The sequence below is a fragment of the Malus sylvestris genome, chromosome 10, assembly GCF_916048215.2.
Source record: "Malus sylvestris chromosome 10, drMalSylv7.2, whole genome shotgun sequence".
In the NCBI taxonomy this organism is placed as follows: domain Eukaryota; kingdom Viridiplantae; phylum Streptophyta; class Magnoliopsida; order Rosales; family Rosaceae; genus Malus; species Malus sylvestris.
In genome coordinates, this window is record NC_062269.1 from 31,998,141 (window position 1) to 32,070,229 (window position 72,089).

The 72,089-nt window shown below is 38.0% G+C and overlaps 2 protein-coding genes and 1 pseudogene across 2 annotated transcripts in view; 1 reads left to right on the forward strand and 2 right to left on the reverse strand.

Annotated features, from left to right (window-relative positions):
- Positions 1–252, reverse strand: part of LOC126585149 (BAHD acyltransferase BIA1-like) — a 1,713-nt gene extending 1,461 nt beyond the window's left edge. The window contains exon 1 of the mRNA XM_050249535.1: positions 1–252. This exon is cut by the window's left edge and continues 1,461 nt beyond it. Within this exon, the coding sequence (XP_050105492.1) occupies positions 1–220 (220 nt within the window). The 5' untranslated portion in view covers positions 221–252.
- Positions 253–23,267: 23,015 nt separating this feature from the next.
- Positions 23,268–24,622, reverse strand: LOC126584470 (stemmadenine O-acetyltransferase-like; annotated as a pseudogene).
- A 32,510-nt stretch (positions 24,623–57,132) lies between these two features.
- LOC126586901 (stemmadenine O-acetyltransferase-like) lies at positions 57,133–58,626 on the forward strand. Its single transcript, XM_050251864.1, has one exon. It carries the CDS (start codon positions 57,197–57,199, stop codon positions 58,514–58,516), a length of 1,320 nt encoding a protein of 439 aa, XP_050107821.1. The 5' UTR covers positions 57,133–57,196; the 3' UTR covers positions 58,517–58,626.
- Positions 58,627–72,089: the final 13,463 nt, after the last annotated feature.

A 72,089-nucleotide genomic window follows, 5' to 3' on the forward strand; every position in this document is an offset into this window, starting at 1 on the left:
AGAGATCGGTACTTGAAAGGTGGCGAGGAGTTGGAGAGGATGGTTTAATTGTTTCCTTGTGGGTTATTTCAACCTTGATGTTCTCTGAAGCCATCGTTTTTCTCCACTCTTCGAGTTTCACAATCATAACACGAACCTCCATATAACGACGCAGATCTAGATCACCATTATAATATTGTCTCATTAGTCTACCATTTGCAACTCGAGCAAAGGAAAGCATTGACTAGACATAACCAAAAGTGAATATTAATGCACAAAATGAGTCTACCATATGCGACTCGCGGAACAGGATTTGCTTTCTTGGTGGATTCCCAGCTGTTATATTCTGTACATTTTTATACTGCAATGGTCCAGATCGATGTAGTAATAATTACTAATAGTAATATAACAATCACACTAATAATGATACTACTATTGAGAACTGAGATGTAAAGTTCAGATTTACATCTCATTTATATTTGCGGAATATACAAATCTGAATTCTACTATAATAAAAGAGATGTAAATTTGAATCCATTTACTTTTATCATTTTAAGTGGCGTGACCTATCTTTTAAAAATATAAACTTGCATATTTTTCTTTACATTCTTATTGGTTAAAATATAATATTTTATATCCTTTAAAATTTGTTCAAACTTAATGACAGACAAGAAATATAACATTTAAATTTCAAAGCATTTTGCATCTGCCATTAAAAATGCTTTGTTAACGCCACGAGAGAGAATGCTGATAAATTATCCTTCAAGTTGGGCAAAATAAAATGGGAAATGCTACCTACTTCTCCAATTTGCTTTCTCCCTTGTGTCTTTATTTGACACGTATGCTCCACTTACATCTTTATATAAAAAATTAATGTATTGACATTACAAAGTCTCAAGATTCTAAAAGACATTAGGCGCTAGTTGAGCGGCGGTCTGAGGACTATCACATAGGTGGGGTCTAGGCAGCTTTATGTAAATTTATTATATATCGTGTAAATAAGTGTCTCATTATACTTAAGTAATGCATAATTGCATTGTGATACATAAATTGCAAAATAAAATGACATATAGATTATAAAGTATTATAACATAATGAAAACATAAGAAACACTCATATAATGTGTGTTAATCTAAGTATTCAACGTCTCTTACAATTTATTAAAAATAAAATGTAAAGCGAAAGTTATCTATTTTCTGTCTAAGTGAGAGTCACGACCTAGACGGGTGCCTAGGCAGATATGGGCAAGCTAGATGGGCGCCTAAGCAAGTCTAAGGATTAACTGGGGTGGTGGCTAGCTGTCTAGCGCCTAGGCGGTGCTAGGCAGAGATTCTTAGAACAATTTCTTATTTTCCATTTTTATCCTTATAAAGTTATAATACAACAAAAGGACAAATAAATGATAAAAAGTGGGGCCTGACCACTTATCTGTCTATGAGGAGATTTTTCATATCCCCAGAAGACGGGGTGGTACACCGCGTGTCAGTATTAGGGATGGAATTTGGGTTGGACCAACCCGAACTCGCCCATGTCCCATCAAATTTAAACCCAAATAAGTAGGCTTTTTCTTAATAATAACCCATCCAAACCCAACCCACTTCAACCCGGTCATTTATTGAGTTGAGTTGGGTTGATCCTTGGCCAGCCCATGCCTAACCCAATTATATAACCCAAATGAACTAATGCATGTATTACATATGTAATATTTGGTACAATTTCATTTATAAGTATAGTTGATGGTGCTGAAGCTTTTGGCATTGGGGTTTCATGTAGAATTAAGCTTGATTCTATTTGGTAACTTGTAGGTCATCATGTACTTTGTTTTAAAGGATCATAATGATAGTAGTGAATATATGATATATATCTAACTATTTTTCTTATTTAATAGGAATGCAAATTGAATTTGGACAAAACGACTTGAGTTCGACGTTTGTTTATATTTGGATATCTAAGTGTTGCTCTCTTCTTTTTCTTTTTTTCTTCTTTTTTTTTCCTTTTCAGACAAGCTTTGGTATTTTCTTATATTTTTAGTTCATACTTTGCATGGTTAAAACTTGCATATTTGGTTTTACTTTTAAGTGAGTATCAATTTGTGGAGCTGATTTGAAGTTTTGATTAATTTATGATATTAAAGTTAAACTAGCTTTGGTGCTATTTGACTTAATTTTTTTTATTTAAAAATACTGAAAAATAAGTTATTAAAGAATTAAAACTCGAAAAAATTGGGCAACCCAAATTCAACCCTGATTAAAGTCAAACCTAATAAAACCTAGATACGAATGAACCAGAATGAAACCCAATCCGAACCCGAGCTCAAATTTTGAACATTGGGTTGGGGTTGAGTTGACCTTCTAACCCACTCAAGTTGCATCCATAGTCACTATATAAGTGGTGAGATACTTGTGTTAAAAAATTAATAACTTAAAAAATAAGACTTTCCACCACTCATCTAATAACACGTGATGTACCCTCGTGTTCTGGACACAATTAAAAATTTCTCCTATCTATGCCTTCATTTCCTCCCTAACTTTCTCTACCAAGTCCTCTTGGAGTAGCCGCGACGACTGCTTACCACAAACCCTATTAATCGTCCAATTGGAACCAGACAAAAAGAAATCAATGAAAGGGCTCAATACTTTTTTGTTAATTTTGGCTAGGCATAATATTTCATTAATTTTGGCTATGCTCAATACTTCAAGATGCATAGGTCTTTTCTTCATTTTTCTCTTCGTTTTGTACAATTTTTTTTTTCTTTATGTCGCTATTGACCCTAAAAACTACCAAGCCTAAGTGGCGTGCCGGCTGAGTAATTAAAAAGCTAACTACGTCCTTCAGTTATGTGCGGGGCGTGCCAACTCGACGGTCGAGCTCGGCTGGTGAGTAAAATGAGTTGATGTTGTGTTGAGCACATTGCTGACTTCTTGATCTTGCGACTGCAGCCGAGGAAGGAACACGTCTCAACCTTCAGGTTCTAGAGCCTAAAGACAAGGCTGCTAGTTCTGCAAAGTTCACAAATCATTGGCACCGGGTTCGATCACGATGATTATATTTGTAAAAGTATAAGCACACCGAATCGGTACTAAACTATACAGACACAAGTACTCAAAAGAGATGTATGTCTTGATGGTGAATATAGTTCGGCCGTCAAAATGGCGAACTTTAAAACCTACTTATGAATAACCAATCATAAGCAACTCGACGTTCAATGTGTTGAGCCTAGTAATTCGTAACACCTTACTTCGTCGAAGAGGCTAATGAGATGACCTCTGCCAATATGGACTTGAAAATCCTTCTCAACCGAGACTTGGATAGGTAATCAGTCGGCCCCGACGCAGTGCTATTTATCCAAACTGAAGGTGCTCATCGGTCGGCTTCTACAGCTCCAGTGCTGTTTATCCAAATTGAAGGTGTTGCCGGTTGCCTTCACAGTGTTGTTTATCCAAACTAAAGATGTGTTGGCGAAAAAGGAAAACAAAAATCTCAAGGTTGTTGAGAGGTTTCGCGTAGAGCAAGGGTTTGCGCAGGGCAATTTGTGTGTTGAGTTAGAAGGCTTATAAAGATGCACCCCTTTCTTATTTATAACAACCAATCTTATCATGGCTGAACCAGAACTATACTTGGATTAGGATTCTTTAACCTAATCTAACTAGATCTCGGCCAATCCTACCTCCATTAGGGCTTTGAACCAACCTCTTTATCCGGCCACATTCACTTCTCGAATCTCAGCATCCTTATCCCATCAAGACTTCTTATTATACCAGGATTCGACTTACCCTATCAATTCACCTCATACTAGGACTCGACTGATCTTAACCAAACGACCCATAATAACTAGAATTCGCGATGATTCTAGAAACATATTGCCGGGCTGAGAACATCTTCTAACTCGGCCCATACCAATATTTTGGGCCTAAACATTGCCCTCTTGCTTCTCAGGTCATTGGCCTTCATTCTTAGGCCGAGCCTTGACCTTGAAGAAGCGAAATTGACTCTTATACCTCTACAAAAACTGAAATGCCTCGAATAACCCAAACATGCGCATTTATGAGACACGATCACATGTTCCTAGTTCTTTCCAAGTGGAAATTCTCTACTTGCTTATCCCTTAATGATGATATTTGAAATGTGCAGATGTCAAACATCTATTCATCATTAACCTTGCTGTTACACATAACCATACTACCTTGAATCACGAACTGCTAGGTCATCGAATCGTCCTTCATCATAAAAACCGCCGCCACACGTCACCACATTGCCTCAATCCACGAGTTCTCCGGTCCCTTCATACGGATTCCCTGAATATCCATGATGATTGTAAAACTGTCCCACCGGTCTTACCCTTTCTTTTCAAAATCAAACGATTAGCCTCCTTCCAAAACCTTTATAAATACCCAAATTCCTTCATTTCTTCCTTTACGCTTTCAGAACTCTTAAACTTGATACTCCCAAAACAACCCTTAAAGCTCTTTCTCTACCCATAAAAACTTTTGAGTCTAGAAATTTCTTCGAGTTCTCAACAATGGCCTCCAACACTTTCATCTCCAAACTTTCCGATAAATATGCCAACTGTCGGGACTTCATTGATCAGAGTGCCATCAAAACCCTACGATTCAAAGGTGATTTGAGCGTTTCTTACCAGATCCTGGGACCACTCTTTAAAGACAACGTCCCAACGTCCATTACCAACCTCATCAAAGATCACTGCCTAAAACCTTTGTTTCAAGGATATGACTAGTCGAAATGGGAATTGACCAAATCTCAAATGGCCTGGCCTTCAACTACTGCGGCCTAGGTAGCTTGGGTCGAGAGGATGGAGAAGTTCTTCAATATGGAATGGAAGACTCTCGGCATTTATGACGCCATCAAGCTCTCGACTATCGAGATCGCCATAGATAAAGAACTTTTCATGGCAGCTCTAGGTTTTTGGTGCTCGGCTACCAATACTATGATCTTCCCACTCGGCCCTATTGTTCCCACTATTCTTGACGTCTCAGCCATCATTGGGACCTCCCCTTCAGGTCTTCCGATTGACGTCACCCTCTCTGGGTATCAATCTAACCTCAACCTCAAGATACTTTTCGACGAACGCACTGTCGAGTCGCTGAGGAAGAAAGACTAAAAGCCCTCGAAAGAAGAAGTTCAGAAGTTGCACAAGAACTTCTTCAGCTACAACACATTCATCCAACACTTCGCTGGCTGAGGGAAGAAACCCTCAAGAAGGGAGAACATGAAGCCTTCCTATTCTATTGGCACAACAAATTTATTTGATGTACCAAGTCGAATAAATGTTTGGTCGAGAACATGCTGGTCGCTGAAGCCTTAGCCAGTGGTCATACCTTGGCTCTTAACTCGGTTATCCTCGCCAACCTCACGCGTTGCCTAACTGAGACGACAGTCAACAAGATTAACCCACACCAGAGAGGCCCACTCTGGTTTTTTCAACTCTAGCTGTAAGTCTATTTCGCCAGAAGTCCCCAACTTCAAACCCTTTGAAGTGTTAGGTCTTCAATTGGGCTTTAGACTCGCTCCTTCTCACTCGCCCGAAGAAGTTTTTAAATACTTTTTCAGCCTAGAAGATCTTTCCGATGACGAGTTTCTAATCTGTCGTTGTCAAAAATATCCATCTTCCATCAAACTTCCATCCTCAGCATGGAATGAAGCCAAATATGCTTACCTCCGAAAGAACTGGGGATCGTTTGTGTTAACTCATGACCTTTTTCTCGGTTGCAATGCTCAGTGTGCAAGTTGGGAAGTCTACTAACCCCACTTCACCACAAGGCAACTCTGCTACCTCCAAGGCTACCTCCAACTCTACTCACCTCCCATTCTCTCCTAAGTCGATGATGCCTCTCTAGTTCTTCAGAGAGAGAATGCAGGGAGGCCGAGCAAGAATTTCAGGAAAGGTGCAAGAAATTCCGCCTTCGGGCGAACGTCCCTGAGACTCTCAATACTGCCACCTTTGTTGATTGGTGGGTAGTATATACTGAAGACTTTTTTGGGGCGCCAGTTGAAAATGTTATCAAGAAAATTTTCGGTGACCGTCCAAAGAAGACTCCCACCTCAAAATCTAAAGAAACGGCTCAAGGTATTTGTCTACATCTATCATTTCACTTTGGCCACTTGTTCAAACTCCCTTCTGATTTGATTTTACCTTTTTCAGGTAGTTATACGGACATGGCAGCTGCAGTCATGGCCAAGAAAAAACTTGCCTTTTCGTTAAAGAAGACCACGACCACTTTACCGATCTTACCAGGCAAACGGTCTCATCTAGAGGCCAAAACGGCTGACGACGCTCCCCGTCCTAAAAAACGCATCAAGAAGTTGGCAAAAAATGGGAACGGAAGATTCATGTCATCTTCAGCTAAACCACAGGAACAACTGATGATTTTCCTCATGCTCCTACCATTCGATCTTCGACCGACATGCAACCAACACCTCCCACCAGTCAAGCACCTAAGGTTCGTCCTATTGAGCAATTCATGATCGAGCCAACCGTTGATCCGATAATCAAGGAACCTGCAACCCCAAGGCCGACCGTTGCTCCTGCCTTAGAGGAAGTGGCTACCTTGGCCGAGAAAAATCTTCCCCCAAATCCAAAAACAAAACCAGTGGTCGTTCTGGAAGAAGAGGTATGATTATGTTGCTAGCAAAATTTTTTCTTCGATTAGATTATGAATACTAACAACTTTTATTTCAGGACGACAACATCGAAGAAATCTCGCTAACGAGTTGTTATCGACCAACTAAACCCCCTACCACTAATCCTCTACCTGTGGTTGAGGCAACTGACCAGGTCGTTCCTCCTGCAGCCTATCATGGAAAAAGGTCTTTTGTCGAGCCTGAAGCAAGGGCGGAGACACCAATCCATCTACAGGATCAGAACCTTGGCATTCCCTCTCAAGAAGTTACTTCAGCCTTTGTAAATATCCTAATTGTTTTCCTCTGGTCACTCTTCTGCCTTAGAATTCTAAACCAGGAAGATACTAAATGTCAGGTGCCTACTTACTCCTTTCATTGAAAATTTTACGCGCCGAAAGGCGTTATTTATTTTACCCGTCGAACATAGATAACTTTTATTGGCCTTGTGAATTAAAAAACAGTCTTAAGCATTGGGCTTGGCCATTAAGCTCTCTGAGTTCGAGCAATGAACCAGCAGACATGGCCAAAGTCTCTTCTCAGCAGGTCTACCATTTCCTCTTTTTCTTATTCCCTTGCAACTTGACATGTTCTAACAATGTCCCTTCATGCAACCTTCATGGGAGGTCGAGCTCGATGCCTTTTTTCTACCACCACTGGGCAGCTAGACCTTCAACCACGTCAGGCGAACCTGCTGTAACTACAACCAAAACCAACACTTTTGTCAAACTGCAAGAGGTTCTCTCTTTTTTGGCTTCGCACGTCCTAGAGTGCAAAGGTCTCGACTCCATGGGAAAGTGTCTGAACATCCTTGCTTCTGAAGGTCAATTAAGCAATGAATCCATTGTTCATTTGTCATCGGTCTTGGAGAGAACTCAAGAATATTTTACTATTTTTGAGAGGGCTCTTCAAGCAGGAGATGACCTGAAGGCTGCAATGGTTGTTCAAGAAGCAATTTGACAGGAGCTTCAGGCAATAAAAATGAAGAAGAAATGGTTGGCCGATCTCGACCATCAAATTGCAGAAGTTCAACACCTGAGATCGACCGTTGCCTCTGAACTTGAGAAGGATTTTGAATCAAACAAGGCTAAGTTGACAAAGTTCGCAGCTAGCCCAAGGCGGATTGAACAAATGAAACTTGATAAGAGAACGAGACAGGTCGAGGTTACAATGGGTGAAGTAAGGTGGCTAGAACTAAAAGTCGCTCTCGAAGCCTTCCTACTTTCGACCCCTTAGGACTTTGTATATCTATAGGCTGCTTTAATTTTTTATCACTTGTATCTTTTTCAAATTTAGTGAAACGCGCCTTTATTCCCTCATTGAATAGTAATTCGATAGTATTTCTTTAAAAATTTCCCGTTGATTGGCAACTTGTGAATTAAACTAGTCTAATCCTTGAGGTAGTATGCCTTATTGCCGAGAACTTTGTGAACGACGAACGACCCTTCCCAATTCGATGACCATTTGCTGAACCTGGGGCCTTTAATCCCCACGGGTAGCACAGTTTGCCAAACCAACTCTCCCTCTTCGAATGTTTTTTGTCTGACTCGTTGATTATAGGCTCTCTCGACAATCTTCTTATGTGCCACCAATAAATTATAAGCATCAAGCTGAATTTCTTCTAAGTCTTCTAACTCTTGTCTCATGGCTTGACTATACTTGGCACTAAACAAACTACTTTGTTCAATCACTTGCAACGAGTTTATACTTAGCTCGACCGGTAACATCGCATCGTGTCCATAGGTTAACGCCTATGGAGTCGTTCCGGTGGCTGATCGGAGTGAAGTTCGATAAGCCCATAATGCTTCGTTTAACTTTAAATGCCACATACCAAGCTTTTCTTTTATCATTTTTTCAAGGATGGCGATCAAAACTTTGTTACTTGCTTCGGCCTGTCCATTTGCTTATGGGTAATACGGCGTGGATTGTTTGAGTCAGATTTTCAAGTTTGTTGTATACTCTTTGAACCTTTCAGTCGTAAAAATCATGCCGTTGTCAGTTATGATTGTTTCTAGTACGCCGAATCGTGTCATGATGTTTTCTTCTACAAAATTGCAAACAACTTTGGATGTTAATTCGGCGTATGATTTTGCTTTGACCCACTTGGTGAAGTAGTCGGTCTCTATAAGTATCCATGAATGTTTTGCTACTCTAGAAGACGACGTTATTTTGCCAATTACATCTATAGCCCATCTTCTGAACGGCCAAGGTTTGGTGACCGAGTGAAGTAGTTCGACCGGGGCTCTTTGTATTAGCCCATAAATATGACACTGTACATATCTTCATGCATACTCGATACAATCTTTCAATATACTCGACCAGAAATATCTGTGTCAATGAAGCAACCAACGCATCTTACATCCAGATTGATAAGCTCTGCAAATTCCTTCGTGTACTTCTGCAATTGCCTGAGCAGAAGATGCTCTTCAGTCGGCTGATTCTACTGTTCCAGTGCTGTTTATCCAAACTGAAGGTGTCGCAAGTTGCCTTCACAGTGCTGTTTATCCAAACTAAAGATGTGTTGGCAAAAAAGGAAAACAAAAATCTCAAGGTTGTTGAGAGGTTTCGCGTAGAGTGAGGGTTTGCGTAGGGTAGTTTGTGTGTTGAGTTGGAGGTCTTAGAATGATGCACCCCCTTCTTATTTATAGCAGCTAATCTTATCATGGCCGAACCAGAACTACACTTGGATTAGGATTCTTTAACCTAATCTAACTAGATCTTGGCCAATCCTACCTCTATTAGGGCTTTGAACCAACCTCTTTATCCGGCCACATTCACTTCTCGAATCTCAGCATCCTCATCCCATTGAGACTCTTTATTATACTAGGATTTGACTTACCCCATCAATCGGCCTCATACTAGGACTCGACCGATCTTAACCAAGCGGCCCATAATAACTAGAATTCGCGATGATTCTAGAAACATACTGCCGGGCTGAGAACAACTCCTAACTCGGCCCACACCAATATTTTTGGCCCAAACAGTTGCATTAGCCATTGTTTGGTTGGTGAGAAAAGTAAATGAATTGTTCAAAACTTGATTAGGTTCACGATTCTTTATTTTGAGTTATATCTTTTGTTGGGGTGACGGGGATGAAGGATTGGTAGAGTTTGTGGTGAGCAACCACGGGCTCGTTGCAGCTACAAGAGATTTTTCAGTGTGACCGGTATACAGAGTGGTACATCATATGTCACTATACAAATAATGTGAAATATATTAAGGATAAAAATGTAATTACACATACAAGGGATAATACTTAGAGGTTAAGGAAGGATAAGGAATCTTAGTTAGTTTTGCTTGCTATCTCTTTTCTGTTAGTTGTGATGGCTTTGTATAAATACCCAAAGTGTAAAATTATTCATTGAATTAATGAGAAATATTTTCCTAATATCGTATCACTCACCTCTAGTCTCACAACACCTATTTTTCGATCCAATTTTCCCTCTTCTCTCTACACCGCCTCACCATATTCGTCTTCTCCTATCAATCGATCGAGTTCTTGCTCTTGATCTTGATTCTTTGTTCTTGATCATGATTTCTTCCTCAATCTCTAGCTATGGTACCCGTTGTATCTCCCTCTTCGGAATCAGATTCTCCTGTTTATCTGATTCCTGATGCAATTCCTAACCCTAATTCTGTGATTTGTTCCTCCATTACTATCCAAAATATTAGATCCATGGTTCCAATCAAGCTTTCAACTACAAATTACCTGACTTGGAGTGCCTTGTTTGCTCCAATCTTTCGTCATTACAAACTTATTGGTCTCGTTGACGGAATTATGGCGGCGCCGCCCAAATACCTTCTTGATTCATCTGGAAATCGAACTGCAACTCTCAATCTAGCCTATGTCATGATCAAAACATTCTTATCTGGATTAATTCCACACTCTCTAAATCTTTAATCCCTTACACAGTTGGCGTGACTTTTGCTCGAGAGGTTTGGGCGAAATTGGAAACTCGCCTTGCCATTGCATCTTAGTCTCACATTCACGAGCTTCAATCTCATCTTCTCAGTCTTGTTAAAGGAGATTCAACTGCTATTCAATATCTCCAGAAAATTGAAGAAATCGCAGATGCACTTACAAATGTTGGTGCTCCTATTGAAAATTCAGAACTCATCTTAATCACACTTTATGGCTTGCCTCCCGAATTTGACTCTTTTGTGGATGCTATTTAGTTTCATATTGGTTCCACGACTATTGATGAATTGCACAGCTTACTTCTTAGTAAGGAAATTCAACTCAACAATCGGAATAAAATTGTCACAACTGCACTGTTTTAGGCGTATAATTCTTTTGCTGGTATTGTTCCTTTGCCTGCCAATTCTAATCCTCAAGCTTTTTTTGCTCAACATGTTCCTAATTTCACCAATCAAGGTCACAATGTGGATCGAAATTATCCAAATACAAATTAGGACAATTCTCAAACTCGTGGAAACTACAGATTTAACACTGGCAGAAATAACTACTCTCAAAACACCAATCAAAGATTCAATCGTGGAGCTCGCAACAATTACTCTTTAAATCGAAAGATATTCTCTCAGATTTTTCGACAACCAGATCATGAAGCTTGTGTCCTCATGGCATAGATCAAAACTATATTGGTAAATCTTCTCATTCTGCAATGGTTACCAGTACTTCTAATTCTACTCCTACCTAGATTGTCGACTCTGGTGCCAGTTCGCATATGACAAATTCATATGCCAACCTTCATAATCCAAAAGCATACACTGGTCCTGAGCAAGTGTATATTGGAGATGGTAAATGTTTACCTATTCTCCACTTTGGCTCTTCATCTTTACATACTTCTACTAATTCTTTTGCATTGAAGCATGTTTCACATGTTCTTGATTTGAAACATAACCTTATCTATGCCAATCAATTTCTACTTGACAATTCGTGTTATATGCATCTTTATCCTTTTTCACTTCACTGTGAATGATCTTTCTTCGGGGAGGATGTTTTCTAAAGGTCCAGTTCAACATGGATTCTATCCTTTCACTCATCAAAATATCCTGCTAATTCTCATCAAGCTTTAACTACATCTGGCAAAGCTTTACAACATCTCTGGCATCAAAGATTAGGCCACCATTCTATTAAGATCATAAATAAGTTGGCATCTCAGTCATGTATTTCTGTTCTTGATAATTCCAATAAAACTTTTTGCTCAGATTGTGCATTAGGGAAATGTTCTAAACGTCCATTTTCTAGTACTACTTGTACAACAAGAAAGCCTTTAGAACTTATCCATACGGATGTTTGGGGACCCTTACCCATAGTTTATCACAAAGGATTTCGGTACTATGTCATTTTCATAAAAAGTGTAAATCTGATGTACTCTCCACTTTTATGCAATGGAAATTACTTGTTGAAAACTCTTTGTGTACAAAAGTTATTGCACTAAGGTCATATTCTGGTGGAGGATTTGTTAGCATTACTTTCTCTCAGTTCTTACCTAGCCATGGTATTCAACTTCAGCTCACTTATCCTCATACCCCCGAGCAAAATGGATGTACAGAACGTAAGCACCAGCTTATAGTTGAGAGTGCTCAGACTCTCTTGCCATCATCTAAGATGCCTCATGCTTATTGGGTTGAGGTCTTTGCTACCTCTGTCTATCTCATTAGCAGGTTACCCACCATTTCCAAATATTCTCCTTGGCAGTCTCTCTTCAAGAAAGCACCAGACTATAAGTCCCTTAAAGTATTTGGTTGCAGTTGTTTCCCTTGGTTGAAGCCATATACATCTTCAAAACTAGATCCTAAAAGCAAGCCCTATGTCTTCTTGGGGTATAGCCTAAATCACAATGGCTATCAATGTCTACATCCATCTACTCATAGATTGTATATTTCAAGGCATGTCATCTTTGATGAGTCAACCTTTCCATTTCATACCTTGCTTTCTTTTCCATCAAAACCTGTTACCTCTCCCTTATACCAATCTCCAATTCCATCATCCCTCACATTCAGTACTTCCCCCTCCCCAATACTGTCTCTACACCACATTCAGTACTCACATCCACTCCATTAAATTCTACCTCTTCATCAACCTCTTCCTTTACATCCAAGACTGCAACCACATCCACTTTTCCACATCCTGTACCCTTATTAACTTCTGCAGTTCCTTCAAATTCCACTTCCTCACACTCTACATCACCTACCAATATCCACCCAATGCAAACAAGATCTAAGTCTGGAATCTTCAAACCCAAAGCACTAACTGCAACTACGGACCCCATTCTTCCACATCTTGCAGTTGACTATGTTCCTACAACCTACTTACAAGCTTCAAAACATTCCCATTAGCACACAACTATGCAAGAGGAGTTTAATGCCCTTGTCAAAACTAGTACTTGATCTCTTGTACCCCATTCCCCTTTTCACAACCTTGTGGGATGTAAATGGGTTTTCCGAATCAAATGAAAACCAGATAGATCTATTGACAGGTATAAAGCTTGTTTGGTTGCTAAAGGGTTTCACCAACAAGAGGGTCTGGACTACACAGAAACTTTTAGTTCAGTGGCTAAACCTGTGACTATTTGACTCATTCTCACTCTTGCTGCACAATATGATTGGTTTCTTAATCAATTAGATGTCACCAATGCCTTTCTCCATGGCACACTTACTGAATCAATGTTTGTGCAAGAGCCACCTGGCTTTCAAGATCCTGTAAAACCATATCATGTTTGTCATCTTCACATATCACTCTATGGTTTAAAACAGGCCCATTGAGCTTGGTATGACAAGATTTATAATGCATTGTATTCTCTTAGGTTCCAAGGCGGACAATATTGTCCACTTTGTATTCGCAAGAGCAATCCTATGAGGGCGTGGTCGGGGTCCAAAGCGGACAATATTGTGCTAAGACAGAGTTGAGCCTGGGATGTGGTGGGGGCCTAGGCCGAGATGTGACAATTTGGTATCAGAGCCAATCCCTGGCCGGAAGTGTGCTAACGAGGACGTCGGGCCCCTAAGGGTGGTGGATTGTAGCATTCCATAGTGCCCAGATGAGTGGATCTTCTAAACCTTATATGTACATGCTCACCTCCATATAGCACAAGACCTTTTAGGAGCTCACTGGCTTCGGGTTCCATCAGAACTCCAAAGTTAAGCGAGTTCTCGCAAGAGCAATCCCATGATGGGAGACCCACTAGAAAGTTCTCGTGTGAGTTTCCAGAAACAAAATCATGAGGGCGTGGTCAGGGCCCAAAGCTGACAATATCGTGCTATAGCGAAGTTGAGCCCGAGATGTGACATATTTGTATCAAGTCTCTGTCAAAGCCTAGGTTATTACTTCTACGTGACAAACTACAACTGCAAGTACCACAGTTTCATTTGAGGAGGGATATTAAAGATAAAAATGTAATTACACCTACAAGAGATAATACTTAGAGGTTAAGGAAGGATAAGGAATCTTAGTTAGTTTTGCTAGTTATCTCTTTTCTGTTAGCTATGATGGCTTTGTATAAATACCTAAAGTGTAAAGTTATTCATTGAATTAATGAGAAATATTTTCCTAATACTATGTGTGTTTAAAAGTTAATAACTTAAAAAATAAAAATTTCCACAATTTCTATAAAAACACATGATATACCACTCGTGTTTCAGTCAAAAAATTTCTTAACGGCTACAAGGCTACTGAGGGAAGAATTCATATAGTCAATAAGCTCATGAAAAGTGTAAATAGATATAAGTGGTGGGGTCCCACTTTTTTATCATCTACTTTGCATTCTTTGATTTACCACAAGGGTAAAAGTGAAAAACTAGAATTTGTGATTTTAGTCAAAAAATGAGTGGAAAAGGCTTAAAGAATAAGGATAATGAGGAAGGTAGTAAGAACTTCTCAAATAAAATTAGAGTTTTTCTTAGTACATCGATATTTTTACACTAAGAAGATTGAGAGTTCAGCTAGTTAGCCTAATTTAGTATCGAATTCACCATCCACGAGATTTAAATCTAAGACTTCTCACTTCTAAATAAATAAAAATACAACCAGACCATAGTACTGAGTAACAATAAAAATTAGAGTTAGACATCCAATTTTTCATTCAAGATATCTCTTTCATACACATCTTCGACACTCAATGAGGCAAAAAATACAACTATATTTCTTTCATACACATTCTCTCTCTCTTGCTGAACAACTCAAAAGTCAAAAAAATAAAATTTATTTTTTTGTTAAAAAGAAAAAACCATTTATGTTGGAAATAAAGTAAGGTATACGAAAGAATAGAAAGAATAGAAAGAAAAGAGAGAAGAACAAGGGACTCAGATCCCATTCGGATGTTTTCTAGACGAAGCCAGTGGACCACATCATCGTGGTCGTTGATTCAAAATAGATGAAAATCGTGCGGCCTCTAATTTTTCCAATTTATGTCCCAAGAAACGAGGCGCTGCCGCTGCCTCTTCCTTCTTTTTCCCTTCTTATTGTTTCTTTCATGCTCTCTCCCCAAAATTCAGTACTTAGTAACCCTTGCAAGCTTGCCCTCGCAACCAAGTAATCCTTAGCAGAGGTTTGGGGACGGAGGGAAAGACTTAGCGTAGACCTTGTTACCCTTGCCCTAGCTACCAGCAAGCCCGTCTTCATCTTGCTGCCACCAGCGTTGATGGTCGAATTGGTCACCAACGGAGGGATCAAAGGGGAAAATGAAGCAGGCCAAATGATATGCCTATCGGACCGATTTGCAGAATATTTAATTCTTCATTTAATGGAGTTTGCCCAGAGAAAGTGAGAAATGGAGAAGCTGAAAAATAAAAATTCAAATTCAAAATAATTGTGGGTCGTAGGATATGAGTTTTACGGTTCGAATGGATTGATCCCCACGGCGTCTGGCAAGGATCCTGGTCCAAGAACAAGTATCTTCAATCATCATTAAACCCTATATACATTAATATAACGGTTAATCTCAGTTTACTATCCTAAAATTTCTTTGTTTTCAACATTTGGTATATAAAGCATTTTTATCCTAGAGTAATACATAAAGTTATAATTTTGGGAAACTTTCATACATCCGTTAAGATTGCTATTAAATTTGCCATTAACTGATGATGTGGCATCCACATGAACAATGACTGGGTGTCATGTGGATATTAAAAAATAATTTAAAAAATTAAAAAATAATATAAAAAATTAAAAAAATATAAATTTAGGCTTCTTCTGCCTCACCCCTTCCGATCCCTCCTTCATTCTCTCCCCTGCACTTACCCTTCCCCCTCATTTTTTGACTCCACCCACTTCATTTCTCATTCTCTTTTATCCTTTGTCCTGTCTTCTTCCACTGCTCTGTATTATTCGCTACACCCACATGTCAATCCACTCTCATACACCCTCAAACCCTAGCCAATAGCAATCAGACATGTACCTCTCGGAGAAACCCTACGTCGTTGACTTATACAAGGGATGAGGACTATACCAAGAAATGGAGACAGGATGATGATGGAGGTGACAGCGGTGAATGGGAGAGCGCCACCTCACCACCAAAATCAAAACGAACGAGAGCAGCAGCAGAGCAGCGGTGGTGAGGGGAGGGAGCATGAATTATGTGTGGTTGTGAGCAGCAGAGCAGGAGGCAATCCAGGCGGTGCCACCGGGCAGAAGAAACGAGCAGAGATGTGGGTACATGAGGAGATCCGGAGCCTAATAGGGTTTAGGAGAGATGTGGACTTGGAGGAAGCCATTGATGGATAGACATGTGGGAGGGAGAAAGAGAAAGAGAAATGGAGTGGGTGGAGTCGAAGAAGGAGGGCGAAGGCTGGGTGTAAAGGAGAAAATGGAGGGGGGTCGGAAGGGGTGAAGGAGAAGACACCCAAATTATATATATATATATATATATATATATATATATAATATCCACGTGGCGCCCAGTCATTGTCCATGTGGATGCCACATCATCAGTTAACGGCAAATTTAATAGCAACCTTAACGGATGTATGAAAGTATCCCAAAATTATAACTTTATGTACCACTCTAGGATGAAAAAAACTTCTTGTACCAAATGTTGAAAACCAAGAAACTTAAGGGTAGTAAACTGAGATTAACCCTTAATATAATTATTTATGATGGTTTAATACTATACATTGAATAAGGTGAGTCACTATTTATGTTTCAATGATAGTTGCCTAGATAAAACCTTGCTTGGAAAACCCAGTGAGGAAAAACCTAAGTGAAGGAAAAAATTTGGGCACCACGATTATGAAATATTAATATGGTGTTGGACAGGAATAATGTTGCCTCGCTAAAACCTTGATAGGAAAAGAGCACAACGAGCTTATATGTCCATTGTAGCATACTGTCAAAGACTCCCTGATCAATAACTTCGCTAGATAAGTGACTCCCCTGATGATTGTAGCCTTGATTCAATTGGTCACCATTGTCAAGTTTGAAGTAATGTGAATTCGGTCTTCGAGAAATTAAACTTGAGTAGAACTTGACATGGGGAAATGCAGAACTTTATCAGAAGTTGACAACATCCATTTGTGTTCTTGCAACAAATAAATACAAAATTAAATTTAGGATTTAAAATAAACTATAAGTAGTATAAACTCCATGGCAACTATAAACCATATATACAAATAGCCTTGTAAGCTCTTCAAGAGTCATAAACTCTTAGCTCTTAGGGTATGCTGCAACAATATAATTTAGTTCAAACTAACCAAAATACTCGTTGAGGACCAAATTGAGTTGTGTTGGCTGACACCTGGAAGGTGATGAAGCCATAAAGTATAGTGATGTGGAAAATATGAATAAATTTGAACCTAAAATTGCCTAAAGACCAGAGTGCGCTATGAGCAGGAATGAACCCATTTCACACGCGATGTCAGGACATAAGTAAAGTACAGTGATGTGGGTAAGGATCATACCCTCAGAGGTAGCCACCTAGACTGAGATTTGCCAATAGTCCTCGTCGATACGAACTTTCAGCCACTAAAACCTAGAGGGGCGAAAAACAGAAAACGTGAGTGGGCAAAAACAAAGCCTTTTAAAACCATTTCTTTTTCCAAAAATAATAACCCCTCACCGTAAAACCTGTATAATTTTCCAGAAAATAATAAAATATACATATATAAAAATCAGGCTTAAGAGTAGTGAAAACCAAGATTTGTGCCATGTCAAGTATCTCAATAATAAATATGTAAGCCAGGTGATGTAAATCAATATAAAATGATATATCAACCAGAGTCACCTAATGGAGCCTGTACGGCTGAATCTACAGCTCATAACCAATTCCTGCACACGAGTCGGAACCACCTAATGTGGTCTGTATGACAGGCTGGGTGTAAATAGATACGTTCAAGTGCTATGATCACGTGAAGGCTGTGCGAAGTATCGCAAGTCACCTACGAGTCGGAACCACCTAATGTGGTCTGTATGACAGGTTGGCACCTGCCTTGGATCCAAGGTGAGCGTGTGGCGCGGGAGGTGAACGATCACGTGAAGGCTAGGCCCTGGCCTCGGGAGGAGTACTAACACTGGGGTGTAGGATAATGAGCTCTAAATGCATTTATTTATAACCATACACAATGCAACCACTATCATCATCTAGTACTCACCTGATGCTTACCTGGGCTCCGCCGCGTCATGCGATATCATGCATACAAATACAAATGCACATACTAAAATGAAATGCAGGTATGACATGACACTTAAAGATATACAATTATTTAAAATAGTTTCTGGGAAAACGTAAAACATATATATGTATATATAGACCAAAAGCCCACTCACCTGGAGTCCGCACTACAACTCCCTAGCACAAACATCAAGACGTCACGAACAATCGGCGCTTAGAACAATTATCAAATCATGCCTTAGAATTCTTATCAATAGAATACGTAACTTACATATCCTATTCGGGAAGATCCGTACGTCGGATTCCAGATCCGTAAGTTTCTAATATCCTCAAATATTACGTACTATATCGTATCAAGATTTGGTGACAATCCAATAGTCGAATCGTCGATTCATATAATTGTCAAGTAACACACCTTAATCAAACTAGATTCACAATACTTAAATCACATCACATGGTTATCAAATCTGAGATCAGGATATCAATTTAGTGTAAAATAGCATCGGCGGCCCATTGGCCACGCGCCACCGCAGTTGGTGGTCGGCCACCCAGACTCGTCGGAAAATTCAACTATTTTAAAAAATTACCAAATTTTACAGGAATGAAGATCTCAATTAGTGGAGCAACTTTTATACCTGTGACTAAGGCCAATTTGTCTGGGAAATGTCCCAATTTCGTCCAAACCCATCGAAAACCCTATAAAGGGTGCTTCTTAATTCGTCCTCATATCGACTCCAACGCTCCAACAAATGATTGGGTATTCTTCCTGGACTTAAGATAAGTATGTTGATGGTGGAAATTGCACGAAATCATTTCAGGAATGGCGGATTCACTGTCGTGTGTGCCCTCGAAGCCGATGGCTTCAATCTTCATGAATCAAGGTCCAATTCCTTCGATTTTGGAGTGAAACATGAAGAATGAAGGTTGTTGAGTCGGTTCTAGATGATGGATAGCCACAATTTGTTGGAAAAACTGAAGAAAACCGAAACGAACCGCTGGAATTAGCCCCAGGTCAAAACCGGGTCGCGCGAGTTGGCTAGGTGTAACTGGGTCAAGTGTGATCCGGTGCATCCCCTTTCTCTCTTTTCCCCTCCTATCTTTTCTCCCCCATTGGTCACTTCCTTTTTCCTTCTTTTCCTCATTGGCCGGTTCCCCCCTTCTTTCCCTCCTTTATATTTCATCTCCACCGCCCAACTTTTCTTTCTTTAAATCCAGGCCACACACGTGGCTCTCCAGATTAAGCTCCAAAAATCTGGAGCTTTCTAGAAAATAACCAATTTACTAAAATGCCCCCGACTTTAAACGTTAATATTTCCTTTGTTATAACTCCAAATCACGATTCGTTTGCGCCCACGCGTCCGTAGTGACGAGTACTACGAGGATATGCCAAGAAAATGAATCTTACATAACTAGACAAGGTAGTCAACAAAAGTCAACACATTTGCCTTGAAGGGCATTTTCGAAAATTCACTTTATAAAATCGTAATAATTGGGGACGGGTCGTTACAAGTAAGCAGTCTTCACATGCTATGAGTCTCACCTTCAAAATAACAATATACTTATAGAAATGTGGTTGCACTTAAAATAGTAGACTATGTCTCTACTAATAAGCGTTATGCGATAGTAAATTTATCTCACTTTGTGACATACACCCAAAATTAATTTTTGGAGTTAAAACTATAGGTTCCTTTATTCCACGTTTTTCAATGGCTCTTAAAAATGGAATTTGCCTCTTTCCAATTTGGTGAACACTTTACTTTGTTGACATTAATGGTAACACATGATTAAATAGCTCTTGATGATATGATAAGTAGCTACTATTATCAAATTATCAATTATCATCAATTCGTGATCTAAAACAATTTCTATATGCAGGCGCATATGTAATTTATAAGTATCATATTGTTTGGGTATTGTTCTCCTTAAGGGCGTCCATTGTCACTTGTAATACAAACATTTCAAGATGAATTATTTAGAGCATTCAAGATAAATTCTTTAGAGAATTCATCATAAACTCTTATGGAGCATTATTTTCAATCATGCTTAACTTTATTAACCTTCACTTTTGAGGATTTCAAAGTTGGAAACCTATATATCTGTCATGCCTTAGGCATGGAACAAAGTAATATACATCATTTATGAGACAAGAGCAGATGTATCAACATAGATTCACGATGTTCTTAAAACTATCATTTCTCCCCTAACGATGAGACAATTTAGTTAAAATTCGCAAAAACACGGTAAATACGAGCATAACTAAATCGACTCAAATCCCAATATTAATTGACAAAACCACCTTTGTGTTCACAATTACTTGTTGATTGGAAAATTTGCCTCAACCGAATTGATCATGATGATCCACATGCTCAAAATGCATCTCCAAAGCAAAAATTAGCAATGAATAAAATGCTTAAGGCTTTTGTTAAGCCATGAGAAGTTTTGTGCTCAAAATTAATCCCAATTTGACATGAAATATTCTTCGAAATTCGAGAAATTGCGGTACAATAACTATCAAATAATATTATGAATGTGGTAGCAAGAATCTGCTATCTTCAATCTTGACGAAGCCACACGCGCCCAACTTTTTTTTTTTGGTCATTGGATCTTCAATGCCTAAGTCAGTAACTCAGAAAAGAGTCGAAATTTTAAGGCTTGTATGCGTAGCGTAAAGCTTACCAGTGGATGGTGGAGATGACGTATTTATGGGAGGTGGCCGAATGGACGAAGAAGGAATGATTCCAAGATATTAATTAGGAGATAAAATCATAGAATTATCATGTAAGTATTCTTAATTGATAGTGATGAGGATTCCTTACTTGTTTGAGTTGTTCTTCAATCAGGAATGTATTAACTATAGGATTTAGGATTTGGTGATTAATTATATCTTTAATACTTTTGACTTTTCCATACCGTGACCAGATGAGCTTGATGGTGTCATAGGCAACTGCTCGAGCCTCCAAGGAAGTTGAGCTGTGCATGCGAATATTTGAGAGCCCTGTCCATTTAATGAGGGCAAATATTGTCGTCTTCGAGAGAAAGTTCACGTGTCGTCTTCTGAATTTTTGGGATTATTTTTTACTCCACAATGACCATCTTATAGGTACACCTAGGTCAAATGGTACACAATTAGATGGTGAATAAGCTCACAAATATGCTTTTAAATCTTGAGAAGAAAATGGGGATTCAAAGTCAATTTTGACTTACATTGTCTGAGGACCAATTTTCTGTACAAGCAATCCTTGCAAGGACGTGCACAGGGCACTATATTGAGGCCTACAAAATATGACCGTACAAATTTGTAATTATCCTACACATCATTGTGGATGTTGAATAGCCAAGATAATCATGCCATGATTTGTTAATGAACTTCTGGTTCATGACAAACATACACTACTTCTTTTGAATGTGTGATACAACTTGTAAGAGAACGTAGAAGCTTTTTTCTCGAAAAAATGAATTGAACAGATTAACATATAATTCAATATAAAAATAAATGAACTCAATGAACGAATGCATATTAATTAATATAAGAAAATTGAAATCATCATAATAAAATGCTGAAAAATTAAATGAAATAAAATGAAAAGCCAAGCTATTGGGAGATAACTCAACTGTTAATTGCTTGCAAGCCCAAGGTGGGATATAAAACTCATCAACTAGAATGGAATTTATACGTCAAATTGGTTATATCCACCGAGTTAAAATTCGTGGGAGAGTTGTAAAATTGTCTCCAACATTTTTCCTTTTCTTTTGATCAAAGACTTGGTAAAAATACACCAAATGTTTTGGTGTAAAGCAGTCATGCTCGATACCTAATTACATAACCATAAACGTACCAAAAGTTAGTTTGCGTTGTTTATGTAATTAAGCCAAGAAATTTCAGGCTTTCAATTATATAGAATCATTGAACTCTAGGTTTTAATTCAATACTTTATCACTGGGATGTGGAATTTCATTACTAGAAATTACAAAATAATTTTGCAACAATTTCGGGGAAAAGAATACTCAATACAATCCACTAAATCCCATAAGTCCGTATTCTCATTTGGTTATTGATGCAATGAGCTATAGGCTCTAGCAATTGCATAACTATGAACTTTGTACTCATATGAGGCTATAGGCCCTTCAATCATCATGTGATGAGAACTAAGGTCCGGATCTGACTATTTGACGAGAATAAAGGGACTGCATGTCCTCATCTCTTGTAAATTCATCATCACTACGTTATTAATTGGTGTTATATTACAATTAACTAAATTGAAACCACGCTTAGTGAATACATGAATACTAACATAAGCTGATGATGCAATAAAGATATGTCATTCATGATGCAAGCCGCAACGATATTAATCTCACCCTTTTTGTTCCGTATATCTGCCATGAAACGAATAAGCACACATGCCCTTGTGGAATAATGGATCTGTAAGAAGAAAACAATATCATATATGTTAGAAAGGACATTCGGCAGTAAAGTTTATTAAAATAAACTAATTGGAATTTGTAGTTGAAGCATATATAATCCTGTTCTTGTATAACGTGCTGATGATTTTGCCGTATTCATTTCATTTCCTTGTCTCTTTATTTTGGTGCTAAAATTAAGAGTGTTATTGTGCTGATAATGTGTTGGAAATAAAGTATGAAGTAAAAGACAATCGAGAGAGATAAGAAATTAAGGAGAGAATTATCAATAAGCCATCTTTATATAGGGCATCAAATACATGAGTGGTAACCCAAAAGGCTTTCTACATTAATATGATTGTTTATGATGCTTTACTAACATACATTGAGTAAGAATGGCCGTTATTTATGTTTCACAACAATCTCTTCCCAAATCTTCACCTGACAATAATTGCTGCGCCGGCCACTTAATAAAAACTTCAAAAATTGCTATTGTTACAATTTGTACCATCATTTATATCATCTCTCTATTAGAGAGATGTGAGACCCACATGTGTTGATGAGTTCTACCTCTATTAGAAAGCTGGTATAAATAGATAGTAAGTGCAGCATGTTAATTAAGGAAAGAAGAAATACTTGTGCTGGACGACTTCTCATTGCTCCCTCAACTTTCCCAGCCAACAAAACTCATACAACAAGGGCAACATCTTTTTGAAGAATGAGATTCCGACCGAGAGAAGCACGTGCAAGCAGCTCCTTATTGCTTTCAATTGTGGCCATGTCTTCTTCATTAAAAGTTAAGGACACTTCAACACCATCTCCATCTCGCACATCCATCAGCACAATCAAATTCTTGCCTTCGAGACTCTGATTCACCCACTATGGCTTTCCCCATCCAAAATCGGCTGCGTAGAAGGGAAACCTGCACCAACTCCTGCAGGTATAGATTTCTATATCATCCCTCTGTAAGAGGTCCCCATACTCTTTCAAGGACTCACATGCATCCCCGGTAACTTTATTAGCATATTTTACTTTTAACTCCTCAATGCCTTTCCTCAACTTACCAACTAAGCTTTGAAGGTCAAGACCCATGACTTCACTTTCTCCGGCCTTTGCTATAAACTTCCCCACAAGATTTCCCAATAAATTTTCTGCCGAGGGCCGCACCAACAAGTTTCGCATGCTCACCGTGCGACACCAAGCAGATGGCCTTATTGACCTGAATTTTGATTTTGATGCTTCCATGGCGCATTTCCAAATGAGAGCGGATACTACTTCAATGCGTGTAGGATTTGGTTCAGTAGCACTGGCGGACTTGGACTTGAGTGCAGCAATCTTTGAAGCGTCAAACAAATATCTGCTTGTTATACACTTTTCTTTAGGAAATTCCAAGGTCGGTTGAGGTGCATTGAGAATATCTTGTGGTGGAAAAAGAGAAGCTGCGACCCAAATTCTGCTGGAAGAACTAACTGGTGATCAGTACGGGGCCTACTGGTCAAGTCAAGTGCAATTTCAGCCCATCTTTTGATGAATGTGCTGATTGTAGACGCTTCCGCGACCTTATGCGCAATACTGACTCCAATTGCCATTCCACCGCATTAGAAGAAATTGGCCTGGACTAGTAGAAGATAGCCTGTGACTGCTTGTCTGGATGCCATATCAGCTGGAAGCAATTGTTTTACCATCCCAATATCTGCTTTGTCCAAAATCTTGGATATGGGACAGTTGACTTGGGCTTCAAGAAATGCAACACCATGGTCATTGCAACAGATTGAATCATTATAGTGGAACTTTCCTGCGAAGGGATAGAAGTGTGTGAGTATTTCAGATAATGATGTCTTAAGGATTTTCGATCTTTCAGCTGCTAAAGATCGGTGATTGGTATTATTGTTGGGATAGAAGAGAAGGAAGGGGACATAAATATCAGGAATAAGCTGATAAAAAACAGAGAGGTTGGTTGTTTTGAGGTAGTGAGGAGTTGGAGAGGATGGTCTGATTGCTTCCTTGTGAATGACTTCTACCTTCATCTCTGAACCCATCATTTCTCTGCACTTGAGTTGGGGATAATGGTGTGAATATTTGTACGACAGCAACTCTGCGCAAAGTGCCAAAGTCTATAGTGGTCTACTAGATCCCGTTTATTGTCCAAACCTATTTTAAGGTATCCACAATATTATACAGAACAGTTAGCCAATAATTGAGAAACAATATATTGTTAATGTTCACAAAGAGAGCGACTTTGGACCAATAACTATATGCAAAGACAGATTCATTGTTCATCTACCACTATTTTCCTGTATGAAAGATTCATTGTTAATCCACTACTATTTTCCTGTATAATAAAGATGTTAAGGTAACCCGGGTTCTGCAGCTTGTGATAGCATATTCCGAGGATTTCTTGGGTTATTTTATTAGTGGTTTTCTCATAGGCTGTATCATCATATGTACTTTATCTTTTTGTGTAGCTTCATGTTGTAATTGTTTCTCTGGAGTCGGATCATATGGGTTTCTGTTTCTCTCATATATGTCAGGAAGGAAAGACAATTGCCGACAAATTAGCGAAGTTAGGGTTGCTCTGCAGTTGTCAATTTAGGATCTCGAAATCGGGGTTGTCCAAAATGTCTAATATTATTTGACTTGGGCTTCAAGAAAAGCAGCCCCGTAGTCATTGCCGTCGATTGAAACGTTGTATTTGAATTTTCCAGCGAAGGGATAGAATTGAGTGAGGGCTTCAGATAATGATGTTTTTAGAAGGTTGGATGTTTTGGCAAAGAACGGTGATCAGCATTGACCTCATCACTAGAGCTGGGATAGAAGAGAAGTAGAGGGCACAAAATTCAGGTTGAAACTGATCGAACTTGTTAAGTGGGGAGGAGTTGGAGAGGATGGTTTAATTGTTTCCTTTTGAATGATTTCAACCTTCATCTCTGAAGCCATCTTTTAAACGACTTCCCACGTGTTATATTCAAGTTTCTTTAACTGTCATGTCAACAAACATATTGACAGCTCTTGTTACAGCAAATTAAGTAGACCATATGCCGCCGGCGGAAAGAGCATCAAGGAATATATGATTAGATTTCACTTGACTCTTGTTTGTATTTCAACTTATACTGAAATTATTTGATACGTTGTTTGGAATACTATGCCACCTCCTAGATTACAAAATTTTCCACTCAAAAGTTCGTTTTTGTCTTGTTAGATCAACTGGGACCTCTGATTATTGTGTAGAAGTTAGCTAACTAAACAGTAATGAGAAATTAGCCTTTATAATTTCATAAACAATAGGATTTCGTTTTTAGTTATCTATCTCAGACCTGAAATAAAGATTCGTTTAATTATTGAACTGTGAAATATACTGTTTAGGGTACGGCTGTGAATGGATTGGTTGGTATGGTTTTAGGCCAACGCCGAAACCACTTGTTATACTTTTTTGCTTCTCCTTCTTATGCTGTCTATTTATTGGATCATCGTTAGATGATTAAATCATTTTGGATAGTTATCTTTTTGTTAAGAGTAACTTTAAATTGTGATCTAAAAGAGTGTTGCTAACGAAACCACGTGCTGGCCGACATCCGAGGATGACGCAAGCTATTTAATGAATGCATATGCTGAGAACATGTAAAACATGCATATAAATTTTGCACGTAACTACACAAAGAAATAATCAAATATAAGTCTTACAAAAATGTAATAATAATATTCAACTGCCAATAAAGAATCTAATGATAATGCATGACATGTTCAAAGTATACAACTAATCCAGAGTACAAGCGGAAGGTAAAATAGAGAGGTGCTATTACAATAGATGTCAAAGCAGAGAGGATGGTATGATATCACTAGTAGGGGAATTCCTCGTAGCGCGGATCGTAAGCCTCGTTCCTATGTTCTAAGGGGTGCAAAACAAAAATAAGTGGACCAAGTTGATATATATATATATATATATATATATATATATATATAATATTGAAACAGTTATCAACATACTAACCCCCAAAGTTTTATGAAAACTAATAGCATAATATATGATAGGTTTCTCTGAAAACCCTAGCATGCCATAAACCCTTTCATAAAACATATATTGTATAGTGTGCTAAATAGTGGTATCATAATCGACCCGAAGGCCCTTCATCACTTGACCCGTAGGCCTAATATATAAATCTTCATTCGACCCGTAGGCCCCTACATCACCCGACTCGCAGGCCAATATAATATTTCCTAACCCCTAGGCCCCTACATCACCTGACCAAAGCCAATATAAGTATCGTGGCACGTAGGCAGAACAGTGACCACTAGATGCACCCAAAACATTGAATATAATCTTTCCAAACATACGTACATATATCTCAAAACATCTTCATAGCATATAGTCATCCATCATATATGATACAAAGAAGTGTAAAAACACGTTCATAAATAGTATATAGTCATCCATCATATATACTACAAAGAACATAAGTTTGATAAAGTATGGTATTCCAAAATATTCTCAGTAAAGCATGATAATTATAAAGTGTAAATGTAATTTACTCATAATATGTAACCCTTAAATAATGATTTTCATGTATACACTTCTAACATTAAAATATGCATTTTAGAAGGGGTTCACTCATAGATACTCCATCGTCGAAGAGCCGTACGAAATAGGAATGATGGATTCGCCACTAATAATTGCACCTAAGCACATAAAGGGTCCAATTAATAAAACTATACTCAAACGATTGAATTTCAAAAAACAAACGTCAAAAACGGATTCAAAACGTCAAAAAACATAAATGGGGACCTCGTGTACCCCCACAAGCTACCCCACACACCCTCACGCCCCGCCGCAAAGTGGCAGCTCCGGCAAGTCGTCAGCACCGCCATAGACGGTGGGATGTGTGCTCCACGTGTGGGCATTGGCAGGCACCCACGCGCAAGCTTATGTGCGATTGGGCTCAGGGTTTAGACCGGGTTTAGGCTTGGGCTTGGGATCTTAGGCTTGGGCTTAGGTTCCTTGGGCTGATGGCCCAAGCTACGCACGGCCCATAGGCCTGGGGTCAAAGGGTTTTGGGTTTCATAAATGGGTTGGGCTCCATTGGGCCTTGGGCTTGAAAGCCCGGCCTAATGGTCTTTGGGTTTCAGAAAATAAATAAATAAATAATTTAAATGGGTTTAGGTTTAATGGGTCTAAGGCCCAAAGGCCTGAGGTTCTAAAGAGCTTTGGGCTTGAAAGCCCGGCCCGAGTTTTAATCGTGGGTCGTCGGACCCAATCGAAAGAAAAGGTCGGATTCCGGCCGGAAAACTCCTCCTAGCTCCGTTCGAGCTCGATTTGTAACCCTAGGGTATGATCTAAGTACCAAAATGAAGATAAAGACAAAATGGAGTGTTTGGTACCTTTCTCACACATTGAAGTAGCTGGAGATGGTTGGATTCTTGCTTGAAACCCACGGGTTCACCTAAGGTTCTCACTGTTCCACAAAGATGGAAGAGAGAGAGAATGCTACCAAATGGTGAATGTGGTGGTGTCATCGTCGGTGGTTTTCCTTGGGTGTCAGGGTGTCTAGGTGTGTGTGGGTGTCGATCAGGAACGGAAAAGGGATAAGGTTCCGAAAGAGAGAAAAAGAGAGAGTGAGAGAGAATGAGAGTTGATTCGAGGAGAACAGAGAAAATGAGAATGAGATAAGGGAGTGCCACGTGGCAAATAGAGAGATGAGGAAAATCTAGAAAGGGGATCTAGATTAGGTAGAAAGTAGGGGGTTAATTTCGTAATTTCATTAATTTTTTTTAATAAAAATTATACAATTGGGGATGGGTTTTACAATCTACCCCCTTAAAAGAACTTCATCCCCGAAATTACAACCTTAAACAAATAAATACGGATACTAATTCCTCATCAGTTCCTCCGTTTCCTATGTCGCTTCCTCGACGGCATGGTTTCTCCACAGCACTTTCACCAACGGAATGACTTTGTTCCTTAAAGTCTTATCCGGTCGGTCAATGATAGCCACTGGTTCCTCGTCATAACTCGCATCCTGATTCACTTCCAATGGTTCTGGCTGAATGACGTGTGAGGGATCTGATACATATTTCCGAAGCATGGAAACATGAAATACGATGTGAATCTGCAACAACTTCGGCGGTAGCTCCAGTATATAAGCAATTGCACCAATTCTCTCTGTGATCTGGTAGGGACCAACATATCGAGGGCTCAATTTCCCTCGTTTACCAAATCGAACCATCCCCTTCCAGGGAGACAACTTCAAGAAGAAAAAGTCACCAGTCTTATACCCTCGATCCCTAAAATGTCGGTCTGCTATGCTCTTCTGTCAATCTTGTGCTACCTTCAGGTTCCTCTTTCAACTGGTTGTTATTATTAGTAGTGTCAACAATTTATGGCCCCACTAGCACCCGTTCACCAACCTTTGTCCAACACAGCAGTGTCTGGCATGCCTTCCTATACAGTGCCTCAAAAGGTGCAATGCCGATACTGGAGTGGTAGTTGTTGTTGTAGGCAAACTCAACCAATGGCAAATAACTATCCCAGCTACCCTTCCACTGGAGAATAGACATTCTCAACATGTCCTCCAAGGTCTGAATCGTACTCTCCGATTGACCATCGGTCTGTGGATAATAGGCAATGATGTACAACAACTAAGTATCCATGGCAACATTAAAAGCTTTCCAAAACCTGTGAAGATGAATCTTGGATCTCTGTCTGACACGATAGTGACAGGTACACCATAAAGCTTGACGATATTATCAATGAATAGTTTAGCCAACTTCTCTAGTGAGTAGGTTTGTCGAACATGTAGGAAGTGAGCAGTCTTGGTAAGTCGGTCTACAATCACCCAAATGCCGTCAAACATCGATTGCCTCTTCGGCAAACCATACACGAAATCCATGGTGACGTCTTCCCACAAACAGCGTATTTCCCATCACTAAGGCTCTATCTCTCCAGATTTTCAAATCTTGTCTCGACCCATCCAATACCTATTTCTTTAGGTCTGCACAAATCAGATCAAGTTCTTGGGCTTCCCTAACGATATCCACTAGGACAGGCGTAACCTGGAAGTGTACTGACAATGCTCCTTGTGAATTTGACATCACTGAAATGCTGGTTTCCTGCAGAGAAAACAGTAACAGCACATAGATAGCTTGAAGGGAGGCAAGCTGTCCGTGGGATCTCCTGCTAAGTGCATCCACTACTATATTAGCATGTCCAAGATGATACTTGATAGTGCAGTCATAATCACTAATGAGCTTCATCCATTTTCTTTGTCTCAAATTCAGTTCTTTCTGAGTGAAGACATGTTTCAGGCTCTTATGATCAATGAAGATGCGGCACTTCTCACTATTTAAATAATGCCACTAGATCTTTAGAGCAAAGACCACTGCTCTGAGTTTCATATCATGAATGGGGTAGTTTCTCTCGTGATTATTGAGCTGTCTGGAAGCATAGGCAATGACTTTCCCAAGCTGCATCAGTACATAACCCAACCCTAACAAGGATGTATCAGTATAAATCTCGAACAGAGCAAGGATAGGAGCCTGAGTAAAACGCCGCTTAAGCTCTTGGAAACTTTGTGCACAATCATCACCCTACTCGAATTTGACCCCCTTCCAAGTCAACTTAGTAAGAGGCAGGGTGAGGTGATAGCTGAGAAATCTTGCACAAAGCATCGATAATAGCCTACCAGCCCAATGAAGCTCCTTACTTCAGTAACATTCCTCGATTGCTCTCATGTAGACACTGTCGAAACCTTCAGATGGTCCACATTAATTCCCTCAACAGATACCACATGTTCGAGGAAACTGATCTGGTTCAGCCAAAATTGACACTTACTGAACTTTGCATACAGTTGATGATTTCTCAACATCTCTAACACCAACCTCAAATGCTTCATGTGCTCAGCATTACTTTTGGAGTAAATCAGGATGTCATCAATGAACACAATCATAAACCGATCCAGATACGGTCTAAAGACTCTGTTCATCAAATCCATGAGTGCTACAAGAGCATTTGTTAACCTAAAAAGCATGGCACGGAACTCATAGTGTCCATACCTAGTGCAGAAAGCCGTCTTGGCACATCTTCATCCCGGATTAGTAGTTGGTGATAACCCGAATGAAGGTCGATCTTAGAAAACACCTAAGCACCATTCAGCTGGTCAAACAGATCATTAATCCAAGGCAGGGGATAACGGTTCTTCACTGTCACCCGATTGAGCTGCCTGTAGTTGATGCAAAGTCTTATCGACCCATCATTCTTTTTGACAAATAACACAGGAGCACCCCAGGAAGACATGATGCGCTGGATGTAGGGGTGGGTTGGAAAAACTAAAAATAAAAAAAAAACGGACCGAAAACCGAACTGAGACCTAAAAAAATCGAACCGAAACTGTCAAACCGAATCTGGTTGGTTCTGTTTCGGTTTTTGAGGTCTAGAAACTGGACCGAACCGAACCGAACCGATATATGAAAATCATATACAAATACCTCAAAACCTGGTGGCTGGAGGATTCGAACCCCTTCCCTCAAAGTTCGGATAGTTTCTTTAAACCAACTTGTTGTTGGCTTTGTGTTGCTATAATTGTAAAACTAATTTATTTATAGGTATTCTAATCTTTATGCTTTATAAAATTTCAAAAGTTACAAACCTTAGCCAACTTCCATTTCACTTTTCACTTTTCTTCTACACACTTTCTCTCTCCCCTCCGCTACTTTCTTCATTTATGCTTCCTCTGTTCCTCAGTCTCTCTCTCCTTCCTCTCTTGCTCCAGATCACTTTCTCTCCAATCTTCTCATGTCCTCCTCGCAGATTCCTTCTTCCAAACCATGATTTTCCCTCGCCCTCTTCGAATCGGAACCTATCTAAATTGGAAGATTCTAATCCAGATTTTCCCATCTTTCACAAGTAATTTTCGAATCAAAATGAATACAATTTATATTGTGATTTTGCTGAATTAAAATGGGTTTTTCTTTTAATTATTTTGTTAGGGTTTTGCATATTATAATCCTTCAATTTAGCAGCAAGGAGAGGAAGTTGTCCCCAATCCACCATCTTTATTGCAGATGCAAAAGAGGGATCTAGGGAACAAAGCAAGAACGTATTTCTTTATAATTATTGTTTGATGATTTGTTGGTAGCAGATTTCCTTCAGATTTTCTTTATAATTATTGTTTGATGATTTGTCTGTGAGAAAAAAAAAACCAATTGAAATCGATGAAGAACGAAGAGCAAGCTTGGTTCCTTATTGGGATTTCGCTCTCTAACAGACCAAGATGGCAACAATTCCTCTTTTGCTCTTCTGGGTTCTTCTTTGGCTACCACCAGATTTTAAAAAAAAAATCATGGAAAAAACCGAACCAGACTGAAACCGAACCGAAGAAACCTAAAACCAAAAAAAATTGAACCGAAAAAAGCCGAAGAAAAATCGAACCGAACCGAATAGTAATTTTGGTTTGGTTTTCGATTTCGGCCAAAAACCAAACCGAATGGAACCGAACCCACCCCTAGCTGGATGTAGCCCATATCCACTAGCTCATAAAGTTGAATCTTAAATTTTCTCAATTTTGCTGGTGTCATTCGATATGGTGCTAAGGAGATAGGGTTGGTACCTGGAAGTAAATCGATGGTGAATTTTATTTCCTTCGGAGGTGGTAACCTTGGTAAATCCTCAGGAAACACATCGGTGAATTTATTCACCACTAGCACATCTTCAGCACACAAAGAAGGTTCATCTTGTGTGACTATGTGGGCTAAGAATCCAACACATCTATTTTGTCATAACTTAGTAGTCTGGATGGCAGAAATGATACTATTTGGAAGGATCCGTTGCTCACCTTGAAACGTGATCCACGGTCATCTAGGCCGATTAAATGTCAAAATTTTCTCCCTACACCCGACGTAAGCATGGTGCCTAGACAACCAATCCATTCCCAATATGACATCGAACTCCGCAAGTTTGAAGGGAATTAAATTAGCCTCCAAAAGTTCCCCTTCAACTATAACCGAGCAATCCTTATACTCCCACTATGCACAGAAAAGATCTCCAGGTGGCATTTGTATAAACATATCAAATCTGAGCGATGTAGGTTGCAGGTTTACAACCCATGCAAATGATGGAGATACAAATGAAAAAATGGCACCCGAATCAATTAGAACTCTAGCCCAATTACCATAGACAAGTAATGTACCAGTAATGACTCTAGGATCCTGCTCTACCTCGTGCTGAGTCATGGCATTGGTATGTCTATTGACCTGATGTCCCGATCCACTATTACGGCCACCATGAGTACTAAGACCCTAATTGTTACGGCATGTTCTGCTCCTCTAAGCACGGCTACCTGAAGTTGCTCCAGAATGTTGTGGTTGTTGCTGAGCTGAAAACTAGGTACCCTGACTACCACTCCCACCATAACTCTAAGTATTACTAACTCTGAGTTGTCGGATGATTACTCCTACCGTAACCCAAACCAGAAGTAAAACTATCAAGCGAACATGGAGTAGCGCAATCACGGGCCATGGGTCTAAAGCCGCCACATATGTAACACAAGCTCAAATCAGCCACACCTAGATTAAAGTGGCTGAAAGATCACTTCGTCTACTCACTGCCTGAGCCCTCACTAGATGATCCTGAACTCTGACCCTGTCACTTGAACGACTGAAAGGGTCTAGGGCCGAATGGGTTAGAAGAAGTAAAAGACTCTAAGGCTGGTTCTAATTCCGAGGTCAGTTCTGACTTCGAGGATGGTTCTAACTCTGAGGCTGGTTCTATTTAAGACTATCCCATCTCGACTGTTCAATCCTCAAAGCTGTCTCTATCATCTCCTCGTATGATCTATGCCTCGAGCTGCCACAAGCTCGTTATAGTCCGGGTTCATTGCAATCTGCACCTATATCATCATCTCCTGCTAGATCTCATAGGTTCCCTTATGGTGTCTCGACATGCGCCGAAAAGTTCTATCAAACTCTGTAATGCTCAAATCGCCCTGGCAAAACTCTAAGAACTCATGTCTCTTCCTCAGTTGATAACAGAGGCTCAAAAAGTGTGCGCTAAAGAGTCTCTTAAATGTAGCCTAAGTCATTAAAGAATTAGGTGGACGAGAGCCCTTCGCTGACTTCCACCAAAATCTCGATTCCCTTTGAAGGAAATAACCAGCAGTATTTGCCCATTTAGTCGTTGGGCATCTCATGCTCTCTAAGGTATCTTCCATCTTTTCCAACCAATCATCGGCATCCTAATAGGCTCTAACTGCCCTAAGTTTTGTAACGTCGTGGCTACGAGCAATCTACATATATGTACAACTCGGCCTGCTGTTACTAGGAAAAGCATTTTGTAACGTGGAGGTTAACTGCTGAATTCCTCCCATAATACCAGAACGAAGACGCCGAGGTACATTCCCATCAGGATGGTCCATAATTCTGATAAGAAACAAACAAGATTTAGAAGGATGGAAGATTATGGATACAAGAAAGCTTATGATTACCAAATGGAAGAATGAAGTCCTAAGTATGCTCTAATACCAATCTGACATGCCCCGATCCCGATATAAGTCTTACAAAAATACAATAATAATATTCATCTGCCAATAAAGAATCTAATGATAATGCATGACATGTTCAAAGCATACAACTAATCCAGAGTACAAGTAGAAGGTAAAATAAAGAGGTGCTATTACAATAGATGGCAAACCAAAGATAATGGTATGATATCACTGGTAGGGGAATGCCTTGTAGCGCAGATCGTAAGTCTCGTTCATATGTTATGAGGGGGCGTAAAACAAACATGAGTGAACCAAGTTAATATATATATATATATATACACACACACATATATATACACACATATATATATACACATATATATATAATATTGAAACAATTATCAACATACTAACCCCCAAAGTTTTATGAAAACTAATAGCATAATATGTGATAGGCTTCTCCGAAAACCCTAGCATGCCATAAAACCTTTCATAAAACATATATCGTATAATGTGCTAAATAGTGGTATCATAATCGACCCAAAGGTCCCTACATCACCCGACCCGTAGGCCCCTACATCACCCGATCGAAGCCAATATAAATATCGTTGCCCGTAGGCAGAACAGTGACCACTAGATGCGCATAGAACATTGAATATAATCTTTCCAAACATATGTACATATATCTCAAAACATCTTCACAACATATAGTCATCCATCATATATACTACAAAGAAGTGTAAAAATATGTTCATAAATAGTATATAGTCATCCATCATATATACTACAAAGAACATAAGTTCGATAAAGTATGCTATTCCAAAATACTCTCAATAAAGCATGATAATCATAAAGTGTAAATCTAATTTACTTATAAAACGTATCCATTAAATCATGATTTTCATGTATGCATTTCTAACATTAAAATATGCATTTTAGAAGGGGTCTACTCATAGATACTTCATCGTCAAAGAGCCGTACGAAATAGGAATGACAGATTCGCAACTACTAATTGCAACTAAGCACATAAAGAGTCCAATTAATAAAACTATACTCAAACGATTGAATTTCAGAAAACGGACGTCATAAACATAAAGGGGGACCTCAGGTACCCTCACGCGCAGTTGTGGGTCGCATGTGCCACCGTGGACGGTTGCGCGTATGCTCCATGTGCCGCCCAGGTTCAGGCTCACACGCGGCTGGGCTTACGGTTTGGACTGGGTTTGGGCTTGGGCTTGGGTCATGGGCTTAGGTTCCTTGAGCCGAAAGCCTAAGCTACGCACGGCCCGTAGGCCTGGGGTCCAAAGTGTTTTGGGTTTCATAAATGGGTTGGGCTCTATCAGGCCTTGGGCTTGAAAGCTCGGCCCAAGAGTCTTTGGGTTTCCGAAAATAAATAAATAATTTAAATGGGTTTGGGTTTAACGGGCCTATGGCCAAAGTTCTACATGGTCCAAGGCCCTAAGGTTCTAAAAGGCTTTGGGCTTAAAAGCCCGACCCGAGTTCTAATCATGGGTCGCCAGACCCAATTGAAAAAAAAGGTCGGATTCTGGTCGGAAAAATCCTCCGAGCTCAATTCAAGCTCAATTTGCAACCATAGGGTACGATCTAAGTACCAAAATGAAGATAAAGACGAAATGGAATGTTTGGTACCTGTCTCACATCGTGAAGTGGCCGGAGATGGCCAGATTCTTGCTCGAAACCCACAGGTTCACCAGAGGTTCTTAGTGTTCCACATAGACGAAAAGGGAGAGAGGGAATGTATGTGTGCTACCACAGTGGTCAATGTGGTGGTGTCGTCGCCGATCGATGGTTCTCCTTGGGTGTGGGGGTGAAAAAGGAGAAGAGTCCTAGAGAGGGAGAGAGAGATATGTGAGAGTGAGAGAGAGTAAGAGTTGACTCGGGGAGAAGAGAGAGAATGAGATAGAGATAGGGACTGCCACGTGGCAGATTGAGAGGAGGAAAATCTAGAAAGGGGATTCGAATTGGGTAGAAAGTGGGGGGAGGGGGGGTTAATTTCGTAATTTCATTAATTTTTTTAATAAAAATTATACAATTAGGGATGGGTTTATAGCTACTTAGTCCTATAGTCGTGGTATTTTTCTTCACTTGTGAGAGTTTTATGTTCGATTCTCGCCAAAAGCGTTCTAACCAAATTATTATGTCTAGCCCACTCCCTCAACACATTGTGAGGCTTAAGTCACTCCTCCTCATTATGAATCCTAGAATGCCTCTGCGCTCGGTTTTGCGTCAATTCTTCGGTTAGATTCAAGTATTCCATGTTTTTTCTTAGAGTCTTTTTCCAAGTCTTCTTTGGTCTTACTCTATCCCTTTTACTCTAAGTCTCTGTCTCATAATTGCATCTCCTAACCGGAGCATTCTGTTCCCATATCCAAAGCACCTTAATCAATTTTCTCTCATAATAGTCTAGATAATATTTTATGTTTTAAATAAACTACCCAAAGGGGGGTATTAATTAGTGCATTGCTAAAGAGGGCATTCGGGCACAAGGGTCTACGTTTTATTTTATTTTTGGCAAGTAGAGAGAAGGGACGAGCATGGTCGGCCCTGAGAATTTAAAGGCCCTAAACAAGCCTTTGAAGTGGTAGCCCTATAGTTCTCTAATCCGCAACTCCTTGTGCATTGATATATATATATATATATATATATATATATATATATATATATATATATATATATATTTATATTTTTAGGGAACTGTTATTAGCACTCCAAAAATCTCATTTTACACCACCCTCACAAGTGTATTTTTGTTTCCAATTATAGAAAGATTGGAGTGCAAAATGAGATTTTTGGAGTGTCAATAATAATTTCCTATATATATATATGAATTTTGCTAAATGCATGAAAAAAAGTCTATTTCTATATCAAATATCATTAAAAATTAGAGTTAATCTCAATTTACTACCTTGAGGTTTCTTCATTTTCAACATTTCATATATCAATTTTTTTTTTTTTTGAATTGAGTAAATTGTAGCAATGATCCTTTAGCTTTAACTCAATTGGAGCAATGGTCCCTTAACTAAAAACTATTACTATTGGTCCCTCAACTTGTCAAAACTTGCTACAATTTATTCTTTTGAATTTGATTGGGCCCCGAGTGAACCCTGCAATAAAGGAAGCAAGAAGTTGCGAGAGAAAGGAACCCAGCAAGGAGAAGGGTTTTAAATTTTTGAATTTGATGGTGTTGAATTTCGTGGGTTTCCAATTTTTGATGGTTTGGGATGTGGGTTTTTTTACAGTTTTGGTGAGGTTCTGGAGAAGCAGCGGCGGTGGCAGCCATGGAGAACAAGGAGGTTGGCGATAAGGAAATTGGTTGAGTTTTTAGACACAAATACAACAATCAACATTCAACTCAATATTCTGCAAACAACAAATTGACAGAGAAACAAACTGAAAACTCAAATTCCACCCATTACCCATATATAGTATGTTAATATAAGCAAAGCAAAAGCAATCAAGCAAACTATCAAACATTCAGATTCATCAGATTAAAGGATCAAACAACGTTAACCAACCTATTCCACCCATTACGATATTACCTTGAAATTGAATCCATAAACCCCTAAAAGATTGAATCTCTAAATCCCTAAAATATTTCAAATCCTAAATCCATAAAGTAATCCATAAACCCCTAAAGGATTGAATCTCTAAATCCCTAAAATATTTCAAATCCTAAATCCCTAGAGGGAACATTGATTTGAAAACCCTAATTCCATTTATGAACAAGCTAACAAATTCATTACAAGAAAAAGGATGGACGGAGAAGCTAGAGAAGCAATGACCTGACTTGTACGTAGGGAAAGGGCATCGCCTCGCCATGCTCGCCTGCAAGTTGCCACCAAGCGGGACCAAAAGAAGAGTCCTTACCCAGCATGCCAAATTCCAATCATTTTTAATTGTTACAATGTTATTATTATGTTCAATAAATGAATGAACGGTTGGATTAACAGCATCTAATGGTTGGGAAAAATACTAGAGTAAAGAGGACAGTAATTTCGTATACATATAAAACTATAATTATATGTGGGTGGGGGAAAAGAAAAAAAAGTAAATTTTTTTTGTGAAATTTTATTTTATTGCCTATGATTTTAATTTTTTTGTATTTTTATTAAATTTGAATTTTAAAAAAGAAAAAAGAAAGGAAATATGCACCAATTGTTGCAATAGTATGGCTCGTTTAGATGTGCTTTTAAAATGTATGAAAGTGCTTTTGGTTAAATTGATTTTAAGTTCCAAAAGCACTTTAAGTGATTTTTGGAAGAAGCACCAGATATGTGCTTCTTGCAGGAAGCACTTAAAGTGCTTTTTTAGGATCCACTTGGATTTTTACTAAGGATTGGTATCAAAAACATTTTCAGTCATTTTAAAAGTGCATCCAAACGAGCCTGTAGAGGCTAGTAGCCGTCCACATCCGCTTTCATAAGGCATCCATACTCTTTGTAAAATTCACTATTGAAATTTGTGTTTATTTAAAAAAATTTGTTTTGCTGCCACTCAGTATCACGGTCTGGTGGTATTCCTCTTCATTTGTAAGTGAGATGTTTTAGGTTCGAATCTCATAGATGACGAATTTGATACCAAATTAGGTTGTCCATTGTGTGACTTAGCCGAACTCTCCCTCCCCTTAATGTAAAATATATTTTTGTACTAAAAAAAAAATTTGTGTTTTACCACTTAGTACTACGGTCTTGTGACATTCCTCTTGAGTGAGAGGTCATTCTCTTTTTTATTTTTTATTTTTGTCAAATAATAGATTTTGTTAGAATAAATGTTAGATTAGCCAACGACAGGGTTCAAACTCATGTCGTCATGCAATGACTCAACTCCTTTCCACCACTGTGTAAAGGGACACTTGCATCTTAGGTTTCTGAGTAACATAGAAGATGATAGTTCTCGAATTTTCCTCGTGCAAAGGAGGGCCTAGACATAAGTGATTATGGATTGTTTTATCCGGGGATGGCGTGACACTTGCACAACTTGGACAAAACCACGAAACATCTTAAAGAGAGTGACATTGTCCGCGACTCAACACAGCAAATTGTTTCGATTGTTTTCAACTCACTGGTAATTTCGTTCCTTGCCATCTAAAATACCATCACTCCCTGATCAACTCACTGCTGAACAACTCAAATTGTATCAAATCTAGACTGAAAATGATTTTCTCTACAAGAATTACATCTTAAATGGTGTATGTGATGATTTATATAACTAGCTATTATTCTTCCTGTAAGACTGCTAAAGAGTCGTGGGACGCTCTCCAAATAAATATAATACTGAAGAAGCAGTTTAGTTATTTCTCCTTTCTTCCAGAAGAAATATAATACTACGGCATGAAAGAAACATATGGAATAGGAACGTGCATAAGCAGTTCGGTTGTCTCTTTCTTTCTTCCGTCACGTAAAGGGAGCTGAATACATGCGGTTTAACCTTCCATCTTTTTTGGTTTTATGCCCAAAGGAATGTGGTGTGCTATCTACACACCTCTTTTTACTTCTCCCACACCCCTAGTTAATTTCTGTCCGTTGATCTTTTTCAATTCATCCGATCCGACGGCCAAAAATTAAAAAGGTGTAAGAGAAGTAAAAAGGGATGTGTGAATATCACATCCCTAGGAATATGTTCACTCAAAAAAATGGAATCTATTGGTTTACTTTTTTTCTTATATTCTTTGTTAAATCTCTATTTAATCAATAGAAAAAACAATCATTTTTTAACAAACAACATTTTTTACATTATGGAAATGGATGAGTTTAGCTTCACAATAGGTTAGAAATAATTATTAAACATTTTTTATTAATTTTGTCATTCATTTAAAACAAGCTTCACAATAGGTTAGAAATAATTATTAAACATTTTTTATTAATTTTGATATTCATTTAAAACATTGTATTTTTATCTTCTTTCATTACCACAATGTTTAAATGTTTTTATATCTTCCGAGTTTATTTCCCTTCATTACCAATGCAAAAAACTAAATATGAATTTTATGTATGTTTGAAATTTGAAATATTGGATGGAGAGCAAAATCTTAAAAAATGTTAAAGTGCCACATAAGTTATCAAATTTAAATTTTATAAGCAAAATTTGAAAGCAGTCAAAGTGACATTTCGTACTACAATCTAGTGGTATTCATAATTACATGTAAGTGGAAGGTCTTATATTCAATTCTCGTCAAAGGCAAATTTGAACCTGTTGACCCTAAAAACTACCAAGCCTACGTGACGCGCAGGCCAAGTAACTAATGAGCTAACTACGTCCTTCGGTTGTATGCGGGGCGTGCCAACTTGTCAGCCGAGTTCGGCCAAGGAGTAAAATGTGTTGATATTGCGTTGAACGCGCGGCTGACTTCTCGATCTTATGACTACGGCCGAGGAAGGAACATTCTTAGCCTTCGAGTTCTAGAGCCTGAAGATAAGGCTGCTAGTTCTGCGAAGTTCAATATCAAATTTGGCTTTCAATGTGCCGAATGTAGTAACTTGTAACAACGTACTTCGCTGAGAAGGCTAATGAGATGACCTCTGTCGATAAGGATTCAAAAATTCTTCTCGACCGAGACTTGGATAGATAACCAGTCGGCCTTCTCACAGTGTTGTTTATCCAAACTGAAGGCGCTTCACGGTCGGCTGATTCTACGGCAATAGTGTTGTTTATCCAAACTAAAGATGTTCACCGGTTACCTTCACAGTGCTGTTTATCCAAACTGAAGATGTGTTTGCGCAGGGCAGTTTGTGTGTTGAGGTGGAGGGGCTTTTCCGTCGCTGAGCATCTTGTATATACAGCATTCTATCTTCTGGTTGCCTTCACCGTCGTAGGCCACTGAAGCTCAAGGGAAAATTTTATAGGACGACAATAAGGCCGGCGATGTTGTATGGCACAGAATGTTAGGCGGTGAAGCATCAACACGTACACAAAATGGGTGTAGCGGAGATGAGGATGCTTCGTTAGATGTGTGGGCACACGAGAAAGGATAAGATTAGGAATAAGGATATCCGAGGTAAAGTAGGAGTAGCCGAAATTGAAGGAAAGATAAGAGAAAATCGGTTACGGTGATTTGGACATGTGCAAAGAAGGTCTACTGACGCTCCGGTTCGAAGATGTGACTACGGGACAGAGGTTCAAGCTGAAGGGGTAGATGAAGACCTAGGAAAACTTTGGAAGAGACCCTAAGAAAAGACTTAGAGTACTTGGATCTAACGGAGGACATGACACAAAACCAAGCGCAATGGCGTTCTAGGATTCATATAGCCGACCCCACTTAGTGGGAAAAGGCTTTGTTGTTGTTGTTGTTGTTGTGGCGTGTTACACGCGACTTATACTTTTTAAATGTATTTATATGTGTAAATTGATAAAAGAAAAGTCAAATATTTGAAATAAATGAATAATTTTAGATCATGCTAGAAAAAAACTCCTTATAAACCAATTAAAACGGTTGAATTCACATATTAATATCGGTTTCTATAGAATTTACATTAAGAATAGAGAAAATAATATTTAATAAACAATTGATTGAATTACATTATTGCTAGCCCATTGTGAGGCCCACCCTTGTTCCCCTTAGTGTAGATAATATCGTTTGTTTAAAAACAAAAAAAAACTATTATTTGACAATTAATTTAATTACATTATTATCCGTGTGCAAAATATCCTTTTTATAACCAGCAATGTGGGCACCATCAACTTTCACTCATCCTTCCGTTTTTTTGTTCTTTTCTCTCTTCCCACTTATATTTATATATTATATTTTATGATGACTAAATTACAAAATTACCCCTGCATTATTTGATATATTATATTGGGTTACTTTTGGATTTTTTTGGTTGAGGGGCAATTTTATCCTAATATTTTTGTCGAAGCTGTGACACCAAATTGGCACTATTCATTGCCCTATTCGCTTTATATATAACTAGCCTTCATGCATGCACTCACGCGCATGCAGAATGCATTTTTTGAATCACGGCTTGCTATGCGCGATTTACATGTTTTAAATTTATTTATTAATGTAGATGGAAATGAATAATAAATACATTTAATAAAAAGTAGTCTTTTAACTAATCAAGCCAGCTAAATCCATATTAATAAAAGCGGTTTTTCAATTTCTATCTACATTTTATTAAACAACTGATTGCTAGCCCATTGAGAGACTAAGCACACTCCCTCCGCTTAGTGTAGATAACATCGTTTGTTAAAAAAATGATCATTTGACAACTAATTGAATCATATTATTATGCGTGTGCGAGAGACTTTTTTATAACTAGCACTACACACCTCTTAAGTGTTTAAAAATTGATAAATAATATTAATAAACAACTGCATGCAAAAGGCATTGGTTGAATCACAGCGCGCTACACGCGATTTAGACATTTTAAATGTATTTATATGCGTGAATTGCTTCGATATTTTTTTATTTGTTATGTTCTTTTTTTACCACCGGCGGCGCGCGCTACGCGCCTCTTAAGATGTTTTGAACACAACATTAATTTTTTTCTTATTTTTTATTATATTTTTCTTCCCCATCACATATGCACCATCAACTTTGTCATTTGTTTATTCTTTTCTCTCTTCCCTTTCATTTTTTTTATTCTTTTCTCTCTCCTTATTTATATTGATATTATATTTTATGATGACCAAATTACCAACTTACATTTGCATGATTTGATATATTATTTTAGGCAGGTATTGATTTTTTTTGGTTGAGAGGCAGTTTGGTCCAATTTATTTTTGTCAAAGCCGGTGGCACCAATTTGAGCCTCCAGCTTTATATATAGTTAATAGATAGATATGTAGGATGCAGACTTCTATAACTTGAATATTAACTTGCAAATCAATTTGTTAAGAGCGATCATACAACAAAGTCACCTTGTTAATATTTCAGATTAGTAAATTGGATTCTGCTCCCACTCAAGGAGAGATTTTTTAATGTACCTAAAATATGGGATGGTACATCACATGTTATTATACAAGTTGTGGGACACTTGAAAAATAAAATTTCCCTCCACTTATATAATAACATATGATGTATCACTTCGTATTCCATACACACTTAGAAATTTCGCCCACTAAAGAACATGGGGTAGTTTATTCTACATGACAAGCGGTACTACACTCTTCTTATCTTTTACTTAGATACCGTTTGATACGTGGGACGGGACGGAACGGAGCGGGACGAGGCGTTCCGTCGCAAGTTTGGTGCGCCTAAAACGGGTGGAACACACTGTTCCACGGGACGAATTTTGGATGAATTTTCGTTCTGCCTCATCCTTTGAAATGACTCGTTCCACATTCGTGTAACACAAAATTATAACCTCTCCGTCTCCTTCTTCTTCCTCCTTGTTTCCATCCGAGGGTATTTATGCTTCCTCTCCGTTCCGTCCCGTCCTGTTTCATCCCATCCCGTCTACATACCAAACGATAGGACAAGAACTTATCAATGTGATTAGTGCGTACGCACCTCAAGTAGGGTTGGATACGAGTTCGAAGGAGAAATTTTGGGAAGATCTTGGAGACTTGGTGCAAGGAATTGCTCAGACGGAGAAGTTATTTATAGGAGGAGATTTAAATGGACACGTGGGCAGGGAGACAGGCAACTATGGAGGTTTTCATGGTGGCCATGGTTTTGGGGAGAGAAACGAGGATGGGGAAGCTATCTTGGATTTTGCAATGGCATATGATCTCTTCTTAGCCAACACCTTCTTTAAGAAGAGAGAAGAACATGTGATCACCTACAAGAGTGGGTCGTCAAAAACACAAATAGATTTTCTTCTAATGAGGAAAGGGGATCGTATAACTTGTAAGGATTGCAAAGTTATACCAGGAGAGAGCGTGGCTAATCAACATCGCTTGTTGGTGATGGATGTACATATCAAAAAAGTAAGACAAAAGAACAAGACTTGGAAGTGCCCAAGGACTAGATGGTGGAATCTAAAAGAAGAAAAACAAGCCATTTTCAAAGAGAAGGTAATCACCCAATGTGTGTGGGATAGAGAGGGGGAAGCTAGCCAAATGTGGGATTCCATGGCTAGTTGTATCCGAAAAGTAGCAAAAGAGGTATTAGGAGAGTCCAAGGGCTTTGCCCCACACCAAAAGGAATCTTGGTGGTGGAATGAGGAGGTACAAACAAAGGTGAAGGCTAAGAAGGAATATTGTAAAGCCTTATACAAGGAGAGGACCGATGAAAATGGTGAAAGGTATAGAAAAGCGAAGCAAGAGGCGAAGAAAGCTGTCAGAGAAGCTAAGTTAGCGGCTTACGACGATATGTATAAACGACTAGATACCAAAGAAGGAGAGTTGGATATCTATAAACTATCTAGAGCAAGGGAAAAGAAGACAAGGGACCTAAACCAAGTGAGGTGCATCAAGGATGAGGATGGAAAGGTTCTTGCTACAGAGAACGCGGTTAAAGACAGATGGAGAGGTTATTTTCATAATCTTTTCAATGAAGGACATGAAATGAGTGCTTCTTTAGGGGAGTTGAGTAACTCAGAAGAGTGTAGAAACTACTCTTTTTATCGTCGAATCCGGAAGGAAGAAGTGGTTGTAGCTTTGAAGAAGATGAAGCATAAAAAAGCAATAGGCCCAGACGATATACCAATCGAAGTGTGGAAACTTTTGGGAGAGACAGGTATAACATGGCTCACTGACCTTTTCAATAGGATTTTGAAAACGAAGAAGATGCCAAATGAGTGGCGAACGAGCACTTTGGTGCCTATCTACAAGAATAAGGGCGACGTACAAAATTGCATGAACTATAGGGGTATTAAGCTAATGAGTCATACAATGAAGCTCTGGGAGAGAGTCATTGAGCATAGATTGAGGCAAAAGACACGGGTTTCGGACAACCAATTCAGGCTCATGCCAGGGCGCTCAACCATGGAGGTAATCTATCTCTTACGAAGATTGATGGAAAGATATAGAGATGGGAAAAAGGATTTACACATGGTCTTTATAGATTTGGAAAAAGCGTATGATAGGGTCCCAAGAGACATTCTTTGGAGGATTTTAGAGAAGAAAGGAGTACGAGTAGCATATATCCAAGCTATAAAGGATATGTATGAAGGAGCAAAGACTGCCGTAAGAACTCATGAAGGACAAACCGAAAGCTTTCCCATAACTGTAGGATTACATCAAGGCTCATCCTTAAGTCCTTACCTTTTTGCGTTGGTAATGGATGAGTTAACAGGACATATTCAAGATGATATTCCTTGGTGTATGCTTTTCGCAGATGATATAGTGTTGATAGATGAAACTCAGGAAGGGGTAAATGCAAAGCTTAACCTTTGGAGAGAAGTGTTGGAATCTAAAGGTCTTCGCCTAAGCCGATCAAAGACAGAATATATGGAGTGCAAGTTCAGTGCAAATGGAGGCCAAAACAAGTTAGGGGTGAGGATCGGAGATCAAGAAATACCAAAGAGCGACCGTTTTCGTTACCTAGGATCTATCTTGCAAAAGAACGGAGAATTAGATGGAGATCTCAACCATAGAATACAAGCTGGAAGGATGAAGTGGAAGAGTGCATCCGGCGTGTTGTGTGACCGCCGTATGCCACTGAAGCTCAAGGGAAAATTTTATAGGACGGCAATAAGGCCGGCGATGTTGTATGGCACAGAATGTTGGGCGGTGAAACATCAACACGTACACAAAATGGGTGTAGCGGAGATGAGGATGCTTCGTTGGATGTGTGGGCACACGAGAAAGGATAAGATTAGGAATAAGGATATCCGGGGTAAAGTAGGAGTAGCCGAAATTAAAGGAAAGATGAGAGAAAATCGGTTACGGTGATTTGGACATGTGCAAAGAAGGCCTACTGACGCTCCGATTAGAAGATGCGACTATGGGACAGAGGTTCAGGGCCGAAAGGGTAGAGGAAGACCTAGGAAAACTTTGGAAGAGACTCTAAGAAAAGACTTAGAGTACTTGGATCTAACGAAGGACATGACACAGGATCGAGCACAATGGCGTTCTAAGATTCATATAACCGATCCCACTCAGTGACTTGGATTTTCCAAGTCTCCAACCGAGAAGTTTTCCTCACTCGGGAAATTAAGGGAACACTACCCCAACCTACATGCTCCACTCAGAAAGCTTCAACATACAAGCTTCAACAAAAGAAAATTCAAAGAACTTAGCGAAGAAGGCTTTGGTGTATTTAACACAATACGTTGAAATGAAGGAAAGCTTATTTATTGATATCCCCGATAAGCTACAAATATGTACATATACATGAGTCAAAATAAACACACAAGAGGGAGCCTTCACAAAGGTTGCTTAGGAGAAGTCTCAGCAGTCGGTAGAGCCCCAGAAAGAGAAGGCACCGGAGGGGGATCATTTGGAGCCTCAGTACTGGACAGAACCCTAGAAGGAGGAGGCATCAGAGGTTGATCATTTGGAGCTTCATTACGCGGTACAGCCCCAGAAGACGAAGGCAATAAATGCCTTTGGAACAAACCCACAAATCTCTGATGATCAAGTAAAACCTGACCATCAGTTTCCTTCATCTGGTCAAGCTTCCTCTTCATGTTTGTAGCATAGTCATGTGCGAGCCGGTGCAACTGTTTATTCTCATGCTTGAGCCCTCTAATCTCCTGTTTGAGACTCATCACTTCAGCCGCCAATGATTCAACTTGGCGGGTTCGAGCAAATAGGCGTTGGGCCATATTAGACACAGAACCTGCACACTGAACACTGAGAGTCAGCGAATCCTTAACAGCTAACTCATTAGACCGTTTGGAAAGTAGTCTGTTATCTTTGGGAGTGAGAAGGTTCCTGGCCACCACCGCAGCGGTCATATCATTCTTCATCACGGAATCCCTAACGGTAAGAGGACCAGTAGGGGAAACGAAGGATGGGCGCCATATGTTGTCTGGAGAAGGCGGGGCTGCCTCTTCAACAAGGTTCAAGTCAAAACGACGGTTGGAGGGGCCAGACATTTTCAAAGGTGTTGAAGAGAGAAGAGGTCGGACAAATCAAGATCTTATAAGTGCAAGAATGAAGCTTCTACTGGTGGAGATTCAAGTGTGCTTTGGAACTTAATGCCAGCCCCTATAAAAATCTGCACTCGACGGAGCTTCAGAAATCGAAGAGGCGCCTGCTCAGAAATCGAAAAGGCGTTTGCTTTCTCAAAAGCTGGGCTGCTTAGAGATCACGAGGATTGATCTCAGAAATCGAAGAAGTGTTTGCTTTCTCAAAAGTTGGGCTGCTCAAAGACCACGAAGGCCGATCTCAGAAATCGAAGAGGCGCTCGCTTTCTCAAAAGCTGGGCTCCCCAGAGACCACGAGGGCCGATCTCAGAAATCGAAGAGGCACCTACTTTTCCAGCCTTTTCCAGCCTTGTCAGCACCTGTCACACGCACACTCAGCTTTGCGGAAATTATGGGCATTCTGTCAAAGACTTCTGGGGAAGTAGAAAACACATGAATCTTACTGTTCAATCACCCACCTCCCACACGCAACAATAGCTCATGGGTACCACAGATAACTTTGCCAAAGTTCTCTGCCAAAGTTGAGCACGTGAAGCTTGCAGCTCCCACTACATCGCTCTGACCAAGAAGGGTAAAAGAATAGCAAAGAAACAGCACTAACAAAGTTTAGACCCATAAATTTTGAAGGTCTAGCTACCATATTATTACCCACAAGGGTAAAGGAACAGTACCACTGCTGGATAATTGGAAAGTCCCTGTGTGTCAACCTCTGTGCTTCGTGGCAAGGTAGACTAGCAAACATGCCCAACCTTTACTCACATTCGAGAAAACATTCCCAATAAGATTGCTTGCTCCAAAATCGAAGAGGCACCGTCCTCCGAATCTCGAGAGCCAGACTCCCAACATGACTACTTTCTTAAAAATCGAAGAGAGGGTAAAGGAACAGTACCATTGCTGGATAATTGGAAAGTCCCTGTGTGTCAACCTCTATGCTTCGTGGCAAGGTAGACTAGCAAACATGCCCAACCTTTACTCACATTCGAGAAAACACTCCCAACAAGATTACTTGCTCCAAAATCGAATAGGCACCGCCCTCCGAATCTCGAGAGCCAGACTCCCAACATGATTACTTTCTCAAAAATCGAAGAGACACTGCTCCCCGAATCTCGAGAGCCAGACCCCCAGCATGATTGCTTTCTCAAAAATCGATGAGGCATCGTTCTCCGAATCAATCGAAGAGGCGCTCGCTTTCTCAAAAGCTGGGCTGCTCAGAGACCACGAGGGCCGATCTCAGAAATCGAAGAGGCACCTACTTTTCTAGCCTTGTCAGCACCTGTCACACGCACACTCAGCTTTGCAGAAATTATGGGCATTCTGTCGAAGACTTCTGGTGAAGTAGAAAGCACATGAATCTTACTGTTCAATCACCCACTTCCCACACGCAACAATAGCTCATGGGTACCACAAATAACTTTGCCAAAGTTATCTGCCAAAGTTGAGCACGTGAAGCTTGCAGCTCCCACTACATCGCTCTGACCAAGAAAGGTAAAAGAATAGCAAAGAAACAGCACTAACAAAAGTTTAGACACATAAATTTTGAAGGTCTAGCTACCATATTATTACCCACAAGGGTAAAGGAACAGTACCACTGCTGGATAATTGGAAAGTCCCTGTGTGTCAACCTCTGTGCTTCGTGGCAAGGTAGACTAGCAAACATGCCCAACCTTTACTCACATTCGAGAAAACACTCCCCACAAGATTGCTTGCTCCAAAATCGAAGAGGCACCGTCCTCCGAATCTCGAGAGCCAGACTCCCAACATGACTACTTTCTCAAAATTGAAGAGAGGGTAAAGGAACAGTACCATTGCTGGATAATTGGAAAGTCCCTGTGTGTCAACCTTTGTGCTTCGTGGCAAGGTAGACTAGCAAACATGCCCAACCTTTACTCACATTCGAGACAACACTCCCAACAAGATTGCTTGCTCCAAAATCGAACCCCCAGCATGATTGCTTTCTCAAAAATCGAAGAGGCATCGTTCTCCGAATCTCGAGAGCCAGATACCACAGACCACTTTTTCAAAGTGCTCTGACAGAGTTAAAACATGTGAAACTGGCAGCTCCCACTACCGTGCTATGACCAAGCAGGGTAAAGGAATAGCATTACTACTTGTTGTTAGGGAGACTCCTATATATGTCGACCTCCATCCCCAACGGACAGGCAGACCTGCAAAAATGTTCAACCCTTCATCATATCTGAGAGGGCACTCCCAACGAAGCCTTTCGAAATATTCAGCTTTCTTTCCCCCCGATAATACCTCTGCAAACAAGCTATACTAGAGCAAGAATATCTCATATCATCAGGGTTAAAAGCAAGAGTATCCCATATCATGCTTTTTCCCTGTCTTTTCTTTTGGCCTTGTTTTTACCTGCAAGACAAGGAGAAAGAGAGCAATCAGTCAGCACTTGGAATCAAGCTTCCAGCCAGGAACTGACTGCCTGGAACCCCTTACCTGATTACTTACCTGGCATTGCTTTCGAGTACTCATCTTCAACATCTTATGTTTCCAGGGAAGATTCCGCATCTGCTTGAGGAACAGATAGGGCAAGTGCGAAGGATACAAGGAAGCATGTGGAGACAAGCGTAACAGCACACGTGCCGATACATCCATTACTCTGTCAAAAGCAAAAGTATCCCATATCAGCAGGGTGGAACGTACTCTAGATTTGATAGACTTGTTTTGACCCTCAAATTCTTCAGTCGGCCTTATACTCTGGAGGAAACCAGAAAACCCTCCAGCTCAGTTCAAGAATAAGCCTGTGGAAAGTTACTTCTTCAAAAGCAAAAGTATCTCATATCATCTCTTCTCATTTTTCTTCTCTTTATCCTTCATGCTGCTGCAAGATGGGGAGAAGGTGAACAATCAGTCGGAGCTCTGATTGCTTACCTTGTCTGTCACCTCTTTCAGCAGACCCCCTAGCTCGGCGACTTGGGGGACTCCTACTACATGGTTTGTATCGCGCTTGACCAAGCCCGAAACTACAAGTAAGCTTCAAGTGAAATTGATACATTACCTTGTGCATCTCCACCAGTTAAAGATACCACCCCTGGATGGAGGAAGAGTACTTCCAAAGAAGATGCCACATCTACCTATGAGACAGATAAGGCAAGTCAAGACGACACCACACTCCGATACTTAGAAGTTTCGTGATTACGAGATCATTCTCCCACAATATTTCCTAATGTCATTTGTACTAAATCATTCACTTGTACTCACTAAAGGAGAGCTTGAACCTATGTACTTGTGTAAACCCTTCACAATTAATGAGAACTCTTCTATTCCGTGGACGTAGCCAATCTGGGTGAACCACGTACATCTTGTGTTTGCTTTCCTATCTCTATCCATTTATATACTTATCCACACTAATGACCGGAGCAATCTAGCGAAGATCACAAAAAGCGACCGTTTTCGCTACCTAGGATCTATCTTGCAAGAGAACGGAGAATTAGATGGAGATCTCAACCATAGAATACGAGCTGGATGGAAAGAGTGCATCCGGCGTGTTGTGTGACCGTCGTAGGCCACTGAAGCTCAAGGGAAAATTTTATAGGACGGCAATAAGGCCAGCGATGTTGTATGGCACAGAATGTTGGGTGGTGAAGCATCAACACGTACATAAAATGGGTGTAGCGGAGATGAGGATGCTTCGTGGGATGTGTGGGCACACGAGAAAGGATAAGATTGGGAATGAGGATATCCGAGGTAAAGTAGGAGTAGCCGAAATTGTAGGAAAGATGAGAGGAAATCGGCTCCGGTGATTTGGACATGTGCAAAGAAGGCCGACTGACGCTCCGGTTCGAAGATGTGACTACGGGACAGAGGTTCAGGGCCGAAGGGGTAGAGGAAGACCTAGGAAAACTTTGGAAGAGACTCTAAGAAAAGACTTAGAGTACTTGGATCTAACGGAGGACATGACACAAAACCGAGCGCAATGGCGTTCTAGGATTCATATAGCCGACCCAGGCGCTGTGCGGCGGAGCTTCTACCTGATTTAGACCAAAATGTCTTTGTTGTTGTTGTTGTTATTATCAAAGATTTTGGACTAATTTTATACAGTGTTCTAAAAATCGACCTAGGTTCTGTGCGGCGGAGCTTCTACCTGATTTAGACCAAAATGTTTAGTTAGGCGGGGAGGACTTAGGCGGCCACCCAGGCGCTCGCTAGGCTCCTTAGGCGGTTTGAATCTCGCTGCAAATCCCAAACTCGCTGTAATTTTTGCAACGGATCTACAACTTTCGATCTCGTACATTGCAGCAGAGCCTCGACGAATTTCTGTAGCTCGCCTCAGTGAAGTTGAGGGAAGAGAGAGTGTGAAGAGAAGGAGAGAGAGAGTATTAAACAATTCAGATAGAGAGTATTAAACATTTCAATCTGTGGTGGAGCAAGTTGGATTTGAGATCCAATTTTGAGGTTCTAAAAGGGTGAAGAAGAAGATGAGAGAAGAGAGAGAGAGAGACTAAAAGAACCAATTTTGAGGTTTTTTTTTTGGAAAGAATCAATTTTGAGGTTCTGAAAGGACAAAGAAAGAAACAAATAGGACCGGTTGTGTGAAAGAGGTAAGGTGGAAAGAGGTAAGGTCAAAAGCTGGTGATTACTGGGGTCTATCGTGGGTGATGTGAAAGAGGTAAGGTGGACATCAACTATTTTGAAGGGTTTTTAGATGGTTGTAATCATGAAAACCATCCACTTAAGTGAGCTTTTTATATTTTTAAAAGTAATATATTATATGAAGGGTCAACAGATGGTTATATACTTGTGTGAGCTTTTTATATTTTTAAAAGTTACATATATTCAAGGTATTAAATATCGATGATATCGGAAATATCGGTAGTTCAAAAACATGAAAATTTCGATGGAAATATCGGGATATTATCGATATCGATAAAAATTGAATAAAAACCACGGAAATTGTAAGAAAAACTTGAAAATTTTTATTGAAACTTTGCAGGATGTTTATTTAGTCAATTATCTATTAGTTTATCATAAAAAATTGGAAGGAAATGTATTGCATGATAGATATAACTGATTTAAGTTGGTTATATAGCGAGCTGGCAAACATTGTGAGTGTAGAAAATATGTAGTAATTAATGAAAGAAGTTTAAACACACCATAATCATTTATATATAATGAATTAGTACAATATTTTACATTTTATACATTGCATGATAAGATACATGAGTGACTTAGCAAGGTCTAAAATATCGATGATATCGGAAATATCGGTAGTCCAAAAAAATATCGGTAGTCTAAAAATACGGAAATTTCGATGGAAATATCGGGATATTATAGATATTTTAGACCATGCATATATTATATTAAGGGTCATCAGATGGTTTTATCATGAAAACCACCCACTTGCGTGGGCTTTTTATATTTTAAAAGTTTGGGGTGTATATCATATGTATATAAATGTTATATAAATTATTTAGATAATATTTTGTTTTTTTCCCTAGGCAAGCATATTATATATTCACTGATGTATGTTGTATTATTAAATAATTATTTACATATGATATAGTAAGTTTAATTAATGCATATAATATATAAAAAAATTTACCTAAATCCGTCTAGACTGTCTAGGCGCCCACCTAAACCCCGCCTAGCTGCCTAAGCGCTAGGTATCATCACACCGTCCGACTAGCGCTTAGCGTTTTTTAGAACCTTGATTTTATGTAAAATTGATCAATAATTTCTATTACGTGGTCCATATAGTTGATTATACACCTTAAATTGACATCGACAAGGACAGTTTGTATATATTCGACTAATTATGTATATGTAGGATGCAGACTTATATAACTTGAATATTAACTTAGCTAATCAAAGCGATCATACAACAAAGTCACCTTGTTAATATTCCAGATTAATATATTGGATTCCGCTCCCACTCAAAGAGAAATTTTTCAATGTACCTAAAACACGGGTTGGTACATCACATGTTATTATACAAGTAGTAAGATACTTGAAACCACTTGAAAAATAAAACTTCCCTCCACTTATGTAATGACATGTGGTGTACCACCTCGTGTTCCAAACACACTCAGAAATTTCGCCCACTAAAGAACATGGGGTAGCTTACTCTACATGACGAATGATTACTCCACTCTCTTTTTAATCTCTTACTTCAAGAAAATTAAGAGACATAACTAAGTAGAGAGTACATAAAGTCAAAAGAGAGTGCGAAAATCATTTTCGATTCTATATGTTTGTTTTTCTTGAAAAAGAAAACCCTAATTAAATATGTCATATCTAGACAGTCCAATGCCGTTTTAAAACGTTGAAAGGAAATCCTGTATAACTGTTCGTTACATTGGTTGTCTTGCTGCTTCGTGCTTAGGCCTGGCAATTCCTGACACGACCTGATAACCCGACACAACACGACACGAAATTAACAGGTGTTCGGGTCGACACGATAACAAATCGGGTCGTTATCAGGTAACCCGATAAGCACCTGTTAAGATAACGGGTTGGTTCGGGTATACACGTAGGTAACACGAGACACGATAAGCAGAATATTAATTTAATAATTTTATAACCCTAAAAATACTATAATTATATATATATATATATATATATATATATATATATATTAAAATAACTATAATAATTATACCCCCAAAATATTAACTATAATAATTATACGTACATAATAAATAGATTTAAATCTACTTAATAAATATAAATATATATATATATATATACACACACACACATATCATTGAACTTGATGGGATATGAATTATACGAAACTAATTTCAATGATCCAACCGTCAAATTTGTTTGTATATGCTTCGAGATTGCATCATTAAAAAATTGCAAAAAACAAACATTCAGAGATTAAGTAACCAAACAAAACTTTTCAACGGTTATAAAACGAAAAATCACGATTTAACTGTTATTTTAACTCCGATTTTTATGATTTTTTACAGCTACACACTCCTTGACCCTATATGAATACAATGAATGAATTCGATCTTCAATTTAAAATATTTACACTAGTGGATATCTTATGTTAAACTTAATAAAAGTATGAATAAACTCTTAAGTGTTAGTGAATCTATTGTTTTGATGGGAATCCAACCATCAAACATGTTTGTTTATACTTCGAGATCGCATACTCCAAAAATTGCAAAAAACAAACGTTCAGAGATTAAGTAACCAAACAAAACTTTTCGACAGTTATAAAACAAAAAATCACGATTTAACGATTACTTTAACTCCGATTTTGATTATTCTTTACAGCTACACTCCTTGACCCTATATGAATACAATGAATGAATTCGATCTTCAATTTAAAATATTTACACTAGTGGATACCACAAAATCTTATGTTATACTTAATGAAAGTATGAACAAACTCTTAAATGTTAGTGAATCTATTGTTTTCATGGGATACGCGTTCTAAAAAACTAGTTTCAACGATCCAACCGTCAAACATGTTTGTATATACTTCGAGATCGCATACGCCAAAAATTGCAAAAAACAAACATTCGGAGATCAAGTAAGGGGACAAATCTTTTCGACGGTTATAAAGAGAAAAATCATGATTTAACGGTTATTTTAACTCCGATTTTGATGATTTTTTTACAGCTACACTCCTTGACCCTATATGAATACGATGAATGAATTCGATCTTCAATTTAAATATTTACACTAGTGGATACCACAAAATCTTGTTATACTTGATGAAAGTATGAATAAACTCCTGAGTGTTAGTGAATCTATTGTTTTAATGGGATACGCATTCTACAAAATTAGTTTCAACGATCCAACCGTTAACATGTTTGTATATACTTCGAGATCGCATACGTCAAAAATTGCAAAAAACAAACATATAGAGATCAAGTAACGGGACAAAACATTTCGACGGTTATAAAAAGAAAAATCACGATTTAACGGTTATTTTAACTCTAATTTTGATGATTCTTTACAATTACACTTCTTGACCCTATATGAATACAATGAATGAATTCGATCTTCAATTTAAAATATTTACACTAGTGGATACCACAAAATCTTATGTTATACTTAATGAAAGTATGAATAAACTCTTAAGTGTTAGTGAATCTATTGTTTTGATGGGATACACATTCTACGAAACTAGTTTCAACGATCCAACCGTCAAACATGTTTGTATATACTTCGAGATCGCATACGCCAAAAATTGCAAAAACCAAACATTCAAAGATCAAGTAACGGGACAAAACTTTTCGATGGTTACAAAAAAAAAAATCATGATTTAACGGCTATTTTAACTCCGATTTTGATGATTTTTTACAGCTACACTCCTTGACCCTATATGAAGACAATGAATGAATTCGATCTTCAATTTAAAAAATTACACTAGTGGATACCATAAAATCTTATGTTATACTTAATGAGTATGAATAAACTATAATAATTATATACATTAATTTAACAATTTTATACCCCTAAAAACTAAAATAATTATATATATATATATATATATATTAAATTATGTGTTTTAATGTTTTGAAGTAATATTTATGTGGCAAAGTGTGGTATGTGCAAATTTAAGAAAAAAATATATTTTTCTTAACGGGTCATAACGGGTTATAACGGGTCAGGTCACTTTACCTGTTGGGTAAAGTGACCCGACTTGTTAAGGACCTGTTAAGATAATAGGTGTGACACGACACGACCCGTTAAAATAACAGGTGTTACACGAAAACGACACGAACACGGCAGACACGACCCGTTTACCAGGCCTATTCGTGCCCAAAGAAGGTTAAGATGACAGGAAAACCACCATGATGTAAAACCAGTTTTTATATTTTATTTCTTTCTTTTTTTTTCTTATAAGAACCTGAACTAAAGATGTTATGATACAATCTTCAAAATGTGATTCTAAATTACGTTTTCATAACTAATTATCAGCGTAGAATAACTCGTTTGAAATGTCAACAACAGAGCAACGAGATGCCTACGTGTCCTTGCTCTTACTTGAAGATATAGTTGATTGAGTAAAAAACCCATCACTCGATTTGAGTTTTATGATCCCGATTTAAGACTCACATGAATTGAGGTATATGCTCTTTTGTCCGCCCTACCATTTCCTTAGAGCAGCTCCAGCCTTGTCAATAGGCCGGGGGACAGTGGAGAAGAAAAGGCCTGAGGGCCTGTCAACTTGCTCCAGCCATGAGGAGCCCAAGCTAGTGGAGAAGGCCCGAGCAGGGGGCCTGTCAATTTGTGACAGCCCCGGAGCCCGAGCTCCAAGCCCATTTTTTATTTTTTTCTGTCAGGCGCGTGCACCCCACTCGCGCGTGGGGGCGCGTCGCCCGACAACTTTTCAGAAAAAACAGTCAACTTTTCAGCTTTGCATAGTTACCGTTGGGAAGCCACGTGGCTTCCCACGGTCCGTTCGATCTCAACGGCTCCTTCATTTGGACCGTTGGATCTCAACGGTAAAAAAAATAAAAAAAATCTGATTTAATATCAACCGTTCGATCTGAGATCAACGGTCGATATTAATATGCTTTATAAATAAAGAAAAAATAGTTTTAAAATTAAGAAAAGTTATCGTTGTGACACGTGGCACAATCTGGAGTGTTGGAATTCAAATTTTTTTAAATCCAACGGCAGAAATTAATAATTGGAAATTTTTTTTTAAAAAAAATGGAAAAAATCCGAAAAAATTGTAAAAAATCTGAAAAAAAAATTGTAAAAAATTGTTTTTACTTTTCTATAAATACCACTTCTTCTCCATCTACCTTACGACACGTGGCACGATGACATTGGATAAAAATCTTATCGAAATCCATCGCTAAATAATTGTTTTTTTTATAAAATGACACGTGGCGCAACGAGAACGATTTAAAAAATCTTATCCGAAATTACAAATAATTTTATTTTGTATTATTTAAACAAACAAAAAAAACTAATATTTTATTGCCTATTGCCAGGGGGGAGGGCTCCAAGGGTGGAGATGCAAATGGAAATTACTGTTCATTAATGGCAGTTACTATTCATTAAAGGCAGTTACTATTCATTAAAGGCAGTTACTGTTCAAAATGGTGGATTCAATAGTGGATTGCCAGGGGGAAAGGCTCTATGGGTGGAGTTGCTCTTATAAAAGCAGGATGATGCATTAGGCTCTTATTCCATCGATTCACTACTGTTTGCCAAAATATTCAATATGGCCACAAAAATCGAAGTTGAAATAATAGAGAACCAAACAGTTAAACCATCCTCCCCAACTCCTCATCAACTTAGAAATTTTAAGCTCTCAGTTTTGGACCAGATGGCTCCCGTAGTTCATGTCCCACTACTTCTCTTCTATCCCAATATTGCTACTACTCATTCCATGGCCATGAATGAAAGATGTCAGCTTCTAATTCAATCATTAGCCAAAGCTCTCACTCACTTCTACCCCCTTGCCGGAAGATTAGTCGAAGGCAGTTTCACGATTGAATGCAACGATGATGGAGCTGAATTCATCATAGCCCGTGTCAACTGTTCCTTAGCGGATATTTTGGAACCCCCGGATGTCGTGATGCTAAACCAGTTCCTTCCAACCGAAGGAAAAGGCCCAATGCTTCTTGTGCAAGTCAACTTTTTCGAGTGCGGTGGAATGGCAATCGGATTCAAGATTTCACATAAGATTGCTGATGGCTCCACAGTATTCACATTCATCAAATATTTGTCCACAATAGCACTTCAGTCCAGCGACAGTGATCAGGTGGTATTGCCTCCAGAATTTGGTACTGCATCTCATTTTCCACCACTAGATTTTTCGAACTCATCACAGCCGACACCAATGACCAAGAAATTTCACCAAGCACGGAAGTGCATAACAGAGAGGTATGTGTTTGATGCGTCAAAAATTTCTACTCTCAAATCTGATGTAGCCAGTTCAATTGTTCCCAATCCTACACGTGTGGAAGCGGTTTCAGCACTCATTTGGAAATGTGCAATAGAAGCGTCAAGATCAAACTCGGAGTCCCCAAGGCCATCCATGTTCCATCAAGGTGTGAACTTGCGCAAAAGGTTTGTGCCGCCTTTGCCAGAAAACTTGGCTGGGAACATCGTGGGCCGTTTTACATCGAAGGTTGAAGAGTTTGCGATGATAGATCTAAAAGACTTGGCTGGTAAGTTCAGGAAAGGGATAGAACAAATGAAAGAAAAGTATGCTGCAAAAGTAGTATTTGATTCTAATGTAGCATGTCAGGAGCGAACAGACTTCTGCAAAAACGTGCTAGATAATGATGGGATAGAAAATTATGCCTGCACCAGTTGGTGTAGGTTTCCTTATTACGAAACTGATTTCGGATGGGGAAAGCCGGCATGGGTGAGCTTAACTAGTTTCTCAGTTGCGAATGTAATTGCTTTGTTGGACAAAAGAGATTGCAAGGGATTAGAAGCATGGGTGACAATGAGTGAAGAAACCATGGCCATCCTTGAAAGCAATGTGGAACTGCTTAGATATGCTTCTGTAAATCCAAGTGTCACCTACTGAAAAATATAATTGTAAGAGACTCATTTTTTCCGTTTTTGTGTTCTTACATTAAAATATGTATTGTTTGCCCCAAGTAGTAGTTCTGGAATTATGGAATCCGTTTTAGTCGATCTTTCAAATCTTATTGAAACTTATGGTAAATATGGTAGCCATACATATGGATACCAAGATGCTAAATGCTAAATATAAAGGTTAAGTTGTCGTTAATTGGATGGATTGGTGCTAATGTCCGGATATAAACATTTTGGAATACCATTCCAAATTCATAAAATCTAATAAACAAATGAAAAATTGATACGATGCCACTTGGCATCATCATAAGAGCAGTTCCAAGGCCTCCCGGGCTATTCACTATTTAATCCACCTAATGAACAGTAATTATCTATAATGAACAGTAACTGCCTTTTGCATCTCTACCAATACACTGAATAGCCCTGTCAATAGATAATAAAATATTAGTATTTTTTTAAATAATACAAAATAATTTTAATTGTAATTTCGGATAGAATTTTTATTGATCTCCTTGTACCACTTTCTATTAAAAAATTTGTTTTTATTTTTTTAATTTTTCCTTTTCACATGGTGCAGCACACCATTCCAAAACCTTTGTTTTTTTCACATGGTGCTGATGCACCATTTCAAAACCTTTTTTTATTATTATTGTTTTCTTATTTTCACATGGTGCCAACGCACCATTCATCAGCACCATTCCAAAACCTTTTTTTATTATTATTTTTTCTTCTTTTCACATGGTGCCAACGCACCATTCCAAAAGTTGTGTGTTTTTTTACTTTCTTTTTCAAGCCCAACAGCTCTCTCTCACTTGAGCTCGGGAGGCAGGGCTCCAAAAGCTATGTTAAAATCTCCCTTTTTTATTATATTTTTTTTTCTTCTTTTCACATGGTGCCAATGCACCATTCCAAAAGTTGTGTGTTTTTTTTCTTTGGCCTAATCGGATAAATGGTCCATGTGGTCATAAGGTATTCGGATGATTGCCCATGTGGTAAAAAAATTCGGATTTAAACCTATGTGGTCACAGTCTGTTAGGATTTAAACCCATGTGGTCTAAGTCTGTTAGGATTTATGCGTTTCTGTCATTCCTTCATTAGGTTTAGGTTGGCCAAATCGGATAAATGGTCCCCGTGGTCATAAGGAATTTGGAAGATAGCTCCTCTGGTAGAAAAAATTCGGATTTAAATAATTTTTAATTCATTTCTTCTTCTTTTTTTAAATAAATTTTTTAAAAATATGTAAATTAATTATTTAAATAAAAGATATATATCTATATACTATATATATAAAGTGAGCACCCTAAAATGGTGAAACATTCAAAATACCATAAATTGTCCTTTAAGAATTTCATAAATTACAATTGAACCAAAAGAAGCTAAAGTATTTAACCATATTTTTATTTTGAATGAATTTAATATTTAAAATTATAGAAAAAAAAAAAAAAAAACCCTCCCACATTAGTGGGTGGTTTCACGTTTTTAATTCATTTCTTTTTTTAAAAAATATTTTTTTTTAAATATGTAAATTAATTATTTAAATAAAAGATATATAAAAATGTCAATTGCCACACGCGTATGCGTGTGGCAAGAGGCTAGTAAAGAATTAATTAATCAGTTGGATATTCGGGAGTCAAAAACTCGTTAATTTTATAAAGGCATTTTGAATGATTTGATTTATTAGATCTTGAATTTTAATGAATTATGTGATTTATTAGTTCCACCTCATTCTGTCGCGTCTCCTCAGAGAAACTCTGCTCCACCTGTAAGCTTAGCGGAGAAATGACAGAACCTCTAGTTTCGGGCATAAATCCTAACAAACTTAGACCACAGGGGTTTAAATCCGAATTTTTTTTACCACAGGGACTATCTTCCGAATACCTTATGACCACAGAGACCATTTATCCGATTTTGTCAACCTAAACCTAATGGAGGAATGACAGAAGGACATAAATCCTAACAGACTTAGACCACAGGGGTTTAAATCCTAACAAACTGTGACCATAGGGGTTTTAATCCGAATTTTTTTACCACAGGGGCTATCATCCGAATATCTTATGACCACGGGGACCATTTATCCAATTAGGCATTTTTCTTTCTTTCTCAAGCTTAGCAGCTCTCTCTCACTTGAGTTCCAGAGGCAGGGCTCCAAAAGCTATGTTAAAATCTCTCTCTCTCTCTCTGCTCCCCCCCCCAAAACAAATCCCAAATCTTTCCCCCAAAAAAAAAATCCCAAATCGGGCGATTTGGGCGCGCAAGTGGAAGGAGGGGGATCGGTGGTGTGGGGTGCGGCGGCAGTTGCGACGGAGGAGGGACTGGATCTCTCCCATTTATCTGTGGGTGTATCATCGACCTCGGTTATGAACTCCAGCGAGAGCTGTCGAGTTCGAAGCTTGATGGGTCTTACATTTTTTTAATTTTTTATTAATTTTTTATATTTATATTAATTTTATATTGTGGCTGATGTCGTCCTCACATCAACCCATGTCACATTACCTTCGGGTGCTCGGGTCGGCACGAATCGCCAGGCCTTTCCCTTGGACCTGCTCGGGCTTGCTCGCCAGCACACGCTAGGCTTCATCACTCGGGCTACATGGCTCTATTCCTGTGCCTGTCCCTCGGGCTGGAGCACACGATGGACTTGCTCTAACGTGGCAGTTGTATTATTGATTAGTTAGTTTTGCAACTAATTAACGGTTAGAAGGTCATTTGGTTGTTATCTTGGAGTCTTTGAAGAAGATTATGATACTTCCTACATTGATAAAACGGCATTACAATTACATATTATAAATAACTCGGCCCCAAAAAGGCATTAAAAATACAAATTATAAATAACTCGGCCCCAAAATGGTCCTTGCAAACTAGATCTAAAAATATTGCAATAAAGCATCACTAATCGCAAAGCTTGGAGTAGACTTCAAGCACTCTTCCGATGAGCTCATCGGGAACGGTACGATTACTCAAAGATCAATAAAATTGTTAAACTTTATGTTTCAGGGAGATCATATGAGGACAAAATCTCAAACAATAAATTGGGATAGGGAGTATGATGCCCATTAGTCGATCACATCACCTAATCACTGCCATGATCCCAGCAGACCAAATGAAGTAGATAAGTAAGTCAAACAGCTCCACCCTTCACACATAGATCGAAAATAGGCAGCAAACCAGAACGAATATTAAAATCATGCACTCTTCTAAACAGAGCAATCAAATTAGCAACCTCTCATACGGAGAGAAATCAAACCAAATTCCAGGACAACTTTAGGAAATTATTAAACATAAACAAAATAAGAGGATAAAAACATGTAGCCTATCCACATCTTCCGAACATCCGCATATCATATCACTGCACCGGCTGAACCCAAAGTGTCGCACTGACTAAACTCGATTCTGACGCTACTCGATATCTTCCATGGCTTCTCGCTTCAATCCTATATCGAAGGTGATAATTAGATCCAAAACCTTATGTTAACTTTGTGTGTGTGGGCCAAAAGACGACTACCACGGTGACTATAGAGCTCCACGACGCCACTTCAACTCCAAATAAAGTAAACGGAAAGTGAGAGGGAAGAAACAAACAATGGTTTTCAAGAAGATTGTTGCCGATCCCAAAGCCAAAGACAAGGGCCCGTGGTAGAGAATTTTTCTTTTGATTTTTTTCTAGATGGCTTATTTTGGAGTCTTGGTAGCTAAGTTGTTATCTGCTACTATAAATAGTAATTCTTGTAAAGAAAAAAGAATCATTGTAAAAATTGTATTTTTTAATAGCCAGTCCTTTGATTCTTCTCGACCCCTTCTCGTGTATGACTCGTCTCGCTTCCAGAACAGCTATGGAGTCAACGGAACCTCAAGATCCTAGCCACCACACCATCTCGGGGACGATGTCCACTAACATTAAATATATGTTACAAGCCAACCATGACAGTGTACCGTTGTCGGTGGCATTGTGGGTAGGCCGAGGAGGCTCGCACCTGGAGGTGGGAGACGACCCAAACAACATGTCGTTTGGTCAGGGGACTAGATTTGGCTTGCGCCACAGCGCGGCTCGAAGCCGTGGCTCACGCAGGTTAGGGTTTTTCAATTCCAATTTTCCTACTCATGTTAATGCACTTTCCAATGATACGTAACTAAGGTATTTCTGGTCCTTTATAAAAAATATATATATATACCATCTGGAATAGGAATACTAGTATTTCATTGCTACAAATATGTATTATTGAAAAAAAAAGACATGTATTCGGATATTTCTTTTCAACTCTTAGTTTCCACACACACATATAGCGATTGCTTAAAAGCTGTTCTTGAGCGATCCTCTCCTTTAGCTACACAATTTGTGCTGACAAAGCGTTGAAGAAAAAATAGCTCACCGATTGTATTTTCACTTATGCTCTTTGGTGGCCTTGTGTCTTTATTTGTACTAATTATGTGAACTTTACTTGCCTCACAAGTAATACAAGTCATAATGGATTAAATATCTCATATCGTATTGGAATTTATTTCTTGATTTACACAGTCACATTTCTAAACAATATTAATTACAGCACAATTGTGTTTTATTTGGCAGTAATTGATTATTATCATTTTCTCTTACAATTATACTAGTAAAATTGTGAACAAGTTATAGTGAATCTATCATGATATGTCAGCATGTAGAATTAAGCTTAACCCAATAAAGTCGGACAACCGAAATTTACCTTGGATTGAGTTAGGTTTATAGGTTTCCAACCCGACGAAAACCCAACCTTAACCCAAAATCAAAATATAAATGATGAGTTATGATGGGTTGACCTTCCAACTAGGTCTGACAATTCCTGACACGATCCAATAAACTGACATGATACGACACGAAATTAACAGGTGTTCGGATCGATACGATAACGAATCGGGTCGTTATTGGATAACCCGATAAGCATCTGTTAAGATAACGGATTGGTTCGGGTATACACGTGGGTAACACAATACACGATAAGCAAAATATTAATTTATAATTTTATAACCTTAAAAAAAATACTATTATTAATTATATATATTAATTTAACAATTTTATACCCCTAAAAACTATAATAATTATATATATATATATCAAATTAAATATTAAAAATTGGTGACCATTGAATCGGCTTAAATATACATACCATTCAATTTCTTAAGTCTTATACGTACAAAACAAATAAATTTAAATCTACTTAATCAATATATATATATATATATCATTGAACTTGATAGAATACGAAATCTACGAATTTAACTTCAACAATCCAACCATCAAATTTGTTTGTATATGCTTCGAGATCGCATCAGCAAAAAATGGCAAAAAACAAACATTCAAAGATCAAGTAACTGGACAAAACTTTTCGACGGTTATCAACGAAAAATCACGATTTAACGGTTATTTTAACTCTGATTTTGATGATTTTTTACAGCTACACTCCTTGACCCTATATGAATACAATGAATGAACTCGATCTTCAATTTAAAATATTTATACTAGTGGATACCACAAAATCTTATGTTATACTTACTGAAAGTATGAATAAACTCTTAAATGTTAGTGAATCTATAGTTTTGATGGGATATGCATTCTACGAAACTAATTTCTTCAACGATCCAACCATCAAACTTGTTTATATATGCTTCAAGATCGTATACGCCAAAAATCACAGAAAGCAAACATTCAGATATCAAGTAACGGGACAAAACTTTTTTACGGTTATCAACGAAAAATCACGATTTAACGATTATTTTATCTCCGATTTTGATGATTTTTTACAGCTACACTCCTTGACCCTATAAGAATACAATGAATGAACTCGATCTTCAATTTAAAATATTTACACCAGTAGATACCACAAAATCTTATGTTATATTTAATGAAAGTATGAATAAACTCGTAAGTGTTAGTGAATCTATTGTTTTGATGGGATACGCATTCTACAAAACCAATTTCTTCAACGATCGAACTATCAAACTTGTTTGTTTATGCTTCAAGATCGCATACGCGAAAAATCACAAAAAGCAAACATTTAGATATCAAGTAACGGGACAAAACTTTTTTACGGTTATCAACGAAAAATGATGATTTAATGGTTATTTTACTCTGATTTTGATGATTTTTTATAGCTATACTTAATGAAAGTATGAACAAACTCTTAAGTGTTAGTGAATCTATTGTTTTGATGGGATACACATTCTACGAAACTAATTTCAATAATCCAACCTTCAAACTTGTATGTATATGATTCGAGATCGCATATGCTAAAAATCGCAAAAAAAAAAACATTCAAAGATCAATTTACGGGACAAAACTTTTCGACAATTATCAACGAAAAATCACGATTTACCGGTTATTTTAACTCTGATTTTGATGATATTTTTACAGCTACACTCCTTGACCCTATATGAATACAATGAATGAATTCGATCTTTAATTTAAAATATTTACACGAGTGGATACTACAAAATCTTATGTTATACTTAATGAAAGTATGAATAAACTCTTTTAAGTGTTAGCAAATCTATCATTTTGATGAGATATGCATTCTACGAAACTAGTTTACGATTAAACCGTCAAACATGTTTGTATATGCTTCAAAATCGCATACGCCAAAAATTGCAAAACAATAAACATTAAGAGATTAAGTAACAGGACAAAACTTTTCGACGGTTATCTATGAAAAATCACGACTTAACGGTTATTTTAACTCTGATTTTGATGATTTTTCACAGCCATACTCCTTGACCCTATATAAATACAATGAATGAATTCGATTTTCAATTTAAAATATTTACACTAGTGCTACCACAAAATCTTATGTTATACTTAATGAAAATAAGAATAAACTCTTTTAAGTGTTAGTAAATCTATCGTTTTGATGGGATACGCATTCTACGAAGCTAATTTCAACTATCCAACCATCAAACTTGTTTGTATATGCTTCAAAATCGCATACGCCAAAAATTGCAAAAAAATAAACATTAAGAGGTTAAGTAACGGGACAAAACTTTTCGACAGTTATCAACGAAAAATCACGATTTAACGGTTATTTTAACTCCGATTTTGATGATTTTTTACTGTTACACTCCTTGACCCTATACGAATACAATGAATGAACTCGATCTTCAATTTAAAATATTTACACTATTGGATACCACAAAATCTTATGTTATACTTAATAAAAGTATGAATAAACTCTTAAGTGTTAATAAATCTATCGTTTTGATGGGATACGCATTTTACGAAATTAATTTCAACGATCAAACCATCAAACATGTTTGTATATGCTTCAATATCGCATACGCCAAAAATTGTAAAAAAATAAACATTAAGAGATTAAGTAACAGGACAAAACTTTTCATCGGTTATCAATGAAAAATCACGACTTTACGATTATTTTAACTCTGATTTTGATGATTTTTCACAGCTACACTCCTTGACCTTATATAAATACAATGAATGAATTCAATCTTCAATTTAAAATATTTACACTAGTGTTACCACAAAATTTTATGTTATACTTAATGAAAGAAAGAATAAACTCTTTAAGTGTTAGTAAATCTATCTTTTGATGGGATCGCATTCTAAGAAACTAATTTCAACGATCCAACCATCAAACTTGTTTGTATATGCTTCAAGATCGCATACGCTAAAAATCGCAAAAAAAAAAAAAAAAACATTTAGAGATCAAGTAACGGGACAAAACTTTTAGACGGTTATTAACGAAAAATCACGATTTAACGGTTATTTTAACTCCGATTTTGATGATTTTTTTACTGCTACACTCATTAACCCTATACGAATACAATGAATGAACTCAATCTTCAATTTAAAATATTTACATTATTGGATACCACAAAATCTTATGTTATATTTAACGAAAGTATGAATAAACTCTTAAGTGTAGAGAATCTATTGTTTAGATGGGATACACATTCTACGAAACTAGTTTGAACGATCCAACCGTCAAACATGTTTGTATATACTTCGAGATCACATACACCAAAATTTGCAAAAAATAAACATTCAAAGATCAAGTAACCGAACAAAACTTTTCAACGGTTATCAACGAAAAATCACGATTTAACGGTTATTTTAAGTTCGATTTTGATGATTTTTAACAGCTACACTCCTTGACCCTATATGAATACAATGAATGAACTCGATCTTCAATTTAAAATATTTACACGAGTGCATATGTTATACTTAATGAAAGTATGAATAAACTCTTAAGTGTTAGTTAATCTATTGTTTAGATGGGATACGCATTCTACAAAACTAGTTTCAACTATCCAACCGTCCAACATCTTTGTATATACTTCGAGATCGCATACGCCAAAAATTGCAAAAACCAAACATTCAAAGATCAAGTGACGAGACAAAACTTTTTGACGGTTATCAACAAAAAATCACGATTTAACGGTTATTTTAACTTCGATTTTGTTGATTTTTTACAGCTACATTCCTTGATCCTATATGAATACAATGAATGAACCTGATCTTTAATTTAAAATATTTACACTAGTAGATACCACAAAATCTTATGTTATACATAATGAAAGTATGAATAAACTCTCAAGTGTTAGTGAATCTATTGTTTTGATGGGATACGCATTCTACAAAATTAATTTCAACGATCCAACCGTCGAACTTGTTTGTATATGCTTCGAGATCGCATACGCTAAAATCGCAAAAAACAAACATTCAGAGATCAGGTAATGGTACAAAACTTTTCAACGATTATCAACAAAAAATCACAATTTAAGTGTTATTTTAACTCTGATTTTGATGATTTTTTACAGCTACACTCTTTGACCCTAATGAATACAATGAATGAACTCGATCTTCAATTTAAAATATTTACATTAGTGGATACCACAGAATCTTATCTTATACTTAATGAAAGTATGAATAAATTCTTATGTGTTAGCGAATCTATTGTTTTGATGGGATACGCAATCTACGAAACTAGTTTCAACGTTCAAACCGTCACACATGTTTGTATATGCTTCGAGATCGCATACACCAAAAATTACAAAAAACAAACATTCAAAGATCAAGTAACCGGACAAAACTTTTTGATGGTGATCAACAAAAAATCACAATTTAACGGTTATTTTAACTCCGATTTTGATGATTTTTTACAGCTATACTCCTTGACCCTATATGAATACAATGAATAAACTCGATCATTAATTTAAAATATTTACACTAGTGGATACCACAAAATCTTATGTTATGCTTAATGAAAGTATGAATAAACTCTCAAGTGTTTGTGAATCTATTGTTTTGATGGGATACGCATTCTAGGAAATTAATTTCAACGATCCAATCGTCGAACTTGTTTGTATATACTTCGAGATCGCATACGCCAAAAATCGCAAAAAACAAACATTTAGAGATCAAGTAACGGTACAAAAATTTTCAACGATTATCTACCAAAAATCACAATTTAATTGTTATTTTAACTATGATTTTGATGAATTTTTACAGCTACACTTCTTGATCCTATACGAATACAATGAATGAACTCGATCTTTAATTTAAAATATTTACACTAGTGGATAACACAAAATCTTATGTTATACTTAATGAAAGTATGAATAAACTCTTAAGTGTTAGCGAATCTATTGTTTTGATATGATACGCATTCTACGAAACTAGTTTCAACGATCAAACTGTCAAACATGTTTGTATATGCTTGAAGATCGCATACGCCAAAAATTCCAAAAAAATAAACATTAAGACATTAAGTAACAGAACAAAACTTTTCGACAATTATCAATAAAAAATCACGATTTAACGATTCTCAATGAAAAATCACGATTTAACGGTTATTTTAACTCCGATTTTGATGATTTTTTTACATCTACACTCCTTGACCCTATATGAATACAATGAATGAATTTGATCTTTAATTTAAAATATTTATATTAGTGGATACCACAAAATCTTATATTATACTTAATGAAAATATAAATAAACTCTAGTGTTAGTGAATCTATTGTTTTGATGGGATACGCATTCTACGAAACTAATTTCAACGATCCAACCGTCAAACTTATTTGTATATGCTTCAAGATCGCATACGCCAAAAATCACAAAAAACAAACATTCAGAGATCAAGTAATGAGACAAAACTTTTCGACGGTTATCAACGAAAAATCACTATTTAACGGTTATTTTAACTCCGATTTTGATGATTTTTTAGATCTACAGTCCTTGACCCTATATGAATACAATGAATGAATTCAATCTTCAATATGAAATATTTACACTGTATTTTTTAGATCTACATTCCTTGACCCTATAGTAACGGGACAAAATCTTATGTTATGATGATCGATGAAAATTGAGGATTTTGTAAAAGGAATAACATGCAAGCTTTGAGTTCCATTGGCAAGGTTGTGAAGGCCATCCGTGTTCCGTCAAGGTGTGAACTTGCGCAAAAGGTTTGTGGCGCCCTTGCCAGAGAACTTGGCTGGGAACATCGTGGGCAATTTTACATCCAAGGTTGAAGAGTGTGTGATGATAGATCTAAAAGACTTGGCTGCTAAATTCAGGAAAGGGAGTGAACAAGTGAAAGAAAAGTATGCTGCAAAAGTAGTATTTGATTCTAATGAATCATGTCAGGAGCGAAAAGACTACTACGAAGAGTATACCTGCAGCAGTTAGTGTAGGTTTCCTTATTACAAAACTGATTTCAGATGGGGAAAGCCGGCATGGGTGAGCTTTGCTAGTTTCTTAGTTGAGAATTTAATTATTTTGTTGGACAAAAGAGATTGCGAGGGATTAGAAGCATCGGTGACTATGAATGAAGAAACCATGGCCATTCTTGAAAGCAATGTGGAACTGCTTGGATATGCTTCTGTAAATCCAAGTGTCACCTACTGAAAAATATAATTGTAAGAGACTCATCTTTTTTGTTTTTTGTTTTTGTGTTCTTACATTAAAAAAAATAAAATTGTTTACCCCAAGTAGCAATTCTGGAATTAAGGAATCCGTTTTAGTTGATCTTTCAAATCTTATTGAAAATTAGGGTAAATATGATCGCCATACATATGGATACCAAGATGCTAATTGCTAAATACAAAGGTTAAATTGTCGTCAATTGATTGGATTGGTGTTAATGCCCGGACATAAACATTTTGGAATATATCCAAATTCATAAAATCTAATAAACAAATGAAAATTTGATACGATGCCCCTGGGCATTATCATAATGTGGCAACCACTCAAGTTATGTGCCCAAAGGAAAAAGTTTCAACACTAAAATATGTAAAAAAACTTCACACTCTTAATCAAGACAATATAAGGTAAAATCAATTTATGGGGTTCTATGACTAGCTTCAACCATTCAAGCTGTGTGGCAAAATGAAAAAACTTCAATCATTCAATCTATGTACACAAGGGAAAAAGCTTCAACCACATTTTTTTTCTCACAAAAACAGAAAGAAGGAATTGGGCTTAAGAAAAAATATATATATACTTGGGCTACATTCAACAAAAATAAATAAATAAATAAAAAGATGAGAGAATTTTTGAAGTCTTTTTTCTTCAATAACTCAAGAATATCAAGCCACCTCCTTCGGCTATCCTCTACGCTTGGAAACTTGGGGGACTCCCACTACATGCTACTAAGCTTCTGTACTCAGAAGTTTTGTGATTACTCAGTGACTTGGATTTTTCAAGTCCTAAACCAAGAAGTTTTTCTCACTCGGGAACTTAGGGGAGCATTGTTTGTACCATACTTGACCAATCCCGAAACTATCAAGCACCGATCAACTTCATACCTTTAAGGACCCACTGAGGAATTCATGTTGAGGCACCCAGCCGAAGCACAAGAGTTTCCTTCCACCTAGAAGGCCAATCACATCACGGCACGTGTCAACATCAGAATAAAGCTCCTAGAATCTCACATCGACCATGGATGAAAGCCGGAGACTCTCATAAACTATAAAAGAAGACCATTGTCCTACAATTAAGGACAAATGCCATTACTTTACTTAAAATCATCATTAGAACCCACTAATGATGATTATACTTGAACCTATGTATTGTGTAAACCTTTCACTATTAATAAGAACTCTTCTACCCCATGGACGTAGCCAAACTTAGGGTGAACCACGTACATTTTGTGTTTGCTTCCCTATCTCTATCTCTTTACATATTATCCTCACTAAGTGACCGGAGCAACAAAGCGAAGGTCATAAACTTAACACTTTACGTTGTTCCAAAGTCTCACTGATTTTTTGCATCAACATGGCTCAAATTCGCCTTTTGGCGAAAATGAAACCTAAGACCTCTAACTTACAAGTAAAGAGGAATACCACTATACTGTAGTACTTAGTGTTAGCAGTTGTAATATTGATTAGTTAGTTTTGCAACTAATTAAGGGTTAGAAGGTCATTTGGTTTTTATTTTGGAGTCTTTGAAGAAGATTATGATATTTTATTCATTGGTAAAAGGGCATTACAAATACATATCATAAAAAACTCGCCCCTAAAATGGTCCTTGCAAACTAGATCTAAAAATAGGGAGTTTTAACAAAAAGCCTGTGGTATTGTTCACTTTAACGAAAAACCACATTTTTACACTAAAAAGTCAAACCTGGTACTATTCACTTTACCATTTGTTTTGTCCTTATTGTTAAAACTCAAATTTTTCAAGTCATTTTCATTAGTTTTCCTCTAAAAATATTACAATAAAGCATCCCTAATCGCAAAGTCATGAGTAGACTTCAAGCACTCGTCCGAACTCATCGGGAACCGCACAATTACATAGATCAATAAAACTGTTAAACTTTGTGTTATAGGATGTGATAATTAAATCTCAAACCGCAAATTGGGATAGAGAGTGCGATACAAATGCGTCGATCACTTCACCTAATCACCACCACGATTCCAGAACATCAAATGATGTAGATCCAACAAATCGAACAGCTCCACCCTTCACACATAGATCCAAAATAGGCAGCGAACCAAAACGCAAATTAAAATCATGCACTCTCCTAACGAGAACAATCAAACTAGCAAACTCTCTTACAGAGAGAAATCAAACCAAATTCCAGGACAATTCCTGAAAATTATTAAATAGAAACAAAATAAAAGAATAAAATAAAATCATGTAGCCACTCCATATCCTCCAGACATCTGTATGTCATATCATTACACCAGCTAAACCCAAAGTGTTGTACTAACTAAACTTAATCCCAACGCAATTCGACTTCTCCCATGGCTTCCCACTTCAACCCTATATCGAAGGTGATAATTAGATCCAAAACCTTGTGGTAATTCTATGTGTGTGGACCAAAAGACGACTATCACGGTGACCACATCACTTCGCGGCGACAATTCAACTCAAAAAAGTAAATGGAAAGTGAAGGGGAAGAAATGAAGAATGATTTTCAAGAAGACTACCGTCGACTCCAAAGTCAAAGGCAAGAGCCGGTGGTAGAGAATTTTTCCTTTGGTTTTTCTCTAAACGGTTTATTTTGGAGTCTTAGTAGCTAAGTTGTTATCTGCTACTATAAATACTAAGTCTTGTAAAGTAAAGTAGTCATTGTAAT

Coding starts and splice junctions, on each gene's coding strand:
- LOC126586901 (XM_050251864.1), top strand. CDS start 57,197: ATGGCCACAAAAATCGAAGTTGAAATAATAGAGAACCAAACAGTTAAA.